General features: G+C 31.9%; 2 protein-coding genes and 1 pseudogene across 2 annotated transcripts; 2 read left to right on the top strand and 1 right to left on the bottom strand.

Annotated features, from left to right (window-relative positions):
- Positions 1-28,986: 28,986 nt before the first annotated feature.
- On the top strand, positions 28,987-29,994 carry LOC139841586 (uncharacterized mitochondrial protein AtMg00810-like). Its single transcript, XM_071831800.1, has 3 exons — positions 28,987-29,296; positions 29,396-29,638; positions 29,915-29,994. The coding sequence occupies exons 1-3, from the start codon at positions 28,987-28,989 to the stop codon at positions 29,992-29,994; spliced, it is 633 nt and encodes a 210-aa protein (XP_071687901.1).
- Positions 29,995-31,179: 1,185 nt separating this feature from the next.
- Positions 31,180-32,607, top strand: LOC139843508 (putative pectate lyase 2; annotated as a pseudogene).
- A 254-nt stretch (positions 32,608-32,861) lies between these two features.
- LOC139843885 (histone H4) lies at positions 32,862-33,346 on the bottom strand. The gene has a single exon (XM_071834063.1). The coding sequence runs from the start codon at positions 33,298-33,300 to the stop codon at positions 32,989-32,991; it is 312 nt and encodes a 103-aa protein (XP_071690164.1). The 5' UTR covers positions 33,301-33,346; the 3' UTR covers positions 32,862-32,988.
- Positions 33,347-72,089: the final 38,743 nt, after the last annotated feature.

Here is a 72,089-nt window from a genome sequence, read left to right as displayed (position 1 = left end):
TACTACTGCATGCCACTGCTTACTTTTACTACTGTATGAACTTGCTGCATGCTACCGTTTCCTTTTACTGTTATGTAAACTCACTGCATGCTTTTGCTTATTCTAGCTACTGCATGCTACTATCTGCTTTCGATTGCATGTTACTCCTGTTTAGTACTGTTAATATTGCCATGCTATATACTGCTGTAGACGATCTAGGTTGTTGTAGTGCCTGATTACGTGCTTGCTTCATGCCTGCTATTCGCTGTACCGACTTGGAAAACTTACCTTTCCTAGTTCAGATGTTTTTCTGAACCCTTTTCCTACACGTATAACCCTAAGGATTAGTATGGTAATCCACCTGTTACTACCGTTCCACCATTTCCAGAGATCGAAACATTACTTCACGCAATCTAGGAGGAGTACCCCTCGGATTACACGCCCACTAAAGTTGATCCTCGGAGGAGGAGATATGTGAGGACTTGTCGGAGTAACCGCACCCCGAGCTCACTCTAATTAGCCACGTACAACGTATGAACATTAGAAGGATGTTCAGTTTCCGCAATATGACCCGTGTACCGTACGCTTTCATGACTGTCACCTATATCTTTCATTCTTCACCACTACTCGACGATCTAACGACACTTCTGGACTTAGGTCTCTAACACTCTTAGGCATTGGAGAAGTCGGGAAGACATCTCCTTTCACAAATTCATAGTACCTCCCAGCCATACCCAAAGACTTGGGAGTCGCCTCAAGACATATCGTATTACTACTTGCTACACGTACAGCTCGACACGAGACCAGATTGAATTTCTAGAAAGGAACCCTACGACATTACCGGAACCCGAATATTTTTGAAGAAATTTCGAGACATTTAGGCATTGATGCATGACCTACGGAGCCTACACACCCACACCGAGAAACCGTGAGATTAATTATGTAGATTTTTTTTTGAGATAGCATAGATAAGGCACTGTTAGGTGGAATTGAGTAGAACTTGAAGTGAACATGTTACATTGACCATATGGAGTGATATTGGAATGAACGTACAATTTAGTACAATATAATGACGCCAGGCCAGCGTAATTATATTGACGTAAATCATGCAGAAGTCCTAATGTTACTATATAAGGAATATGAAGCGATTCAAATGAAATTTTAGTAGGAACCACTTGAGTATACGCATTATGGTCAGATAAAGGTAGGAATAACCACTTAGCCTAGATACTGTACGAGAAGGGCCTGGACTACAGAATTGATAATCCGAAAATTTGTTATAGATATAGACACCCTGGATACTTAAGGAAAAAGTTCTCAAATAGGAAAAACTTTGGACTCACATACGATAGAGCAATCGTTATCTCCGCTATGGAGACTCGCATGGATCCTAATTTTAGTTAGGGTATGTTTCTTCACAACGTTTACTGTCTCGAAGTTGTTTAATACTAGAGCGATAGAAACCTTATATCTAAGAACCTCAGTGTTATAACTAATAAGCCATTAACAACCATGAGAGTTAAGTATTCTATAGGACAAACCAATGGTAAGCTGGCAGAGATAGAGGAGTAATTTAAGGTAGTACCTCAAAATTAACAGGTGGGTCATTTGGAGATGACCTCATGCCAACAAAACTTGGAAGTTTTATAGTAGTAGTTGGAAGGATTAGTTACCTGCGCACAAGCAGATGTTATTTGAGAAGGTTGATAAAATTTTCACGACAGTATAATAAGATTTGGTTGGAATGGACTGGCTTTCAAGGATGAAAGCAAAAGTTATATATAGTAAGAAGATTATTCGTATACCTCGCGAGGATGGTGAGCCAAAAGCCATATGGGTTACTTCAACAACCCGAGATCCCACAATGGAAATGGGAAGGGATGACGATGGATTTCATCCTGAAACTACCGAAAACAATAGGCAGTTATGACACTATCTAGATTATTGTTGACCGCCTCACCAAGTCTGCTCACTTTCTAACCATGAAAGAAACCGATACAATGAACAACGATACATAAAGGAAACTGTATCCCGTCACTTCAGCAATTCAAATTCTATACTACCCAAGAATCATATTTGATGCTCATTCTTATGCGACACTGAATCCTAACTTATTCCGAGAGAATTCTTAATCAATGATAATCACACCATCACCCTTCTTACGTCGATATTAGTCATACCAGTTCGAGATTTCCAAAATCAATGTTTAGTTAATTCCCACCCTCATACTCTCCCTTTCGTATCTCACTTATAAGCAACAACTTTACACTTAAGCATTTTTAGTCAAAGGACTTATCCCCTACTAATAGTCATCAACCACATTTAAATTCAACAGTTTTCATTACCTCGTGATACTGATGCTCAAATGTCACCCAAAATTTTCAAAAAAATCTTTTACTCGATCTTTTTTCAACTTGTAACCTCCGAAATATGAAAATTTTTGCTGCCAAAATTTTTCACACACTATTTTACTGTGCGATCCACCCAAAGTTTTATAAAAGTAAATTTATTTTGTTTGCCATTCGTGCAAATTTTTGAAATCATATATATTATATAAAATAAAGTAAATGATTACTTATTTTTGGCAAATACATTTGAAATTTTACTTTTACTTTTACAAATCAAATCTTTTGTTCAAAAGATATTTTTCTTTGAATGGTACGGGTTATACATAACCTTAGTTTACTAAGAACTTCATTTCTTTTCTTACATTGTCACCTTAAACAATTTCTATAAAAATTTTGTTGCTCATTATATAAAATTTTTAGTTGCTTATTCGTATCCAAGTCATCATGAAGACAGACAACTGTCGAAATTGAGAGATTCATGTGTGTATATACGTGATGAAGGCACTTACTACCACGTCATACAGAGCCTTTGGGCATCTACTAACACTTAAACCATTCAAAATTATTGCATTACCCTAGGGATCTTATTTGCCACACCCGTTGGAGCGATGTTCTTTCTTACATAACTCTAAGTCCTGACTTATTCCAAGATATTCTCGTCTAGCGATATTAACATCATCAGTACTCCGACTTTAAAATTGGCCATAACCTGTTTGGCATTTTGCAAAGTCAAGAAGCGATTAACTTCTCATCCTCATGCTCTATCCTTCATACCTCACTTTTTAGCAACGGCTTCGCACGTAAACATTTTTGGGCCAAAGACTTAAGTTCGGATAATCATCAAAACTACATTTAATTCATTAGTTTTCATTACCTTGTAACATGTCAACCGATGATTCAAAGATTTTTCACTCGACCTTTTTCAACTCGTAACCTCTGAAATACGAAAAACTATGTTTATCAAAATTTTTACACATTGATTTACACGTTGCTTATTTCTGCGGTCCTCACGAGATTTATGGACAAATGAAAGTACTAAAAACTTTTCTATCACTTACGCGATTTATAAAATCATATATGTATAAATTTACCCTTACTTATTTTGGTTTAGTACATACTAAGTTATACCTTCGGGATATTTAAAAGTCGCTCCTTTATTGAGTTGGTTAACGTAAGTCAATTAGTTTTACGCAAAAGGGTACACGTTGTACATACTTCTAAATTTACTAGGAACTTCGTTCCGTTTATGCTGTTACCTCAAATGTTAAAAAGTTTTTCAAAACTTCCTTGGTTGATTTTATTAAAGATTTTTCGTATTAGACTACACCATGTATGGATCACACTTTTTCTCGCCCTCCGTTAGGGATGAAGCTTACCATTAAGATCTTTGTTAAAAACTCTTGAGCCACTTTGGATGGCGATTTTATAAAATTTGTTAAAAAGTCTCTGCGCTCATGAAATGTTCCTTTTAAGGTTAGACATGGCAAAAACGCGGGCCGATGAAGAGTTTACCGAGGAACACTCAGTGGTCACCCCATTTTAGGAAAGGAACTAGTTAGGTTTCTACTCTCAATATTTCACGGCTAATCGCAACACCCTCGTAAACGTCATCTCTAGGATTCATTATGTTGAGGTACAAGAAATCATTGTTGGAGATTCTCTTGACTTGGAGTAAATCGTTCTTTACGACCAAGGGTCCACGTATCTTCTTGTCCGCGCATCTCCTTAAGTATAAGGATAAATTCAGAACAAACCGCTCGAAGAGTTCACCCTGGTTCAAAGATCACACTTTTCGTGCAATTCTCTTTCGAAAATGTAAAGTAACATACTTTAAGAATCTATGAACCTTGTTATCCTCTTGGAAGGGACTGCTTAAAACGTCTGTAATACGGATATGGTTACTCTACACATTCCTTCCTTCGTTGGTTGTAACTATATGTTGTTCTAGTTAATGTTAACCCTAACTTCAACTTGTAACTGAAAGGATAAAGTTACATTATGGAACTGTTCTTTCATTCCATCTAAGAATAAGTTCACCTGCAGTATGGTAAACTGGGTGATATCCTTCATTGTTCGTTCACACCGTCCTGGAGGCACTATAGATAATTATGGCTTGCATTGCATATGAGTCCGATTATTCACTTTCAGCAAAAGTTTCAATTCATATAGTCAAATGAAATGTTCTTAAATATCGAGTTCTTTATGCCTATGGTCTCCTTCCGAAATCAAGGGGTTAGTAAAATCCGTGGCTAACACTATCCAGACATCAAATCGCATGGTTATGATCACCATGTTTTCCATCCTACCTATCAGTTTTGTATTGCGACATAAGCGCTTAATGTTTTAGATGAGTTTAGAAACATTCATGATGTATTTCATGCATCCAGCTTACTGAAGATGCCTGTAAGGCTAAAAACATCATCTTTCCTATTGTGGGTATATATTCAGATGGCATACACATGTTAACCAGAAACAAAATCAATTTGTTGATCTCTTAGGACAAGAGACTTAGTTAATGGCATATACCTATTTTACTTTTACACGCCCAAGTACCTTTCGAGGTAAATAACTCACTTCTGAGCTCACGAGTCTCACGGAACCTTGATACGCTACTTCTTATTTAAATATGGTACCATTTTTAGTCACTCCTTAAATTTCGGGACAAAATTTCCATTAACAGGTGGGTAATGTAACGACCCAACTTTTTCGAGTTGCTTTTGTGCTTTGTATTTTAGCGAAACTGCGTATTTGCGCGTACTGTGTTACTTTATACTCTGGAATCTTGATATACGTGGTTTACTTCCATTTATATATTAAAACGTGCCTTAGAGTACGTAGGATACTTAACTTGTTCACCGGAAGCCTTTATAACCGTTAGTGTTATTTGACGTTTCGAATAAACCACGAACTACGCGCACGTTTAACTTTTGTCGTAATCGGAATATTATGACTGTGAAATATTAATTATTATTTTATAATAATAATTACTTTGGCTTTTGGATGCTTAATTTTATTTAATTATTTACTAGATCACAATAGTTAGTCTTGTTGGACTTTCTACCTTATTGGACCTTAGCCCACCCTACACTAGCTAGTGGCCCAATTAATTAGCCCACTTATTATTTACTAGTAACCTATAATAAATAAAATAAATACCCATTTAATTAGATGAGTCATACTAGCATTTGGATAAGGATTATCCATATTGTTACATGGGATTCTAGCATAAGTACATGCTTTAGACAACCACTAACCAAAAAGCAAAATGGTGTCTCCTTCCCTCTCCCTCAAAACCTACGACCTATATGGCCTCCATGTCATCAATACTTGTCAAAATTTTGCTTATAAATACTAGCCATATTCCTCTCATTTTACACATGCTCTCATTTGAACTTCACACACACTTACTCTCTTACTTCTTTTCTAGCATTTCTCACTTGTAAGTTTTGATCTTTTTCTTCTTCTTTCACCTTTCTAATTCATGTATCATCATCATTATAGAAGATCAACTCTTTAGCCTTGATCTTGATTATATCTTGTTGATTCAAGCATGAATCCTTCAAGAACATGGAAGATTCAAGCTTTCTAGCTTTGAATCTTCACCAACTTTGTAGATCTTTATTTTTTCTTACTTTAATCTTGTTGTTTTGTTAAAAAGATTCAAACTTTTGTTTGTTATCTTCATATATCTTAAAGATCCAAGCTTTATGCATAAGATCTTCAAGAACAACCAAGATGCAAGCTTTCTAGCTTGAATCTTCATATCTTGTTGTTGTATCTAAGTTTTCTAGCTTATGATCTTGTTGTTTTGTTATAAAGATCAAAACTTGTGTTTATGGTCTTCATGAAACTTAAAGATCCAAGCTTTATGCTTCAAGATCTTCAAGAACACTAAAGGTTCAAGCTTTCTAGCTTTGTGACCTTATAAATTGTGTGAAAGGGATCCAAGCTCTCTAGCTTAGGGTTCCATCACTTCATTTGACTTAGATCATGTTCATACTTGTTTGATTGATGTAAAGTTTGTAACTTTGTTTGTAAATAGGACTTGTAATTGTGTTAAGACTAAGGATATGATGTAACCTTGGTTCATCATCCATCTAAGACTCTTAAATGAGTTGTGTTACCACTTGGTCTTAACATATTGTGTATTGATGGTAGAATCTTGGTAAAAAGTAATGCTAAACCATCAACGAGTTGTACACTTAAAGCTACAAGCATCAAGGATGAGAACCGTGATGAGCATCAAGCACCAAGAACCTCACCGGAGCACTTGTACACTGATTTTCGTATCTGATCAGGCCACCTGGTGAAAGGACCCGTCCTAAACCATCTGGACGAAGTCACCAACAACTGGTTCCATTGCGATGATCGACTCCAAATACTGTCTTTAAAATGAGCCATTGCACAACGGAACGTTTCTTTCATACCTGAGAATAAACATGCTTTCAAATGTCAACCAAAAGGTTGGTGAGTTCATTAGTTTATCATAAATAATCATTTCATAATTTTAATAGACCACAAGATTTCATATTTCCATTTCTCATAAACATATGTCCCATGCATAGAGACAAAAATATCATTCATATGGATTGAACACCTGGTAACCGACATTAACAATATGCATATAAGAATATCCCCATCATTCCGGGATCCTCCTTCGGACATGATATAAATTTCGAAGTACTAAAGCATCCAGTACTTTGGATGGGGCTTGTTGGGCCCGATAGATCTATCTTTAGGATTCGCGTCAATTAGGGTGTCTGTTCCCTAATTCTTAGATTACCAGACTAAAAGGGGCATATTCGATTTCGATCATTCAACCATATAATGTAGTTTTGATTACTTGTGTCTATTTCGTAAAACAGTTATAAAAGCAGCGCATGTATTCTCAGTCCCAAAAATATATATTGCAAAAGCATTTAAAAAGGGAGCAAATGAAACTCACAATACTGTATTTTGTAGTAAAAATACATATGACGGCATTGAACAACTGAACAATGCAGGGTTGGCCTCAGATTCACGAACCTATATCAATTATATATATATATTAACACACATAATTATAATCGAATAAATTTATATATTATAATTTAAATTATATATCTCTTATATTTAGTTTGTATATTTATTATTTAAAATAAATTATATTTATATAGTTTCATATATATAAGTGATTATTATTATATTGAAAGTCAATAATTTGTTATATATAAATATTTATATAATTAATGTTAATATGTTTATTCTATAATTTTATATAATACTAATATATTATGTATCAAATATATTTCTATGTATCTAATATTTGTTTTTATTAAATAATGTTATTAATAATAATAATAAAAGTCATGTTAATGATAATAATAATAATAATAATAATAATAATAATAATAATAATAATAATAATAATAATAATAATAATAATAATAATAATAATAATAATAATAATAATAATAATAATAATAATAATAATAATTAGAAAACTACCTTAAAAGCTTCCAAAAAAATTATGTCACACCCCGGGCTCGAACTCGAGACCTCTTGCTAACCCGCTAAGACCCTTAACCAACAGTCCAAGTCTATGTTTCTGAATTTATTTGTAACCCATTTATATATATCTCGTTCTATCTGTCTCAGCCCAACCATAAACTAGTTGGGTCTCGGCCCAACAGCAACATATTGGCCCATCAACAATTAATTGGCCCCAACATGTTTAAATACTTACATGACCCAAGTAACTGATTGCCCAACCAGAATTATCTCAAGACTCTCGGCCCAGAACCAATTTGTTGAAATTGTAACTTTGTAGCAGAAAACATACTCGCCACTTTCACCTTTATCCTCTTATTATACTATTATTAGTCAAGTGGGATTATCCCTTTTGTATGGAGTAGGTAAAAAAAAAAAAGGACAGGAGAAAAGCAACTTGTTTGGTTTCTAAACATTTTCATCATATGATTTTATCATCATTCAATATACATCACCATCTTTATGATCATTATGTACCATCATCGTTTATCATTTCCTTATCACTGTACATCATCTCCTTCGTCATTTAAATAGAAATAAGCGGTGCAACAATAGGAGCTGTTTGAGTTGAGTGTCGTTTGAACAAAAAAAAAATGTAATAGTGACGGTGGGTTTCATTTTTGGTGGTTCGTGGTTCTTGAAAGTGGTGGTGTTTGGATGAAGAGTCGTAAATGAAAACTCAAAGTGATGTTAATCGATTGTTTGTGGTGGTTCGAGGGTGATAATGATCAAGGTAGTTTAACCATGGGTGTTAATGGTGATAGTTTGTTGATCATAAAACTAGAACAAGGTGGTGGTATATGTTGAATACGGAATAATAACACAAGTGGTGTTGATAGTTGTCGAGCAATTACCAGGAAGTAGAAATATGTATGATGATGGTTAAATAGGCCGTGTGTTTTGGACGATCCAGAAACAAATACAATACGCAGGCAATAAGAATGATGATAAAGATTCATGGTTTGACGTGTTGGTGATTGTAGAAATAGAAGTGAAAACACAAGGTGATAGGGGTTGGGACTCGGTTACAAGAGAGAATCGAAAGGTGGTGGCCGGTTTTAATGGTGATTGTTGAAGGTAGTAGAATGGTGGTTGAAGGTGGCGATGATAGTTGTCAAGAAAACAGTTCACAAAATTGGTGGTTCATGGGTTGGCTTACCACCGAATCATAAAATCAAACCAAGAAGAAAATGGTTCAATGGTGATGGAAAAAGTCGAGTAGCAGAGATCAATGGAAGTGTTTGCTTGCTTGTGTGGGTTGTGTGTGAGTATTCACATAATAGATAGAAAAAGACAATCGTAAATAAATATTGATACATGATTGAGGGGTGTTTTTATTTCCACTCAAAACCCCACCTATATACAAAGGTAGAGCTAGATTATTATATACTATAATCATATGCAAATAATTAAACATGTTTACAGCTCACAGGATGATATTTATCTGCCGACAATTCTAAACGGGTATTATATCGTGCTCCGTTGATAATAAGTGGCGGATAAAAAAAATCTCAGAAAAATCCCATATTTTTAAATTAGCTATATTTATTTATTTTGTTAATTATGGTATAAAATTTAGTCATTAACTATTAAATAAAAATTACCCCAACTGTCCCTCTCATTTATGGGTGAAGAATAAAAAGTGTTGAAATTTAATAACTACGTCCTAAATATAATTTTAGTAAGCCTAAAATTTATAGAACTCGTTTTCGTATCTCCTTGTATTTTAAAATTATAATAGTTTTAATTTAACTTGCTTAATATCAATCGAAACATCAAACGAGTATTATAATCATTTAATATTTGTTTTTAATATATTTTATTTATATATAGAGATATGTTTTAAATAATAATTATTATAATATCCTATTTTTATTTTATTAAATTTTTAATAACTACAACGTATAATACTTTAAATTATATTTCAATTATTATTTATATATACATACACACATATCTATTTATACTTAATTGTTCGTGAATCGCCGAGAGCAGTCGAAGGTCAATTGAATATATGAAACAGTTCAAACTTTTTGAGACTCATCATTACAGACTTTGCTTATCGTGTCGAAAACATATAAAGATTAAGTTTAAATTTGGTCGGAAATCTCCGGGTCATCACAGTACCTACCCGTTAAAGAAATTTCGTCCCGAAATTTGAGTGAGGTGGTCATGGTTAACAATAAAAATGTTTTCATGACGAATATAAGTTGAGAAATAGAATTTTATCATCATTGACTAATACAGATAAAATAATTCGATTATTCGAAGTGTACGAATGAAGCTATCACGAAAGAGTGAAATAAGAAAGACATGATTCATCATAACTTTTGACTAGTCATGGTTAGATTCCGGAATTCAAGGGATTCATTAGAAAATCTTGGAAATCTATAAGACTTGATTCTTCGGCAAATAAAGAAATTAAGATCTCTATAATTAAATGCGGTGATTTGCCTCGATTAATCTGTCTGATATTTCCATTATAAATTTACCTTTTCCGTTCCATTTGTTTTCACCACTTCTATACTCAATTCCCAGTTTCAAAAGATTTATGAAAATGCTTAACCCTGTTCTGATCCTTGTTCTTATTCTAACTATCACAATGATCATTCTCCTTTTCCAACTTCCACCAGAGGAATCTGCTTTCTTCTACTTCGCCCTTGGGTTTATAATGTTTTTAATTCTCCCGTGTTTTTATGTTGCGATAAACATTGATATACACGGTTTGTAATTTATGTGCTGTTATCGGGCTTTATATTCTCCCTTATATTTCAAAGCTTTATGCTTTTGTTTCCTCTTCCCGACTTCAAGTCAAGCGAATAATGGTCCAGAATTTGTAGATATAGAGTCTCGAATGATTATAATGTTCGAAGCAGGAAGGAACGTGATAGTACGATTTGATTTTCAAATTTATCAACATCACGGAAGATAGAACCATCAAGAATACATTTTCTTGATTTGTTCCGGAGTTAAGTAGGATGAAAGAGTTATGTAGCATGGCATATGATGACGTTATGATCTGTGAATCATCACGTTCCATTTAGAAACTCAGCATGACTTACTGTAATATAATCACGTTGATCAAGTGTCATTATATTATACTAATTCATACATCAGTTCCCAACATTACTTCAATAACATTCATATTTTAAGCTCGAAAGTTTACAGAATATAAAAACTAACAGTTTCTATATGATGTAACACTGATATCAGGAAGAGATTAATAATTTCAGATAAGAATAGTTATGAAAATATCTTCAGAAATATGGAGAATATTTATAATGAAAGATACGATAATATCTTGGAATTTCTAATATCGATGGATGATGAAGAAGATTTATCCGTAAGGGTTTAGATTCGGAAGCAAGGTATTCGCTAAAGACTTCATCAGAAACAGAATCATTTGGATTCTTTGAAGTCAAACTTATTCTTTGTGATTTGTTCACGACTTCCTTCATAGTTTCGCATAATCCGCTTTTCAGTACTAAATTTCTATTAAATGTTTTCAATATAATGATACAAATGAAGCACGAGGAGGTATATAATTTCGGACGAGATTATTTATGAAAATATCCTCAGAAATATCAAAGATATTGATGATGATATTTTGGAATTTCTAAGTTCGACGGTTGATGGAGAAAGATTTTCCGCAAGATTTTAACATGACTTCGGAGCAAGATATTCTCTAAAGATTTCAACGGATCCAGAATTACCTGAATCCTTTGAATATAGGATTTGGTCCTTGTATTTGTCCTTGGTCTCCTTCATGGGTAACTCAATCTGTTTTTCAATACCCAATTTTCTATCGAGCGTTCCTAACACTCCTTTCTTTATCATCAAACTTTTGTCCGTTTAGACCATCTACCATTTTTCTGTTTCCTCTGCATTTAATGCTATGATATCTGAATCATCGGTTATTAATCCGAGGTGGTTTCAGGAGAATTGTGTTTTTAGATGATTAAACGCTGATGATAATATGATGGAATATGAAAGGTTACCTGGTAACAATAAAAGAGAACGCGTATATATAAACGTTATAATAAGGTTGTTTCGTACGAAAAGTCGAAGTTGACTTGTTGGAGCTGTGACAAAATTGGCTAATTTTGAAAAGGGATCGCAAAGTTGTTTTTGTTAATAAATGCCAAAGGATCTGACGCGGCTACGTGTTGAACTTTTACTCAATTGCCGAGAGTTTCTCAGGTGCATAACTATATGCATAAATCTTTCCTTCCGTAGATGAAGTGCGGTTGATTCATCCTATCGATTGAGGTGTTTTCAAGAATCATGAAAGGTTTGAACGCAGAATGTAATCGTGAAGATACAAATGAGGTTTAAGACGAAATCAAGTGGCAAACTTGAAGAATTATTTAGTTTCATATGTTATAATCAATATTTTAATTCATTTTAATTGTCCAATGTTATTAGTCCACAGTCGATAGTCCACAGTTGACAGTCCAATAATTCATATGTAATTTAATATATAATATTCGAATTACTTAATACGTGTCGTGACCCGTATACGTCTCAGACTCGATCACAACTCAAAGTATATATATTATTATAGAATCAACCTCAACCCTGTATAGAGAACTCGATCATTACTGCATATAGAGTGTCTATGGTGATTCCAAATAATATATATAGATGCGTCGATATGATATGTCAAAACCTTGTATACGTGTCCCGATATTTAAAGTGCGTAAAATAAATAACAGAAATTAAATAACGATAAATAAAGTGCGTAAAGTAATTAACAGAAATTAAATAACGATAAATAAAATTGCGAGAATTAAAATTGCGATAAAATAAATTGCGATAAATAAAATGTAATATGGAATTAACAGTTAGCTAGGAACAGTTAGCTAGGATTTTGTTAGCGTGGTTTCTTAACAAAAATTTCATATTGTCAATTAGTCTGTTTCTAATCAATTTTTATTGTGTCCATTATTTCTTCATTATGCCACTTGTTGGATTCTGATAGATCAAAATCCAAATATGAAATTGAATTTGAATGAAAATAGTTGTTCTTTGGTGAACGGATACGTAAATCGGTGGTTGTAAATAGGATAGTAAATGATCGTTGAATCAATTCCGAAGAATGTACAGTGTAACTTATTAATGTGAAATCTAAATACTCCTCGGGTATTACCTACCCGTTAAAATATTTTCACCATTAACAGTTTGTACAAAAGAATTTTTAATTACAATCTTTATGAAAACATATATACGTATATATTTTCTTCAGATGTAATCATGAATTTAATGAGTTAATGTGATATTGATCTCATTTGATTTATCATTAGAACAAGAATATGTAATTTCTAAAACATTAGAGATTACATAATCGCCATGTCGAACGAAAATAAAATAGATAGAACGATACGTAGAACGATGATTATACTTGAGGTATAGAATGAGATGTCGAAGCTGGTGGTGCGGAGGTTGTTGTTGGTGGTACTAATGCTGTTGGTGCTAAGGTTGGTGATGTTACTGGTGTTGGTGATACTGATGGTGCTTGCAAATTGTGTACCATGCTCTCTAAAGTTAACACTCGAGCTCGAAGTTCTTTAACTTCTTCTACTAACCCTGGTTGGTTATCAGTGTGAGGTAGAGATCGGATATCTTCTCTAGTTCCGTAAATGGTAGCCTCAAGACGAAAAATTCTTGCAAAAAGGGTATAAACGGTGTTGCGAACGGGTTCGCCGGTGAGCGGGTCAAGTACTCCAAGGTTAGGTGGTAGATTCGGTTCATGATATGGAGTACCTTCTTCCCTTCTCCATAGGGTGAGTATATCGCGAACCCACCCCCATTTTCTCCAGTAATCACGGTAGTTAATTGGTTGTTGTGCTCCCGTCACGCTGTCTTCGGAGTCAGAGGAACTAGGTCGATTCGTAGAGGCCATCTTACGCGATCTCAGGAAAGATTTTTGATCTGAAGAGTTTAGTGATAGTAATTGATAGTTGGATGGTATTCTCAATGCATAATTTACATAGATATATATAGTACCAGGATCCCTTAAATTGAGGAGAAATTTACGAGAGATATCAGACAAGGTCTACAGTAACAGATACGCTAAGATATGAATTTTATCTGTACACTATTCATGCAGTCAATGCAGTAAAATGTGTCTAGACTAAGAGTAATGAGTAAGTGATTTCCTAAGGATGATAAGCAGATAATTTTTGACAAAAATGATAAGCAAAACTTTTGCCATGCAGACACGGTCGAAGTCCAGACTCACTAATGCATCCTAACAACTATCAGTTAGACATACCAATGCAAGACCTGGTTCACTAAGACCACCGCTCTGATACCAACTGAAAGGACCCGTCCTAAACCATCTGGACGAAGTCACCAACAACTGGTTCCATTGCGATGATCGACTCCAAATACTGTCTTTAAAATGAGCCATTGCACAGCGGAACGTTTCTTTCATACCTGAGAATAAACATGCTTTCAAATGTCAACCAAAAGGTTGGTGAGTTCATTAGTTTATCATAAATAATCATTTCATAATTTTAATAGACCACAAGATTTCATATTTCCATTTCTCATAAACATATGTCCCATGCATAGAGACAAAAATATCATTCATATGGATTGAACACCTGGTAACCGACATTAACAATATGCATATAAGAATATCCCCATCATTCCGGGATCCTCCTTCGGACATGATATAAATTTCGAAGTACTAAAGCATCCAGTACTTTGGATGGGGCTTGTTGGGCCCGATAGATCTATCTTTAGGATTCGCGTCAATTAGGGTGTCTGTTCCCTAATTCTTAGATTACCAGACTAAAAGGGGCATATTCGATTTCGATCATTCAACCATATAATGTAGTTTTGATTACTTGTGTCTATTTCGTAAAACAGTTATAAAAGCAGCGCATGTATTCTCAGTCCCAAAAATATATATTGCAAAAGCATTTAAAAAGGGAGCAAATGAAACTCACAATACTGTATTTTGTAGTAAAAATACATATGACGGCATTGAACAACTGAACAATGCAGGGTTGGCCTCAGATTCACGAACCTATATCAATTATATATATATATTAACACACATAATTGTAATCGAATAAATTTATATATTATAATTTAAATTATATATCTCTTATATTTAGTTTGTATATTTATTATTTAAAATAAATTATATTTATATAGTTTCATATATATAAGTGATTATTATTATATTGAAAGTCAATAATTTGTTATATATAAATATTTATATAATTAATGTTAATATGTTTATTCTATAATTTTATATAATACTAATATATTATGTATCAAATATATTTCTATGTATCTAATATTTGTTTTTATTAAATAATGTTATTAATAATAATAATAAAAGTCATGTTAATGATAATAATAATAATAATAATAATAATAATAATAATAATAATAATTAGAAAACTACCTTAAAAGCTTCCAAAAAAATTATGTCACACCCCGGGCTCGAACTCGAGACCTCTTGCTAACCCGCTAAGACCCTTAACCAACAGTCCAAGTCTATGTTTCTGAATTTATTTGTAACCCATTTATATATATCTCGTTCTATCTGTCTCAGCCCAACCATAAACTAGTTGGGTCTCGGCCCAACAGCAACATATTGGCCCATCAACAATTAATTGGCCCCAACATGTTTAAATACTTACATGACCCAAGTAACTGATTGCCCAACCAGAATTATCTCAAGACTCTCGGCCCAGAACCAATTTGTTGAAATTGTAACTTTGTAGCAGAAAACATACTCGCCACTTTCACCTTTATCCTCTTATTATACTATTATTAGTCAAGTGGGATTATCCCTTTTGTATGGAGTAGGTAAAAAAAAAAAAAAAAAAGGACAGGAGAAAAGCAACTTGTTTGGTTTCTAAACATTTTCATCATATGATTTTATCATCATTCAATATACATCACCATCTTTATGATCATTATGTACCATCATCGTTTATCATTTCCTTATCACTGTACATCATCTCCTTCGTCATTTAAATAGAAATAAGCGGTGCAACAATAGGAGCTGTTTGAGTTGAGTGTCGTTTGAACAAAAAAAAAATGTAATAGTGACGGTGGGTTTCATTTTTGGTGGTTCGTGGTTCTTGAAAGTGGTGGTGTTTGGATGAAGAGTCGTAAATGAAAACTCAAAGTGATGTTAATCGATTGTTTGTGGTGGTTCGAGGGTGATAATGATCAAGGTAGTTTAACCATGGGTGTTAATGGTGATAGTTTGTTGATCATAAAACTAGAACAAGGTGGTGGTATATGTTGAATACGGAATAATAACACAAGTGGTGTTGATAGTTGTCGAGCAATTACCAGGAAGTAGAAATATGTATGATGATGGTTAAATAGGCCGTGTGTTTTGGACGATCCAGAAACAAATACAATACGCAGGCAATAAGAATGATGATAAAGATTCATGGTTTGACGTGTTGGTGATTGTAGAAATAGAAGTGAAAACACAAGGTGATAGGGGTTGGGACTCGGTTACAAGAGAGAATCGAAAGGTGGTGGCCGGTTTTAATGGTGATTGTTGAAGGTAGTAGAATGGTGGTTGAAGGTGGCGATGATAGTTGTCAAGAAAACAGTTCACAAAATTGGTGGTTCATGGGTTGGCTTACCACCGAATCATAAAATCAAACCAAGAAGAAAATGGTTCAATGGTGATGGAAAAAGTCGAGTAGCAGAGATCAATGGAAGTGTTTGCTTGCTTGTGTGGGTTGTGTGTGAGTATTCACATAATAGATAGAAAAAGACAATCGTAAATAAATATTGATACATGATTGAGGGGTGTTTTTATTTCCACTCAAAACCCCACCTATATACAAAGGTAGAGCTAGATTATTATATACTATAATCATATGCAAATAATTAAACATGTTTACAGCTCACAGGATGATATTTATCTGCCGACAATTCTAAACGGGTATTATATCGTGCTCCGTTGATAATAAGTGGCGGATAAAAAAAATCTCAGAAAAATCCCATATTTTTAAATTAGCTATATTTATTTATTTTGTTAATTATGGTATAAAATTTAGTCATTAACTATTAAATAAAAATTACCCCAACTGTCCCTCTCATTTATGGGTGAAGAATAAAAAGTGTTGAAATTTAATAACTACGTCCTAAATATAATTTTAGTAAGCCTAAAATTTATAGAACTCGTTTTCGTATCTCCTTGTATTTTAAAATTATAATAGTTTTAATTTAACTTGCTTAATATCAATCGAAACATCAAACGAGTATTATAATCATTTAATATTTGTTTTTAATATATTTTATTTATATATAGAGATATGTTTTAAATAATAATTATTATAATATCCTATTTTTATTTTATTAAATTTTTAATAACTACAACGTATAATACTTTAAATTATATTTCAATTATTATTTATATATACATACACACTGATAGTGTTCCAAATGAACATATATTTAGTAGCAATATCGTTCCAATATGTAAAGTTTTTAAATGTAATTTCCTTATTTTTAGTTGTAATAGTTAAATAAATAAGTGCGAAGACGAAAGACGCAAATCGCTCGAAAATGAAGATTTAAAGACAAAAACGAAGATTTGAAAGACCAAAACGTCCAAAAAGCTCAAATGTACAAGATACAATTCAAAAGGTTCAATTTATTGATGAAGAACGTCTAAAAATGACAAGAGTACAAGTTACAAAACGCAAAGTACACGATATAAAATTGTACGAAAGGACGTTCGAAAATCCGGAACCAGGACATGAACCAACTCTCAACGCTCGACGCAACGGTGTAAAAATTACGAGTCAACTATGCACAAGAATAAAATATAATATTTAAATAAATCATAATAAGAATAATATTAAATAATAAAAAGTTGTTAATTGAGCATAGTTCAGGGGTCGTAAATGAAAATTCAATTTATAATTTGGCCTATAAAAGGAACGATCTATGTAACGATGAGGGGGAGGAAGAATTTTTTCCGATCTTTTTTTTATCAATCAAATATCTATATCAATTATCAATATCTATATTCTATATCTCTATCATAATGTTAACTTAATAAGATATAACAATAATCTTAATTTTAATTTTAAATTATGATAATAATAAGATTTATGATAGAGATCGTTTGAGTGTGTAAGTCGAAATTCTGTCCGTGTAACGCTACGCTATTTTTAATCATTGTAAGTTATGTTCAACCTTTTTACATTAATGTCTCGTAGCTAAGTCGTTATTATGCTTATTTAAAATGAAGTACTCATGATGTTGGGCTAATTACTAAAATTGGGTTATTGAACTTTGGACCATAATTAAGGTTTGGGCAAAAGACCGACACTTGTGGAAATTGGATTATTGACTATTAATAGATAGGGGGTATTGTCTAATTGAGTGACAACTCATTGGAGTCTGTCGAACCTATCTTCAAATTAATTAACCTAATAATTAATAATGATTATGGTTGTCCTATTTAGTGACGTTCATATGGAATCTGTTATAATCATTTAATTAATCAATTGGGTTGGGTAATTGATTATTCATTCTGATCAAGTGGATGAATTAATATTCATAAACTAATTAAAACAGGGGTGGATTACATACATTGATAACTGGTGTAATTGTTGACAGAAGTGATAACTGCGTCACAGTTTAAATCCTTAATCAGTTGGAATATTTGACTTCGGGTATAAGGGTAATTTGACGAGGATACTCGCACTTTATATTTATGACCGATGGACTATTATGGACAAAAACCAGATAGACGTATCAAATAAACCAGGACAAAGGACAATTAACCCATGGTAATAAATTAAAATCAACATGTCAAACATCATGATTACGGAAGTTTAAATAAGCATAATTCTTTTATTATATTTCTCATCGTATCTTTATTTACTGTCATTTTATTACTCGCAATTTTATTTACTGTCATTTTATTTATTGTCATTATTTTACGCACTTTAATTATCGTCATTTATCTTTACGCTTAAAAATATAAAATCGACAAACCGGTCATTAAACGGTAAAAACCCCCCTTTTATAATAATATTACTACTTATATAATTATATATATTTTGTATAAATATAGTTAAAAATATAGTAAGTATCACCAGCTCCCTGTGGAACGAACCGGACTTACTAAAAACTACACTACTCTACGATTAGGTACACTGCCTATAGTGTTGTAGCAAGGTTTAGGTATATCCCATCCGTAAATTAATAAAACTTGTGTCATATTTTGTAGTATTTTGTATTAAAAATAATACTATTTCGTACCCTCACGCTACATCATCAAGTTTTTGGCGCCGCTGCCGGGGAGCTCTAAAACGCTATATTTTTAATTATAATAATATTGAAATAAAATATAATAATATAATAATATTGAAATAGAATATAATAATATAATAATATTGAAATAGAATATAATAATATAATAATATTTAAGAATCAAAAATTTATACGTAAATTTTAAAAAAAGTCGTATTTATTAAATACTTCAGGGGTATATTATGTAACTTATAATTAATAATTGCTATCATGTCGCTTTCATGTGAATAGTAAATTAATTAATTTATTTTCATTTACTATTCATGAATAGTAAATGAATTAAAAAAAAAAAAAGTTTTGAAAAAAAAAATTATAATTATAAAAAAATTATTAATTTGTAAAAAAAATCGTTGTTTTAAAAAAAAAATCGTTTTTTTTAAAAAAAAAAAATTCGTTTTTAAAAAAAAAAAGAAAAAAAAAATTTGTGTAAAAAAAAAATCGTTTTTTTTAAAAGAAAAAAAAAAATTCGTTTTAAAAAAAAAATTTGTAAAAAAAAAAAATCGTTTTTTTTTAAAAAATTTTAAAAAAAAGAAAAAAAAAAAATTACGAAAAACAAAAAAAAAAAAAAAAAAAAATTACGAAAAACAAAAAAAAAATATATATATATTTTTAAAATTTTGTCTATAAAAAAAAAAATGTTTTTTTTAGTTTTATTACCTTTAGATTTTTAGACTATAGTCGCAACTTTTAGTATTAAGTTTAGTTTTGCCATAATTATTTTTATACTTTTAGATTTTTAGGCTTTGCCGTAAAATCCCTTAAGTGCTTTTTCTTTAGACTAAGATTTAGGTGCCTTAAAATTTTGCGACGCCGTGTTAAAATTTTAGTATCCTTTTAAGTAATTCCCGTTTTTCGTTTAGAATCCCTTTTTAATTTTAGACGCGCTACAATTTTCTTATTTTTCGACCTTTTATTTTTTTCAACCATTTTTATTTTTCAATTTTTTTTTTTTTTTTTTTCCGACGCACTCTTTTTCTCTCTTATTTCTCGCTATTCTAGTTTTAGGACATAGATTTTTATTCTACTTCTTATCTAAATTTCTTAAAATTACGAAAATTTATTTTAAGTGGTTAAATTAATAGACATCAAAATTTTCTGGTTCGTAGTAATAGTTGGATTTGTACGTGGACCGGGTTATTGGAGCCAAACAGTCCTCAATTATATTGAGACCAAACGAATCCTGCCCCTCTGCTGCATCTTTTGGCTATTCGAAACGTGGGCAAAATCAGAAAAGTCTATTGATTGGATAACTTATTATAATTTTTCTTTCCTTTTAAAAACTAATAGGATATTCAGTGAATGCACCGAGCAAGACGTTCACCACCTTTTGTACGTTCACCACCTGTAACTAGATCAAGACATTTAACAAATATAACCGCCGTTGATTTCTCTTTAGAATCGTCATCCAGTAGACCAAGTACTTTAGTTCAAATTTCCGATAATCCATTTTTTGAACCCGACTTCACAATTAAGAACCCGGAGCATATTCAAGGACAATTCCAAGATCCTGAACCACTAATTATTCCTCCTGAGCCACAAACCATTAAATCAGAATCCTCTAGTGATTCGGATACAACAAATTCAATTATGGAAAATCTGGAACCTCTAAGTATGGAAGATCGAATGAGAGCCACACGCACGGGCCAAGGTCACGCCATTATTAAACCAGAAGTTAATGCTCCAGATTATGAAATTAAAGGACAAATCCTACACATGGTAACTAACCAATGCCAATTCAGTGGTGCACCGAATGAAGATCCTAACGAACACCTTCGTACGTTTAAAAGAATTTGTACACTATTCAAAATTCGAGAAGTGGAAGATGAGCAGATCTATCTCATGTTGTTTCCCTGGACTTTAAAGGGAGAAGCCAAAGATTGGTTAGAATCGTTACCTGAAGGGGCGATTGACACATGGGATGTTTTAGTTGAAAAATTTCTTAAACGATTCTTTCCGGCATCCAAAGCCGTGAGACTTCAAGGAGAAATTGTTACGTTCGCGCAAAAGCCAAATGAAACTCTATATGAAGCGTGGACAAGATTCGGAAGGATGTTGAGAGGATGTCCTCAACACGGATTAGATACTTTTCAAATAGTACAAATCTTCTATAAAGGCGTAGACATCGCCACACGAAAAGACATCGACATAACAGCTGGTGGTTCCATTATGAAGAAAACCGCAACTGAAGCTTACAAAATTATTGATAACACAGCCTCCCACTCGCATGAGTGGCATCAAGAAAAAGATATCTTTCGGTCATCTAAAGTGGCTAGAGCCGATTCTAGCCATGACTTTGATTCCGTTTCCGCAAAAATAGATGCTTTCGAAAGACGAATGGAAAAGATGAATAAAGATATTCACGCAATACGAATCAGTTGTGAGCAATGCGGTGGACCACACTTATTGAAAGATTGTCACATTGAACCAACGATGGAACAACGAGAGAATGTTTCCTATATGAACCAAAGGACGGGAAGTAATTATCAAAATAATTATCAACCGCCAAGGATAAACTTCAATCGAAATCAAAACATTCTTTACAATCCAAATGGACCCAACAACAACTCGTATAACCAACAAGGTTCGAATAACCAACCAACTCAAAACAACACTTTCAATCCACAAAGACATGGCTTGTATAAACCACCACAACAAACCGAAGAGAAAAAGTCAAATATGGAAGACGTGGTATTCAAGCTAGTTGAATCTCAAACACAATTTATTGAAACTCAAACCCAAACAAATGAGAGGTTTGATCAGTCATTAAGAACTCAACAAGCTTCCATTTTGAATCTAGAAAAACACGTAGGTACTCTTGCTAGCATGATGAGTGAGAGGGAACAAGGAAAGCTACCGAGTAATACTGAAGTAAATCCTCGGAATGAGAATGTTAATATGGTGTCAACAAATTCTGAAAAACCAGCTCCAGAAGATGGGAAGGTTTTAGATGTGAGTAACAATGAAGAAGTTACAACACCACCACCACCCGAGTATGTAAAGCCAGTGGTGGCACCATACAAACCACCCATCCCGTTTCCAAGAAAAGGAGTTGAGTATGAGCAAGTGATAGGTAATAAAGATTGTGATACCTCTGGAAAGAAGAAGAAGAAAAAGAATAAGAAAGTGCAAGAAACAAAAGCCGTAAATATAAACCCGGTGAAGACAGTTCCACCAAAACCTCCACCTAGGGTAGGTGATCCGGGTGAATTTATTGTTCCTTGTCTACTTAGTGATTGTGTCATGTATGATGCACTAGCAGATTTAGGTGCAAGTGTAAGTGTTATGCCTCTTTCATTATATAAGAGATTAGGAGTAGGTAAGTTAAGTCCAACGGATATGAGTGTTCGACTCTTTGATCAAACCATTAAACACCCAGTTGGAATTGTTGACAACCTACCCGTTCAAGTAGGCAATTTAACCTTTCTAGTCGAATTCATTGTCATTAACATAGAAGAGGACCCAAACATTCCTCTAATTTTAGGTCGACCATTCTTAGCGTCCACCAAGGCGTTATTTGATGTAGGAAATGGAAGAATGACACTTAAAAGTGGTGACAAATCGATCACCTTTATGATTCGAAAATCTAAACCTCCACCAACCAAAACCGTTGAACCAATAAAAACGATTGGTAAGAACCATGTTGTTTTACCAACTCCAACGGTAGTGCTTAATAATAATAAAACGCCTAAGTGTGGGGAAAATGAAGTAACACCTAATGACGACCCAATAACAAATAACCCCGTTGTTGATACGAAATTAAATGATCCCGTTATTAACAGTTCAATGAAGAAACTTTATAAACGGGCTATTGATGCTAGAAGTAAGGGGAACTTTAAGTTATGTAACCGGTTAGTATCCAATCTGTCGCCTAAAGAAAAGGCGAAGCTAGTTGAATTATGGGATATTACGGAAGAAGCCGGGCACTGGCTTAAAGAAAAAGTCACAGATATGCAAGTTGATTATGGACCAAGAGAAATTGACGATGAAGTTAATCACAATTTTGACACCACAGCTACCTAAGTGTGGGGAGATTCAAGTGTTCTAAAAAGAAAATGATGTCTAGAGTTAGTTGTTCTGTTCTCGTGTAGTTCCGAGAATGGAATCCGATTGGTCTTTTCCGCTAGCAGACACTAAAGAACTAGTTTTCTCCCTCCATTCTGATTTTTTTTGTTTTATAGGTTTTATATGAAATTAATATGCTTTTCAAATTTAAGTTTTTGTGTGATTTTAAAAAAAAAATTACTTTATTTCATTAAGTTTAAAAAAAATTGATTTCTAAAATTCGTCGTGAGTTGAAGACTAGGTCGTTGAGCCGAAATTACTTTACCCGAGGGCGGGGCGAAAAATTTTTTCATCATTATTTTTAATTTTATTGATTTAAAGTATGCCAAAAAAAAATATATTTGATTTTATAAATTTTTGAACGTGGGGTAATATACCCAACTTTAAAAATATGTATATATGTTCGTATTTTATCATGTAAACAACAGGGTAAAACAACGCACTTTCAAAGACTAACATTAAGTTCAGCAAAAGGTACTGATTTTGACGACAAGATGCAAAACAACAAATGTGATATAATAAATGAAGGAATGAACGATGAGGCGCGCCATCTATCATTCGACGAGCTTTGTAATTACAAACTGGGTATTTTTAATCACTTTTGTACACTAATCACCCTCATGAATTAATAATTATAGTCTGATTTCATGCAAATGAGGGCATTGCATGATCTCAAGTGTGGGGAAGGGTTATAAATTCTCTCGGGTTTATACTTGGCTTATTTTCTAAATATTATGAAAATTTTAAAATTTTTTAACTAAATGAATTCAAAATCATGTTTATACATATTTATGAACGATAAAACTAGGTGTTAATGCCGAAATTATCGTTACCTCGGAAAGGACATAAATTGAGAAACAACCCAAAACGCTTGAATTCATTTAAAATGGGATAGAAGAGAATAAAAAGGCAAAGAAAAGAATAAATAAAAGCTAAGTGTGGGGAGAATGTACCAAGTTATTCAATTAAAAACTATCTATCACATTTTTGTATAAGAATTATTGCAGGTACTTTTGCTTTGGACGATACTAATCAGTTTTACCCGGTTTACTGTAATATATTTTAAAGAAAGATGGATCTACACGATGAATCAATTCCATCATTAAAAGGAAGTAAAGTCTTTCGAAAAAGAAACGCGCTTCTTGATTTAGGTCATGAAGTTGTCGTCCAGACCAGCTGTAGGTTGACGAAAAATCTAGAAAAGTCATCTCTAAAATCAGCAGGAAATCCACGGACCTCAGCATCAAACAGGGTCGCCATGTGGTCAGATTTATCCTAACCATGAGAAGGATTTATCTCGTACAATGGGGGGGCACCGTGCAAATTAGCTTGATAAGACTAATGAATCAGATCCCTAGAAAGGATAATCTCCTTAAAGATTAAAAATCAGCTTTTAAGACTGATATTACTCAATCCTTGAGATTGACCTTAAAGATTGAGAATTCAAACTCATGGAATTCGATGATATCTAAACTCGAGCTTGAACGAGAAAATATTTTGATCAAAAATACAAACCGATTTGTTTTCTGAAAACCCATTTTCAATGCGTTCATTACCATTGAACGTAAAATCCTAGGAATTCACCTGGAATTCAATAGGTCACCTGAACCAAATCGGGTGTCAACCGTAAGAACGGTGGTTGCATAGCATGGTCGGAGACAGGACCTTGTGCCAGACCGAAAAATCATAGGATGATCTTTACTATCGCTCCTACCAAGGATAGTTCTAGCATCCGACACGTTAAAAGACCATAATCATCTGCATGTCACGGGACATTGCCTTAACAGTTTCTTGTTCATACCGGACGGTAGTTTACCGAAAGATAATATACGGAACAAGTAAACTGGATGTGTACTTTCCGATACCGGGATAGCAGTGGATTACACGAACCTAAAAGTTTTAGCCAAAATATTGATCCACAAATATATTTTGCAACACCGATGATGGATCAAATCAGAAAACTTGTCTAGGGTAAAATCTAGCTTGAATTTTCAAAAGATCAAATGTTTTCATAAAGATCCAATTTCCTTAAAGGATCTAAATTTTTATAGTCATGTGGGACTGTAAACCGCCTTTCAAATGTGCACTTTGCTTTGGAAACCGAAAGTAAATCGGCTATTTGATTGCAAGTGTCGTTGTCCTAAACCCAAGGAAACTGTGGATGACACACCCACCTTTAACCATATCGTTAATATCATTGTTTATACCGCTCTATCAAAATCACTGATGTACAAAATGTAATGAATAAAAAAGTGATTCATGTATGTTTTTATTTCAAGTTCTGTATTGCTTGAGGACAAGCAACGCTCAAGTGTGGGGATATTTGATAGTGTTCCAAATGAACATATATTTAGTAGCAATATCGTTCCAATATGTAAAGTTTTTAAATGTAATTTCCTTATTTTTAGTTGTAATAGTTAAATAAATAAGTGCGAAGACGAAAGACGCAAATCGCTCGAAAATGAAGATTTAAAGACAAAAACGAAGATTTGAAAGACCAAAACGTCCAAAAAGCTCAAATGTACAAGATACAATTCAAAAGGTTCAATTTATTGATGAAGAACGTCTAAAAATGACAAGAGTACAAGTTACAAAACGCAAAGTACACGATATAAAATTGTACGAAAGGACGTTCGAAAATCCGGAACCAGGACATGAACCAACTCTCAACGCTCGACGCAACGGTGTAAAAATTACGAGTCAACTATGCACAAGAATAAAATATAATATTTAAATAAATCATAATAAGAATAATATTAAATAATAAAAAGTTGTTAATTGAGCATAGTTCAGGGGTCGTAAATGAAAATTCAATTTATAATTTGGCCTATAAAAGGAACGATCTATGTAACGATGAGGGGGAGGAAGAATTTTTTCCGATCTTTTTTTTATCAATCAAATATCTATATCAATTATCAATATCTATATTCTATATCTCTATCATAATGTTAACTTAATAAGATATAACAATAATCTTAATTTTAATTTTAAATTATGATAATAATAAGATTTATGATAGAGATCGTTTGAGTGTGTAAGTCGAAATTCTGTCCGTGTAACGCTACGCTATTTTTAATCATTGTAAGTTATGTTCAACCTTTTTACATTAATGTCTCGTAGCTAAGTCGTTATTATGCTTATTTAAAATGAAGTACTCATGATGTTGGGCTAATTACTAAAATTGGGTTATTGAACTTTGGACCATAATTAAGGTTTGGGCAAAAGACCGACACTTGTGGAAATTGGATTATTGACTATTAATAGATAGGGGGTATTGTCTAATTGAGTGACAACTCATTGGAGTCTGTCGAACCTATCTTCAAATTAATTAACCTAATAATTAATAATGATTATGGTTGTCCTATTTAGTGACGTTCATATGGAATCTGTTATAATCATTTAATTAATCAATTGGGTTGGGTAATTGATTATTCATTCTGATCAAGTGGATGAATTAATATTCATAAACTAATTAAAACAGGGGTGGATTACATACATTGATAACTGGTGTAATTGTTGACAGAAGTGATAACTGCGTCACAGTTTAAATCCTTAATCAGTTGGAATATTTGACTTCGGGTATAAGGGTAATTTGACGAGGATACTCGCACTTTATATTTATGACCGATGGACTATTATGGACAAAAACCAGATAGACGTATCAAATAAACCAGGACAAAGGACAATTAACCCATGGTAATAAATTAAAATCAACACGTCAAACATCATGATTACGGAAGTTTAAATAAGCATAATTCTTTTATTATATTTCTCATCGTATCTTTATTTACTGTCATTTTATTACTCGCAATTTTATTTACTGTCATTTTATTTATTGTCATTATTTTACGCACTTTAATTATCGTCATTTATCTTTACGCTAAAAAATATAAAATCGACAAACCGGTCATTAAACGGTAAAAACCCCCCTTTTATAATAATATTACTACTTATATAATTATATATATTTTGTATAAATATAGTTAAAAATATAGTAAGTATCACCAGCTCCCTGTGGAACGAACCGGACTTACTAAAAACTACACTACTCTACGATTAGGTACACTGCCTATAGTGTTGTAGCAAGGTTTAGGTATATCCCATCCGTAAATTAATAAAACTTGTGTCATATTTTGTAGTATTTTGTATTAAAAATAATACTATTTCGTACCCTCACGCTACATCATCACACACATATCTATTTATACTTAATTGTTCGTGAATCGCCGAGAGCAGTCGAAGGTCAATTGAATATATGAAACAGTTCAAACTTTTTGAGACTCATCATTACAGACTTTGCTTATCGTGTCGGAAACATATAAAGATTAAGTTTAAATTTGGTCGGAAATCTCCGGGTCATCACACCTGGGCTACTGGAAAGTTGATTTTCAGTTATTTCGGTTCGATTAGATGATTTTCCGTTTAGGCCTCGTCTTAATCCGAGTTACGGTTTAGGATTTATGGGCCTCCGAGAGTCACTACACCCTATTAACGTTGTGCTAAAATTTCTGACCTACTCGCACTTAAACCATCGCCACGGTCAAACGAAGACGAGTTAAGTTCTAAAAATTTGTCAGCTGTTAGGGGACTCATACATGGAGCCATAGCCACTGACTATGTGTCTTTTCAATTTACGTGGAGGTCATAGCAGCTGACCGAATTCAGCCTATTGTTTTGATCTCTATTCTTGTCGAACTTACTTAGCTTTTATGATGATGAATGATGATGATGATGACACTTACACTTATTTTATGCACTATTAAAATTTATAAAGACAACCTACTGATCTAGTAACCTTTAATTTAGGTTGACGACCTTTCGGAACGACTTACTACTTGCGTACTTTCATTACCGACTTTACCGCGTTTATCCCTGTGAGTTATAGCATCCCTTTTTACTTTAACTATTTTGGGACTGAGAATACATGCGCTTTTTACGTTTTACATACTAGGCACGAGTACTTAAACTTTATATGTGTGTGGGTTATACAACGGCATAAATATTCCCCTTAGCACGGTAACGTTTAGTCATTGGTTTTTGAACCGGTGAACGCGAATCTTAGATATGGATCCATAGGGTTTGACATCCCTACTCGGGCTAGTCGCGCTAGCATTTAACGGGTGTTTAATACTTCATGAACATACGCACTCGCCAAGTGTACTTTCAGGGGGTTATAAACGTTAAGTCTAGTTACCGGGTGCCCACGGTTATACTTTTCATGCTGTTTTGTTATACTGAAATCTCGTGGCCTACCTTATGTTACTGTTACAACTTAAACTATAGCTCACCAACATTCGTGTTGACTTTTAAGCGTGTATTTCTCAGGTGCCTAGAGGTTTCTTGCTTCCCCTGTTAGATTTGTTGTCATGCTGTTATTGAATTGCCGTTAAGGACCTGCTGTATTAGTTATCCGCTGCATTACTAGAGATGTCTTATTCATGGAACTTTTCTGTTGCATTCGTAGTTTATGTTATTTTCAAACAATGGCTTTGTAACGACCTTAGGGTCAAATACTTATGTTTATGCTCCTATTCATAGGATGCACGTTATCTTTTGTAAAACGCTATCTTTTTATGAATGCAAACTGGTTTTCAAACAGCATATAGTGTTTGACCGTATGAAGATCCTGTTGTTGACGAATCGTACACGATGGTTTTGTACGGGGCGTCACAATTTAGAGGTCAAATACCTCGCAATGAAATCAACTATCGTGAATCGTTTATAATCGGCATGAACGGGTCCTTTCATGCGCTATTTTCTGGGCATATCTGTTACGCGCCAACCTAATAGTCTCTTCTTAAATCAGACAACATATGTGAAAGATATTATTGCTCGTGCCGGTTTGTCCAATTGTAATCCGGTACGTACTCCTGTTGACACCTCTCCTAAACTCGGTGCCAAGGAAGGTTTACCAGTCGCAGATCCTACTAAGTTTCGAATTCTTGCAGCGGCCCTACAATACTTAACCTTTACTCGCCGGGACATTTCTTATGCAGTTCAACAAATTTGTCTTCACATGCATGATCCGAGGGAATCTCATTTGCATGCATTACGACGTATCGTTCGTTATCTATAGGGTACTCTAGACTATGGGTTACATTTGTACAGGAACCCTCATCGCTAGCTCATTGCTTATACGGATGCTGATTGGGCAGGATGTCCCGATACTCGACGTTCTACGTCCGGATACTGTGTTTATTTCAGAGATAACCTCATATCTTGGTCTTCTAAGCGACAACCTACTTTGTCCCGTTCGAGTGCCGAGGCAGAATACCGCGGGGTAGCCAACGTTGTATCCGATACTTGTTGGATTCGCAATCTCCTTTTAGAGCTACATTGTCCGTTGCCTAAGTGTACTCTAGTTTTTTGTGATAATGTCACCGCCATTTATCTTTTTGGTAACCCAGTTCAACACCAACGGACTAAACATATTGAAATGGACATACACTTTGTTCGTGAAAAAGTGGCTCGTGGCGAGGTACGAGTTTTGAATATATATCCCATCGAGATTTCAGATTGCCGATATCTTCACCAAAGGTCTACCAAGATTATTGTTTGATGATTTTCGAGACAGTCTCAGCATACGGCCTCCTCCCGCTGAAATTGCGGCGGTGTATTAGATATAGATCTTTGTATCCATTTAGAATTGTAATTTATTTTCAAATTGTTATTAGATAAATATGGTAGGGATTTTGACTTGGGCAACAAGCTATACAGCCGACCCATTCTTGTATATATAGTCGATATGGATTAATGAAAAGGGCAGCGAATTGATTTCTATCAAAAGTTTTCGTGTGTAAGGTACTGTGTAGTCAAATTGCTGTACATATGTTTTTATATTAGTAATATACACAATGCTTTTCAATAAACAAAAGATTAATTACTTAATAAATATAATATTTCGTATTATTTATAAATTAAAAGAATAACACGTGAGAGCACGTTGTGAACTAATTTTGTATTACAAACTTTTGGTTGACAGATTATGCAACATATTTTGTGCTAGTTGAACGAAGGTTGTGATGGACAAGATGACTCGTAAATTAGTTGAACGAAGGTTGTGATGGACAAGATGACTCGTAAATTAAAATTCATACTCCGTACTATTTATTATTTGTATTTACTAGTTTTTTGAAAGGCTCTTCTTCAAAGGCTCAAAGCTCCAACTTATAGAGCTTAAATATCCATTAGAGTTTCATTTCTTATTGAGGGTTTTTTAAAAGCTGTTTATTACAAATGTATGAAATATGCTTTTTTTCTGATTGACGAATCAAATATTGGTTCACAATTCTATCGATGAACCAGTCTAGAAGTCGAAAAGGAAGTCAATAGGAAGTCCGAAACCGGCATAGAAGAGTTCTAAACGACTGTCGAGCCAGCACAATTCGACATTTTCTCTCGAACGAAGGAAATGAGATTATGGTTGACCTTATTTCATACTTGAATCGATTAAAATAAGTACGATTCACTTAAAATAAATACCATTAGATTGCCAACATAAAAGAGATGTACTGCAATTGCCCATTCACAAACTTTAGACCAATGGCCTATTAAAGACTTTTCCAATATCTAAATGTCAACTCCACACATCTTTGACTCAACATATTACAAAAGACAAACTTCCATAAGCTCGTGCACTCACGTCTCATCTAAATATATAACAAGTCAAAATCGTGTGTACCACATTGTGAATTGGTGATAACTTTATATACATAAAACTACCTTATATTTATGCATACTTGACACCCTACCCAAAATGCAAATTCTTTAGTTGAAACTTCACAGGATTTAAACATTATAGGGTGCAATCATATTAAAAATAAGAACTTGTGCTATACTTCTTAATAGATCAATAATAATGGAGAAAATTGTAATTATCCAATCTTATATAAGTTGATGATCTTTAGTGTATTTATCATCACATAATCAGCAAAGGGTCATGGCTTCACACTTCTTCATTCTTGCTGTTCTATGTTTTCATGCTTCAATCTCTCATGCAAGTTACTATAATGTACCTAAACCTAAACCCATCACAAGCTACATCTACCCGACGCCAAAAGCTGTGAATGCAATAGATGCATGTCGTCGTAGGACCACAAATTGGCAATCGAACCGTCAAGCACTAGCTGATTGTGCTATTGGATATGGTAACGGTGCATTGGGAGGAAAGAACGGTGCAACGTATGCTGTTACTGACCCTTCAGACGATCCTATAAACCCTAAACCAGGAACCCTACGTTATGGAGTGATCCAAACAAGGCCTTTGTGGATCATATTTGCAAAGGATATGGTCATTAACCTTAAAAATTAGCTCATTATGAATAGTTTCAAAACTATCGACGGAAGAGGAGCAAAAGTTGAAATTTCAAATGGGCCTTGTATAACTATACAAAAAGTAAGCCATGTGATCATACATGGGATAAGCATTCATGATTGTAAACCAGGGAAATGGGGCATGGTAAGAAGTAGTCCGATGCATGTGGGCCACCGGTTAGGTTCTGATGGAGACGCCATTGAAGTATTCGCATCATCATACGTATGGATTGACCATTGTTTCCTTGCTAGAGCTTATGATGGTCTTATAGATGTCATTCATGCTTCAACGTTCGTCACAATATCAAATAATTATTTTATTCAACACGATAAGGTAAACATACAAAATTTCACCTTGTGCATTTACTTTTATCGTCTTCAATTCCTACTTTTTATTGAGTTGAACGTAAAAACGATGCAGGTTATGCTGTTTGGTCACAACGACAACAATATTGAAGATAAGATAATGAAAGTGACCGTCGTTTATAACCATTTTGGCCCTGGTTTAGTTCAAAGAATGCCAAGGTATTTCTAACCTATATACATGACAATTTCGCTTTTTATTTTTGGCAAATTATATTAAGATTCTAGTAATATCAAAACTTTCAGGGTGAGGCTAGGTTATGCACATGTGGCAAACAATAAGTACGATGAATGGCTTATGTATGCGATTGGGGGAAGCGCAAATCCAACTATACTAAGTGAAGGGAACTACTTTATGGCTTCAAAAAATCCATATGCAAAACAGGTACAAATTTGAAAAAACTATCATCAGGATGAGGACACTTTTTCTACAATTTTGTGTCAAAATATGTGATCATCGAATCATTCGCAGGTTACTAAAAGAGAAGTAAACAACGGGTGGAAGAATTGGAAATGGAGAACTTCAAGAGATGTGTTTATGGATGGAGCGTATTTCATTCAATCGGGATATGGAAGTTGTTCTCCTGGTTACACACGTGCCCAATCGTTTGTTGTTGCCGAAGGACATCAAGTGCCTGCTCTTACAGCTAGCGCAGGACCATTAAGTTGTACTTATAACCGTGCTTGTTAACACTCTTATTGCTTGTATATTTGTGACTTAAGAATTCTTAGGCTTTTTGACGTGTTTTTTTCAAGGGCCACAAGTGTTTACGACGGTAAGTAAACCTAAGCCCTCTTCTTTTTACTTCTCAAACTGAAAAGTATCCTGTTTTTGTTTCTGTATGTGATGAAAATTTTAACTAATGTACTTTTCTGACTTCAATGTGACTGATATGTATGAAATATGGAACATTCAAAATTTTAATGCTACAAATCAAGCCACCAGATCATTAAAAACCACATTTCAAAGATTAAAATTAAAAATTGCATAATACATCAAGATTCCAATCACTAAGAAACATAGTAGATAACAATAGCAATAGCAATTTATACTAGTATAAACAAGTACAAATTAGCCTCCAAATCCATAAAGAGTTCTGCCCTGTCGTTTAAGAGCATAAACGACATCCATAGCAGTAACAGTCTTCCTTCTCGCATGTTCAGTATACGTAACCGCGTCACGAATCACATTCTCCAAAAATATCTTCAAAACTCCTCTCGTCTCCTCATAAATCAACCCACTGATTCTCTTAACTCCACCTCTTCTCGCTAATCTTCGAATTGCAGGTTTTGTGATTCCCTGAATGTTATCGCGCAGAACTTTACGGTGTCGTTTCGCTCCACCCTTTCCTAAACCCTTGCCTCCCTTTCCACGACCAGACATTTTTTGAAAAGTTGAGGATGAAAACTTGATTTGATTTGGATTGGATTGGATTGAAAGTGAGTGAGAAAAGGGATCGTGGGTTTGGGTTTTAAAGGAAGAATTTTAATTTGTTTGGAGGGAGATTTTGAGTTTTTGGAATTTGGGGGCGAAATTTGGCGGTTAAAATTGTAATCCGTGTGAAATGATGTAAGTGATTATGAACCGTTGATTGGTTGAAGATGTGCATTTTGTGTGTGTGGGGATTGATGACGTGGAATTCGAGGGGATGAATTGTTTGTATTCGTGATAAATTATGAATTGTTATCAACTAGTTTTTCAACCTCGCTTCACGCCGGAGTTTGACAGTGGCGGATCCAGAATTTTCAATTAGTGGTGGCACAAAATAAAAATCTTGCAATCAGGAGCGAAACATTTGAAAAATGATCTAATTTTTTTTTATTAAGTTACATCACTTGAATATTCAAAAATGTTTGAATCAATTTATCTACTACAAGGACTAAATGTGGAGTCAACAATAGTATAGGTGTGTAAAATAATAAAATAAATTAAAGAAAGTCACTCATGAACCTGGGAGATTATGTCTGATTCATCTTCTCAAAACATTATCTAAAATTTTCCATTCCTCCATTAAAATACATACTCAATACTCAGGGCGTGCTTGGTTTCAAAGAGAGAATGATAATAGAAATGGAAAAGGAATGATAATAGGAATGGAATTAACATTCTCATTGCATTATTGTTGCTTGGTTGCTAGTTCTTAATAAAATTAATTAATATAACCAATATATTAATAATGTATAATTAATAATTAATAATGAGTAATGAACAACTATAAACAATAGGTTTCGTATCAAATCACGTGATCGATTACTCTGCGTTAATTCATGCTATGATGGCACATATTGTGAAATTGTAATGTATTACTTGTTTAAAAAAGGTTACTGATTTTAATGACAACTTCGTATATATAATTAATTATTTTAAATAAATAAACAGTAATAAACTTATGTATCTATATGTAGTTACCATATACGGAGTATGTAGTAGTAGTAGAGGAACTATAAATTAGGGAAGTTAGACAAACGTGGGAACAGTTATGAAATTAGGCTATAATGAAATTCATTCCTCCCATTTTAATAGGTAATGGTTCATTAATTAGTTTAGGGTAATGGGGATTCCCATCATACATAGACAAGCAACTCTAATTATTTTCATACTCATTCCTTAGTACCCATTACCTCCAACCAAGCACACCCTCAATTTAACATCTTAAAATCACGATTTTACAATTATAAAGACAAAATCTGAAAGGAAAAACACACGACTCCACCTCTAAACATGTAGCCACTTTGAGTTTGAGATGTCAAGTGCACCCAAAATTTTGTGAAGTGCTCCATTTATTAATTTAGTTATACTAAACAAGCTTAGGATAATAGTATTGTAATCAAAGTCACTGGTTGCACGTGCCCCCAGTGACCAATACATGGATCCGCCCATGTGGTTCGGTTTCCAATGTATTTTATTATGTTTATTTTGTAAAATTATTTTCGTGGCTAACGATGATATCATTGAATCGCAACTCGAGTCGAACGAAAATGTATAACCCGTCAAAGATTTAGATGTTATCTTAAATTAACAATATATATATGTATTTCCGCGTTTCGCTATGGAGTTGTTGACTTTTTTAAATTTAACGCAATTAACTCATTAGCTTATATTAACACTCCGTATGATTTAAGAATATAATATTTACTGAGTAATATCAAAAAAATTACTAAATATTTTTTTTTTAAATAATAAGACACATATGTATATGTTGTTAATAGATTAAAATAGTTACGAGCCCGTGAGGAAAAAATCAACGTGTATGAAAGGTGGACTCAAATATTTAGCGTTTTTTAAAAAACGTCCGTTTTGCGTATAGTTAGTGACATTGTTTTCGTAAAATTATTTCGAGCTTAACGATGGTGTCGAAAAATTTGAAATCTTTGCGAGCGAGAAGATATATGACCCGTTGAATATTTTAGTGGAGTTTATTTAAGATTTTTTATGAAAATGTTGATTTGACACTTTACCCCCTGTTTGGGGGTCGATGAAACGACCACAAACCATTTTAACGAAAAACGACAAAACTTTTTTTTTTACAGGAGCGGCGCACCAACCACATGTGCGGCGCTTTTGTGACACAAGAACGTCGCTCCTATTTCTATAAGTGGCGTTCCTGTCGACTGACCAAAAAGACTACAACTCACTGACGAAAAGCGGCGCTTTTACCCCCAAAAGCGGTGCTCTTGAACCTGAACATGTGCAGTTTCAAAATTTATAACAGTTAAACCAATCCATTAAACTCAATTCCAAGTCTAACAATTTAGTGACCCAAATACAAGTTTAATATGACTCAATATACACTCATTCACAATTTTAAATACCCAATAACCATAACGATTCATTAGTTTGTAACAAGACTTACAGTCTTCCAACTTCATCATAACCATTAACACGATTACTTACCACATCAATTCTAATCAACAACCATGACTCAACTCGCACACGTACGTGGCCGACGAAAGCGCCTCCCAAAATGGCCCCACCACGCATACATACACGGAAAAGTGGTCGACAAAGAGTGAACAGCACTCACCACATAACTCACACGCAAAAGTGGCCGACGAAGAGTGAACAACACTCGCCACACACACATCAAACCGCAATCGTGGTCAACGAAGAGTGAAATCTCACGGGACCACTCACCACACTATATGGCTAATGAAAAGTGAATCCTTACGCCAAGATGTCACTCACCACCTCACTCACAACGAGCATCAAAACATAATACTCTAGATAAGACAATCACACGTCACTTACCCTCGCATGGTGATAAAACAGCCGGTACACACTAACCCAATAAACGTGCGCACAAGGGAACGGTACTCGCACAATGACCGTTGGTACATACGCCTTGTGTGATGACCCGGGAATTTCCGACTAAATTTAAACTTAATCTTTATATGATTTCGATACGATAAGCAAAGTCTGTAATATTGAGTCTCGAAAAATTTTGAACTGTTCAATTGACCTTCAACTATTCTCGACGATTCACGAATAATTAAATGTAAATAGTTATGTGTGTATAAATATAAATATATATAAATAATAATTGGAAATATAATTTGAAGTATTATATGTTATTGTTATTAAAATTAATAAAAAATAAAAAAATAGGATATTATAATAATTATTATCTACAATATATCTATATATATAAATAAAGTATTTTAAAAATAAATATTAAATGATTGTAATATTAAATTGATGTTCCTAGTGATATTAAGTAAGTTAAATTCAAACGTATATGATTTTAAAATAAACGGTGATTCGAAAATGGGTTCTATAAATTTTAGGCTTACTAAAATTATATTTAGGACCTAGTTATTAAATTTCAACACTTTTTATTTTTTTTCACCCATAAATGCGAGGGACAGTTGAGGTAATTTTTATTTAACAGGTTAATGCTCGAATTTTATATCTCAATGACAAAAATAAATAAATATAGTTAATTTAATATTATGAGATTTTTCTGAGTACTTTTATCCGCCACTAATTATCAACGGACCACGATATAGCACTGTGCTGGAAAAGTGTCGGCAGATGGCTTACAAATATATGTCACGGGATTTAAAACTTTTAGTTGCAGTTCAATCATGAATCCAACTAATTACAATTAAGATATTATATTAATATTAATTAATAATATTAATTAATATTATTGTTATTAATATTATAAGTAATATATATTATACGTCGATTCAATTCACATATTACTATCCTAACAATCACCACTTGCCTCCTTTGAAACCCGCTACCACTCATCTTCAGTCTCTATTTTATAAACCGACCACCACCATAATATTAAGTTATGCAAATCGATTACCACCAATAACCATCACAAACACCATTTATAATCATCGAATAGCTTGTACCTTATGCAGCAAGCTGCTACTCCTATGTTACCATCAAACTGATATCAGTTTGATGTTGATTACTGATCGATTATAACCAACCCAAAACGAACACCCTTATTCCACCATTTAATCACCACTTTCGGTCTACTGTTTCCACAAACCATGAACTCACTTGTTAACTTGGACGAAATAATATTACCTTCGATTATGATAACCATAGTATCTCAACTCCCGGATCATGCCATCTATTAACCGGTAACGAATAATTCAAATTCACAAAAATTCTATACACTTGACACCTACCATCCTTAATTTCATCGCCACCCTAAAAATCACCACCTTTAACCATGAAAATCCTCGTGAACATTCTTGATGCTCTACTCAATTCTTGTCCAAGCACATACTCAAAAAACCCACAAACCCTCGACCCTATCTTAAACCGCTGCATATTCATATTTTTTTGTGTTGATCAAGCAACGTAAGCCACTAGCAAATACCCCACTAAACACTATAGAACCTGCAACCAGGAACAATGAAACAATATAACATATTTTGATTCGGTGATAAACGATTAAGATGATTATGATAATGAAATGATGTGAGAGGTAATGATGTCGAGTAGATTACACATTTAAATGGGTCGATTGGTCACAATTTAAAGGTGTAGTCAAGTTGGATATATTAAATATTACTTTACTGAATATAACTAATTGATTGTAAGTGGAACATGTTACAAATTCATGGCCTACAAGTTGGTGTAACATTGAACGAGTTGTCGGTTTTATTCCCTGAACCGAACCAACAATAGCTTGTATGTTATTTAAGTTAACATGGGCCAAATAAAGACAATTGGGCTGTACAATTGGGCTGTACGATTTCTGTTTCGCTGTTGGGCCGTGACCCAACCCAATTTTCTGTTGAACCATTGCTGCTACTCGTACCTGGGTACAGAAAACTGCAACAGTGGCGATGTATATGATAATAGGCGATGTATAAGATGATGGGATGGTATAAATATACGGTAAGAATAATAATGACGATGATATTACAATGATGTTGAGGTTGAGTAAAGACGATGCTTGATATAATGATGATCATAATCACGAAAGCGATGATGATATGGACGTCCGACGATGAGATGATGATGTAGCACAAGATGATGATGATCATACGGTGATGATCATGATGGTATGATGTATGATGATGTTATTTTAATGACTTTAAAATTTAAATGAAAGAGGATGATGAATTTAGTTGTGGAAGATAAAGAAATAGGAAACATAATGAGTTGGGTTATGTATAATTAATACGGGTATAAATCTAGAAATACAAAAATGAAGGAGTGGTTTTGGGTTTTGTGTGTGTTCGAGAGGTCTCGGGTTCGAGTCCCGACTGGAGCATTCTTTTTAGACAAAGCTTTAAGGGTATACATAATTACTTTTATTATTTTTATTTTTATTATTATTATAATTATTATTATTATTGTTATTATTATTGTTGTTGTTATTATTATTACCATTATTATGAGTTATTGTTATTTTTACAAGTATTACAATTGTTATTATTATTAATATTATCATTATAATCAACTACAACTTTTAATTACTATATTATCAAGTATATAAAAATATACTTATAAATAATATTACATATAAGTATGAATATATTATATTAACAATTTTTATATAAATATTCATATAAAACAAAGTAGATATTTTTAATATATATATATATATATATATATATATATATATATATATATATATATATATATATATATATATAGATGTATATATATAACTATATAAATAATAATCATTTTCAAATATATAAATTACATCATTAACAATAATATACAAATTTGTTCGATTACTATTATATATTTTAATATTTATATACGAATGATATAGGTTCATGATAATGCTAAAAACGAACATATATTTCATAGCATTATTCCTCAAGAAAGACAAGCTTTTAGTTGCAATTGTTCTATTTAAAAGTGATATTCGTTTAAATAATAAAAGGTGAAGACAAAAGACAGATTCGACGAATTGAAGACAAAAAGGTCCAAAAAGCTCAAAAGTACAAAATACAATCAAAGAGGTTCCAATTATTGATAAGAAACGTCTCGAAATTACAAGAGTACAAGATTCAAAATGCAAAGTACAAGATATAAAATAGTACGCAAGGACGTTCGAAAATCCGGAACCGGGACCAGAGTCAACTCTCAACGCTCGACGCAACGGACTAAAAATTACAAGTCAACTATGCACATAAATATAATATAATATTTAAATAATTCTTAAAAATTATTTATATATTATATTTATATTTAAATCCGTCGGCAAACAAAGAGCCAAGGTTGGGTGAGCTGTAAAAACGAACTCCGAGACTTGCGGAGCTCGAAGACCAAAAGAACCGCGAGTCGCGGAGATTACCTGGACGAAAATTCCTATAAAAGGCAACGCAGTTCGACGAAAAAAAATATCAAATAAATCAATCTCTCTCTATATCTATACGTAATATATTTATATTTATATTTTAATTTTAATTTTAATTCTAATAATAAGGGTATGTTAGCGAATGTTGTAAGGGTGTAAGTGAAAATTCTGTCCGTGTAACGCTACGCTATTTTTAATCATTATAAGTTATGTTCAACCTTTTTACATTAATATCTCGTAGCTAAGTTATTATTATGCTTATTTAATACCGAAGTAATCATGATGTTGGGCTAATTACTAAAATTAGGTAATTGGGCTTTGTACCATAATTGGGGTTTGGATAAAAGAATGACACTTGTGGAAATTAGATTATGGGATATTAATGGGTTTTATATTAACTAAACAATACCTTGTTAATTTAATATACAAACTTATAATTCGACGTATTTATATATAACCACATACGCTTGACTGGGTACGGTGGGCGGGATATCTATAAATACCAATAATTATTCATTTTACCGGACACGGAACTGGATTAATAGTTAATAGACTTGTAGAAACAGGGGTGAATTACATTCAAGGGTAATTGGTGTAATTGTTAACAAAGTAGTAAAACCTTGGTTTACACGCAGTCGATAACCTGGTGTATTCATTAAACAAAGTATTAAAACCTTGTTACAATTCGAATCCCCAATTAGTTGGAATATTTGACTTCGGGAATAAGAATAATTTGACAAAGGCTTTCGCTCTTTATATTTATGACTGATGGACTATTATGGACAAATCCGTATGGACATATTAAATAATCCAGGACAAAGAACAATTAACCCATGGGCATAAAACTAAAATCAACACGTCAAACATCATGATTACGGAAGTTTAAATAAGCATAATTCTTTTATTTCATATTTAATTTCCTTTATTTTATATTTAATTGCACTTCTAATTATTGCATTTTTATTTATTGTTATTGTATTTAATTGCACTTTTAATTATCGTACTTTTTAATTATCGCAAGTTTATTTTATCGCACTTTTATTATTCGCAATTTTATTATCGTTATTTACTTTACGCTTTAAATTAAGTCTTTTATTTATTTAATATTTTACATTTGGTTTTAACTGCGACTAAAGTTTTAAAATCGACAAACCGGTTATTAAACGGTAAAACTCCCCCTTTATAATAATAATATTACTTATATATATATTTGTATTTTTATAAATTTAAACTAATATAGCGTTAAGCTTTGTTTAAAGATTTTTCCTGTGGAATGAACCGGACTTACTAAAAACTACACTACTGTACGATTAGGTACACTGCCTATAAGTGTTGTAGCAAGGTTTAAGTATATCCATTCTCTAAATAAATAAATATCTTGTGTAAAATTGTATCGTATTTAATAGTATTTCCTTGTAAAATTTAAGCTATTTTATATACACCTCGCATAACATCAAGAGTTTTTGGCGCCGCTGCTGGGGAACATCTAGCTTAAAAGCCGGAAGCGCAACGCTAATATAAAAAAAAAAATTATTTTTTACTAATATAAAAAAATACGCTTTTGTAAAAATACGTTTTAAATATTCAAAAATATAAAAAGAAAAACAAAAATATAAATATTTTTAAGAGTTTGTTAAATATTTAAGTTTTATAAAATTTCTTTATTTTTATTTTATAAAAAATATAAGTTTTATTTAAATATTTTGTGTTTATTTAAAATATAAAAAAAATTAAAAAAAACTGAAAAAATAAATATATAAAAATCTATTTTTTTAGATTGTTATTTTTATAAAATTATAAAGTATTTCTATTTTTATTTTAGTTTTTAAAACATAAGTTTTATTTAGTTTTTATAAATATTTTATTTAAATATTTAAACAGAAAATATATATAAAAAAAAGTAAAACGTCGAATTTAAATCAGCCTGTCAACTGAAATTCCAAACCCCGGGCTTGCGGCGTTTGTAGCCACGAGGCACCGCGACTCGCGGAGCCGTCTGACACGGCCACACAGAAGCCCTAATTCGCATTAATTACGGATAATTATTAATTATAATTAATTTTAAACCCTAATTAGGTTTAGATTTTAATATTATTTAGTTTTACTTTTTATTTAATTTGTATTTTAGTTTATTTAGATTATTTAAATTACAAAATTAATAGTTTTATAAAATAAATAATATAAAAATAATATTTTTATAAAAATTGTACTTTTTACAACTTTTAGTATATTTTTATATTTTGTCCCTTTTTAATTGTTTTAGCGTAATATTTGTGTTTTTCGCTAGTTTTTAGTTTTAAACATAGTTTTTGCCATAGTTATTTTTACTTCTAGATTTTTAGGCCTTGCCGTAAAATCCCTTAAGTGCTTTTTCTTTAGACTAAGATTTAGGTGCTTTAGAATTTTGCGACGCCTTTTTAAGTTTTAGTATCTTTTTAAGATATTGCCATTTGAGATATAGTTTTACTTGTAAGCTTTAATATTTTTCGATGCCTTTTACCTATGTATCAATTATCATTCCAATTAGTAATCTCAATTTGCGATTATAATTTTAAGTTAGTGATAGTAATAAGGTTGGGTTAGTCGAGTGTTTTTAAGTTTTATAGTCATTTTCTGTTTCTTTCATTTTTCGACGCCTTTTTCAATTTTTTTTTTCTTTTTCGACCTTTTTCGACGCGCTCTTTTTCTTTCTTATTTCTCGCTATTCTAGTTTTTAGGACATAGATTTTTATTATACTTCTTATCTAAATTTCTTAAAATTACGAAAATTTATTTTAAGTGGTTAAATTGATAGACATCAAAATTTTCTGGTTCGTAGTAATAGTTAGATTTGTACGTGGACCGGGTTATTGGAGCCAAACAGTCCTAAATTATATTGAGACCAAACGAATCATGCCCCTCTGCTGCATCTTTTGGCTATTCGAAACGTGGGCAAAATCAGAAAAGTCTATTAATTGGATAACTTATATAATTTTTCTTTCATTTTAAAAAACTAATAGGATATTCAGTGAATGCACCGAGCAAGACGTTCACCACCTTTTGTACGTTCACCACCTGTAACTAGATCAAGACATCTAGCAAATATTACCGCCGTTGATTTTCCTTTAGAATCGTCATCCAGTCGACCAAGTACTCCAATTCAAATTTCCGATAATCCATTTTTTGAACCCGACCTCACAATTGAGAATCTGGAGAATATTCAGAGACAATTCGTAGATCCTGAACCATTAATTTTTCCTCCGGAACCACCAATCATTCAAACAGAGATTTTTGAGGAATGAACCATTAAATCAGAATCCTCTAGTGATTCCGATTCAACAAATTCAATTATGGAGAATCTAGAACCTTTAAGTACGGAAGACCGAATGAGAGCTAAACGTACTGGCCAAGGTCACGCAATTACTCATCCAGACATTAATGCGCCAGATTATGAAATCAAAGGACAAATTCTACACATGGTGACTAATCAATGCCAATTTAGTGGTGCGCCGAAGGAAGATCCAAATGAACATCTTCGTACCTTTAATAGGATCTGCACACTATTTAAAATAAGAGAAGTTGAGGATGAACAGATATATCTCATGTTATTTCCCTGGACTTTAAAGGGAGAAGCCAAAGATTGGTTGGAATCGTTACCTGAAGGGGCGATCGATACATGGGACGTTTTAGTTAAAAAAATTCGTAAACAATTCTTTCTGGCATCTAAAGCCATAAGACTTCAAGGAGAAATTGTTACGTTCACACAGAAACCGAATGAAACTCTATATGAGGCGTGGACAAGATTTGGAAAGTTATTAAGAGGATGTCCGCGACATGGTTTAGACACCTGTCAAATAGTACAAATATTCTACCAAGGATGCGACATCACTACAAGGAAAGACATCGATATAGCAGCTGGTGGTTCCATTATGAAGAAAACCAAAACTGATGCTTATAAAATTATTGATAACACTGCTTCCCACTCACATGAGTGGCACCAAGAAAAAGATATCGTTAGATCATCTAAAGCAGCTAGAGCCGATTCTAGCCATGACTTAGATTCCATTTCCGCAAAGATAGATGCTGTCGAGAGACGAATGGAAAAGATGACTAAGGATATTCACTCAATACGAATTAGTTGTGAGCAGTGTGGAGGACCACATTTGACAAAAGATTGTCTCAGTATTGAATTAACAATGGAACAAAGAGAGAATATTTCATATCTAAACCAAAGGCCTGGAAATAATTATCAGAATAATTATCAACCGCCAAGACCGATTTACAATCAAAATCAGAATTATAACCGAAATATTCCATACAACAACCAACAAGGTCCTAGCAATCAACAAGTATCCAATAATACTTACAATCAGCAAAGACCTAATTTTCAAAACAAACCACCACAACCCGATGATAAAAAGCCGAATTTAGAAGATATGATGACGAAGCTAGTTGAAACTCAAACGTAGTTTTTCACATCTCAAAAACAAACTAATGAACAAAATGCTCAAGCATTTAGAAATCAACAAGCTTCTATTCAAAACTTGGAACAAGAAGTAAGTAACCTAGCAAGGTTAATAGGTGAAAGAAAACCGGGAAGTCTACCTAGTGATACAAATGCTAACCCCCGGAATGAAACATCTAAAGCCATTACCACAAGAAGTGGTACAACACTTAAACCACCTGAAATACCTGTAACTTCTGATGAAGCTATTCCTACTCCACAAGAACCACAACCTAATTAAGATAAGGAAAAAGAACCGGTAGTTGAAAAGGTTAATGAAGATAACACAGTTAAGACTAAACCTTATGTTAAACCATACCAACTACCACTTCCTTACCCGAGTAAAATGAAAAAAGAGAAACTTGAAGCCTAGCAATCCAAATTCTTGGATATGTTTAAACAGATAAATGTAAATCTTCCTTTCATTGATGTGATTTCAGGAATGCCTAGATATGCTAAATTCTTGAAAGATCTAATCACAAATAGAAAGAAAATGGAAGAACTCTCGGCCGTTACTATGAATGCTAATTGTTCAGCAGTGCTGTTGAATAAGATACCAGAAAAACTATCTGATCCAGGAAGTTTCACAATTTCATGTTTTCTGGGTAGTCTTAGTTCAATAGAAGCATTGGCAGACTTAGGTGCTAGTATAACTTTAATGCCCTATTCACTATACGCTAAACTAGACCTTGGAGAATTGAAACCAACAAGAATAAGCATACAACTAGCCGATAGATCAATAAAATATCCTAGAGGGATAATGGAGAACATGCTAGTTAAAGTTGGTACTTTAGTATTTCCAGTAGATTTCGTTGGCGTTGCACATACGTTTTATGACCTTCTTCCATAATGGCTAATCGATATGAACCAACAACAGAAGAAATTCAAATGCTAAAAGAAGAAGACAGATATCGATATAAATCATCGATAGAAGAACCACCGACATTAGAATTAAAGCCACTTCCAAACCATTTGGAATACGCTTATTTACATGGTGAATCTGAATTACCTGTAATAATATCATCTTCTCTTACTGAAAATGAGAAATCACAACTCATTTCTGTGTTGAAAGCTCATAAACCAGCCATTGCATGGAAGATTCATGATATTAAAGGAATAAGTCCTTCGTATTGCACACATAAAATCCTTATGGAAGAAGGTCATAAAACGTATGTGCAACGTCAACGAAGACTAAATCCTAATATGCAAGATGTTGTTAAAAAAGAAATAATTAAACTGCTAGATGCAGGTTTAATTTATCCAATTTCTGATAGTCCATGGGTAAGCCCAGTTCAATGCGTGCCTAAGAAGGGTGGCATGACTGTCATTACAAATGAAAAAAATAAGCTTATTCCTACTAGGACTGTAACAGGATGGCGTGTATGTATTGATTATAGAAAATTAAATGACGCCACCAGAAAAGATCACTTTCCCTTACCTTTTATTGATCAAATGTTGGAAAGATTAGCCAGAAATAGTTACTATTGTTTTCTTGATGGATTTTGATATTTTCAAATTCCAATAGCACTCGAAGACCAAGATAAAACCACATTCACATGCCCTTATGGTACTTTTGCTTACAAACGCATGCTATTTGGACTTTGCAACGCCCCTGCAACCTTTCAAAGGTGCATGATGGCGATTTTTCAAGACATGATAGAAGAATGCATGGAAGTTTTCATGGATGATTTTTCAGTCTTCGGTGATACATTTGAATCATGTCTAGCTAATCTTGAACGAATGCTGATTAGATGCGAATAATTAAATCTGGTACTTAATTGGGAGAAATGTCATTTCATGGTTAAAGAAGGCATCGTTCTTGGACATAAAATTTCAAAAGAAGGAATTGAAGTGGATAGAGCTAAAGTAGATGTAATTGCTAAACTTCCACATCCCACCAATGTTAGAGGAGTTGGGAGTTTTCTAGGGCATGCCGGTTTTTACCGACGTTTCATAAAAGATTTTTCTAAAATTGCCACTCCTATGAATAAACTCGTAGAAAAGGATGCTCCATTCATATTTTCAGATGAATGCATCAAATCTTTTAATATTCTTAAAGAGAAACTCACTAATGCGCCGATCATGATAGCACCAAATTGGAATCTACCGTTTGAACTAATGTGCGATGCAAGTGATTTTGCAATGGGAGCCGTTTTAGGACAAAGGATTGAAAAACAATTTCAACCTATATATTATGCTAGTAAGACGTTACAAGGAGCACAAATGAACTATACAACTACTGAAAAAGAACTCCTTGCTATTGTCTTTGCTTTTGACAAATTTTGTTCATATCTCGTTCTAGCAAAAACGGTGGTCTATACCAACCATTCTGCTCTTAAATACCTATTTTCGAAACAAGATGCCAAACCAAGATTAATCCGTTAGATCTTACTCTTACAAGAATTCAATATTGAAATCCGAGATAAAAGAGGAGCAGAAAATCTCGCCGCTGATCATCTTTCTTGTCTTGAAAATCCTGAATTAAAAGTTCTAAATGAATCGGCCATACAAGACAACTTTCCTGATGAATATCTATTGAAGATAGATTATAATGAAATTCCATGGTTTGTAGACTATGCAAACTACTTAGTATGTGGATTCCTTGAAAAAGGATTATCGTACCAAAAACGAAAGAAATTCTTCAGTGATATAAAACACTATTTCTGGGAAGATCCACATCTGTTTAAAAGTTGTCCCGATGGAATAATACGCCGATGTGTATTCGGAGATGAAGCTAGTAAAATTTTAAACCATTGTCACACAGGACCAACAGGAGGGCACTATGGGCCTCAACTAACAGCAATAAAAGTTTACGATGCTGGATTCTATTGGCCTACAATTTACAAAGACGCACACCTTCTTTGCAAATCCTGTGATGCTTGTCAAAGGGCCGGAAAAATAAGTCAACGTGATGAAATGCCACAAAATGTCATTCAAGTATGTGAAGTATTTGACATTTGGGGTATTGACTTTATGGGCCCATTTCCAAAATCTCATAATAATCTATATATTCTCGTAGCCATTGATTATGTATCTAAATGGGCGGAAGCACAAGCTCTCCCAACTAATGATGCACGAGTTGTAGTCAACTTTTTAAAACGTCTTTTTGCAAGGTTTGGAACACCGAAAGCTTTAATAAGTGATCGGGGAACTCATTTCTGTAATAATCAACTTGAGAAAGTTCTCAAAAGATATGGAGTAACTCATAAAATCTCCACCGCATATCATCCACAAACAAGTGGACAAGTTGAAAATACCAACCGAGCTTTAAAACGTATTCTAGAGAAAACCGTAGGATCAAATCCGAATGAATGGTCCATTAAATTGGAGGATGCACTCTGGCTTTTAGAACAGCCTACAAAACTCCAATTGGAACCACACCTTTTAGACTCGTCTACGAAAAATCATGTCATCTTCCAGTAGAAATTGAACACAAAGCATTTTGGGCTTTGAAGACATGTAATCTTGATTTACATGAAGCCGGACGTCTACAGTTAAATCAATTAAATGAATTCGAAGAATTAAGACATGAAGCATACGAAAATTCGTTAATCTATAAGGAAAGAACGAAGAAATGGCATGATAAAAGAATCAGAAGTTCAAAAGAATTTAAAGAAGGAGACAGAGTTCTTCTTTTCAATTCACGATTCAAGCTATTTCCTGGAAAATTGAAATCAAGATGGTCTGGACCATTCATAGTCAAAAGAGTTTTCCCATACGGAATGATAGAATTAATAAATTCAAATGGGATTGAATTTAAGGTTAATGGTCACAAAGTTAAACACTACATAGATAGTCCGATGGAAGTCGACAACGAAGTTAATCACAATTTCGACACCACAGCTAACTAAGTGTGGGGAGAATCAAGTCTTTAAAGGATAATATGTATTTCTGTTAGAGTTAGATTTTCTGTTTTCGTGTAGTTCTCGAAAATGGAACCCGAATGGTCTTTCCCTAGCAGACTCTAAAGAACTAGTCTTCTCCCCCCATTCTGAATTTTTATTTTTTTTAGGTTTTTACGAAATGAAGACTTCCTGTGAACTAAACCATGGTCTAATGCTACATGCTTTGATCACTAAACGTAATAATGACACTTCCGAGTGAAATAGTATCAGTAATCAGAGAAAGATTGGACAGAGTAAGAAAAGAATCCAGATGCGAAGATAATAAGTTACAATTTGGTAAAGGAAAATCAAAATCCGCAGCGAAAAGAAGAGCACGACACCTTGAAAGATGTCACAAATGCGGAAAATGGTCACATGGAGGTAAATGTTCAAATAATCAAACCTATTCAAACACCGAATTTGTTACTTTATGCAGAGACGGACCGTTCATATGTTTAGAAGAAAAAACACTGAATGCTCGAGGTTACGCCTATGTAGCTATGGAAAACCAATTAAACCGACTATCTTATGAATGGGATAGATCATATAACTAAGAATACTATCTCACAGGTAAGTCTGTACAGTTTTTTTTTTTTTTTTTTTATTTTTAACCTTTTGATAATAAACGCTAATTTGTTCGCTATAAAGTATTAAATTGGTATTGAATAAAATTAGGTTTGGCGACCGAAATTATTGATATCATTCAAAAATTTATTACATCACTGCGAAATTTAACGTTTATTCTTAAGGTATAAATATCTTTAATCAATCAACCCAAAATATTTCAAAAATTCGTCATGAGTTAAATTAGGTCATGGAACCGAAATTACTTTACCGAAAAGAGGGGCGCATATTTTTGATAATATTTGATTTATTAAAGTGGGATAAAAGACCAAAAAGATTTTTAATTTTATTTTTACCATGTTTTTAAAATTAATATATAAATCTTAAATTAATATTGTGAACTCTGTAAAATCAATATATTTAAGTTTATCAATATTTGAAAAATTAATATTTTTAATATAAGTTTGTATGTATAAAAACAAAAATATAATATAAGTTTGGTATGAATTTTATTTTTATGCATTTTAAATTTTAAGTTTGGTGTGAATTTTATTTTTATGCATTTTAAATTTTAAGTTTGGTGTGAATTTTTAATATTAATTTTAAATTTTATGCATTTTTTTAAATTTAAGTTGTGTGAATTTAAAAACAAAAAAATTACTTTATTTTGCTAAGTTAAAAATTTGATTTTTAAAATTCGTCGTAAGTTGAAGACTAGGTCTTTGAACCGAAATTGCTTTACCCGAGGGAGGGACGAGAACTTTTATTATCATTATTTTTAATCTTATTGAATTAAAGTATGCCAAAAACATTAAAAAAAAAATCCAAAAATCTTAGCTTTTAAAACAATCGCTACAAAAAGACAAATTTTAAAATTTTGTCGAAGGAAGGACTAGGACATCGATCCGAAACGACCTCGTCCTAAAACAAAGGAAAACAAAATTTTAAAATTAATTACTTAATTGTTTTATAAGTTAAAGATTGTTAAAAAAAAAAAAAAAAAATCAAACACCGCGACTCGCGGAGTTTGTAAGGGTCAAACACCGCGACTCGCGGAGAGACCAAAATACAGAAAAAAATAAAACGGCCAGAACAGATGAGTCCACACTACCACCCACAAACATACTGCGAAAAAACACCCGAAAATACACACAAAAACACTCCGAAATTCACAAATTTTCACCATTTTTCATCAAATCTTTTACTAAAATCATGTTGAAAAGGATGCTATCAAGGAATTACTAAAGAAAAACGGTAAATTTCTACACCTAAACACCATTTAATCCAAAAATTAGTGTTCTTGAGCAATTTTTTTTACCCAATTCGATTTTGATGCTTTTTAGTGTAATTATGCTTAAATTGCTTGTGTATTATGCTTGTATAACCTAGATTGATGCTATTTAACATGATTAGAAGCCTTAAACTTCAAATTTTGAGTAATCTAGGGTTTGTGTTCTTGAGCAATTTGGGGCTTTTTGATATAAACAGGTTATGGCCGATTTTTGTCATGAAATGTTGCTAAATTAAGTAGTGTAACATGTTTAGGTAATTAAATGATCCAAACTTTGAGCCTAAGCATGATTTTGAGAATTAAAGTGGACTTTTTCAAGTCTAAAATTCATGAACTTGATTTTTAAGAGATAATTCCATTTGAAACTTGTTTAATTGCTAGTGATGATTATTTTGACATGTTATTTGAGTTGAATGCTTATGAACTTGGCAATCATTTTCGTATATGCTTATTTGAAAAAGTGTAGATTTGATAAAAATATGAAAATGAGCTTATGTTTGATATAAATTGAACATGTCATTGTAATTATTTTGATTGATGATTTTGCTGACACTAATGCATATTTGGATGCACAAAAATTGTGTTTGATGTGTTTTGCAGACTGAAAGGGGTGAATCTTCATCCCAAGCTTGCAATGCTCCTGCTGAGAATACGGAACAACAGGAGGTAGATAACTACTACAAATAAGATATACCTCATCCAGTCATGACATTTTCAGATATGCACTTGGAAGATTTGCACCCGAACTTGAGATTTGGAAGACGTTGGATATATTATCCAAAATACCAAAGGGGTTTGCATACTCTTCATTCTAAAGCTGTTGAAGTACCTAGGGTAATAGAATGGGCACCGTTAGAAGCTGTAGAATTAGCCAGGCCAATTAGGGAATTACTTACACAGAGGTATGGTAATTCTACTTTTAACGATTGGGTACGTTTATTCAACATGCGTAGACCTGTATATAAAGTATGGTGTGAAGAATTATTGTGTAGAATAGAAATAAATGATCGGGTAGTTAGTTTAACCGATCGATCGTTTATTAGATTTTTGTTAGGAGGTTCGATGCGCCACATGTCTTTACTAGACATGGCTCAGGCTTTACGTATATATACGCCTGAGGAGTTAGCATCTGCCGATTGTAGAGGGTTGATACTAAATGGTAGAAAGATAGACGAAAATTTTGATACGCATGGTGTATGGAGTCAAATGACTAGCCATCACTGATTTAAAGGGGGAAATTACTCTTATTTGGATATAGATAGAGCAGAGTTAAGAGTAATTCATAGGTTTTTAGCTAATTCGATTACACAAAGAGGTAAGAATAAGGAAAAGGTAAATGAACAGGATTTGTTTTACCACATGTGTATTCGAGACCCACAAAGCGCTGTAAGTATACCTTATTGTATGGGTTATTATTTATCAGCTATGGTTAGGGGGATGAGACCGCATAGCATAATAGGAGGTGGTATATTTATTACTTTGATTGCTGAATATCTCGGTGTGGATATAAGTCGGGGGGATTACTAATCGAAGAACCAGAACCCCGCGATACAATAGGTTTAAATGTATACCATGGTGCGAAGGTTTTGAAGAGGCGAAATAACGCCGCAGTACGTTATAATAGTAGACATCCACAGGTTGAGAGAAACTAACAGCCAGGTAATGTGGGAGGAGGAAATGAAATGACAGAAATGCAAAGGTTTATAGCTTCACAAGAGTATGAAAATGCTAGACATCGAGCATTTGAAGATTGGTAAGTTCATCAAACCAAATCATAGCTCATTGCCAACATGTAGGTAGAAACTATATTCCTACTCCATCGCCCGTATTTCCTCCCTGGTCTATAGAGATCCAACCACCGTATCCTACGTATAACCCAGCCGAAGCATTTTATAACACATATGGTTATGCATGGAACCCCTACTGGTATCAGTATCATCCCTAGTCTACTTAGTTTTATTTATTTTATAATTTGTAATGTTGATACATTTAATACTTATGTTGGAATTGTATTAGTTTTTATAATTTACAAATTTTTTTAGATTTTAATAATGTTTGAATGTGGGGTAATATACCAAACTTCAAAAATATGTATATATGTTTGCAGTTTATCTTATGTACACAACAGGGTAAAACAACGCATTTTCAAAGACTGGCATTAAGTTCAGCAAAAGCAACTAATTTTGACGACAAGATGCAAAATAAATGTGATATAACAACAAGACGGAATGAACAAATGATATGCACCATTTATCATTCAGCAAACAAACGCCAATATGTTTGGAAACTTTGGTAAAATTTAATCATTTTCACACAAATCACCCTCAATAATTTAAATTGTTACTGATTTCTTGCAAATGAGGGCATTGCAAGATCTTAAGTGTGGGAAGGGGTTAAATTCTTTCGGATTTTAAAATTTTTACTTTATACACTTGGTTACCATTAGAAATACTAGTAAAGTAGTAGTTGTATTAGAATCTAGTGCTCTCTGATAATAAAGAACAGCCCTAGTCTTATATACTGACTACCCAATTCTAGTAAAATTTTCAAAATTTTCAATTAAATGAACTCAAAATCATGTTTATACATATTTATGAACGATAAAACTAGGTGTTAACACCGAAATTATTGTTACCTCGGAAAGGACATAAATTGAGAAACAAACCAAAATGTTAAAATTCATTTAAAATGGAATAGAGGACAATAAAAAGGAAAATAAAAGCCAAGTGTGGGAAATTTTCACCGAGTTATTCAAAATACATATCACATATTTTTGTACAAATAATTGAAAATACTTTTATTTTGGACGATAATTAACTGTTTTACCCGATGAAAGAAAAGAAGAGATGGATCTACACGATGAATCAATTCCATCGTTAAAAGGAAGTAAAGTCTTTCGAAAAAGAAACGCGCTTCTTGATTTAGGTCAGGAAGTTGTCGTCCAGACCAGCTGTAGGTTGACGAAAAATCTAGAAAAGTCATCACTAAAATCAGCAGGAAATCCACGGACCTCAGCATAAAACAGGGTCGCCAAGTGGTCAGATTTATCCTAACTATGAGAAGGATTTATCTCGTAAAATGGGGGGGGGGGCACCGTGCAAATTAGCTTGATAAGACTAATGAATCTGATCCCCAGAAAGGATAATCTCCTTAAAGATTAAAAATCAGCTTTTAAGACTGATATTACTCAATCCTAGAGATTGACCTTAAAGATTGAGAATTACAAACTCATGGAATTCAATGATATCTAAACTCGAGCTTGAACGAGAAAATATTTTGATCAAATTATAAACCGATTTGTTTTCTGAAAACTCATTTTCAATGCGTTCATTACCATTGAACGTAAAATCCTAGGAATTCACCTGGAATTCATTAGGTCATCTGAACCAAATCGGGTGTCAACCGTAAGAACGGTGGTTGCATAGCATGGTCAAAGACAGGACCTTGTGCCAGACCGAAAAATCATAAGGGTGAGCTTTACTATTGCTCCTACCAAGGATAGTAATTGCGTCCGACACGTTATAGACCATAATTAAAAGCATGTCAGGGGACATTGCCTTAACAGTTGCTTGTTCAACGCTTTCCTTTACAACCGGACGGTAGTTTACCGAAAGGTAATATACGGAGCAAGTATACTGGACGTGTTGCTTTTCTAATACAAGGTTAGCAAGTGTGTGACACAAAACCGCAAGTTTTGAGCTAAAATTTTCAAATCTGAAACCCACCAAACCCACAAAAATATTTTGCAAACACCGGTGAAGGGTTATTCCAGAAAACTTATCTAGGGTAAAAGCTAGATTAAAATTTTCAAAAGATCAAATGTTTTCATAAAGATCCAATTTCCTTAATGGATCTAAATTTTATAGTCATGTGGGACTGTAAACCATATCGTTACTACCATTGTTTATACCGCCGTATAGAAATCACTGATGTACAAAGTGTGAAGAATAAAGAAGTGATTTTAGTATTTCAAGACTATATTGCTTGATGACAAGCAACGCTCAAGTGTGAGAATATTTGATAATGCTAAAAACGAACATATATTTCATAGCATTATTCCTCAAGAAAGACAAGCTTTTAGTTGCAATTGTTCTATTTAAAAGTGATATTCGTTTAAATAATAAAAGGTGAAGACAAAAGACAGATTCGACGAATTGAAGACGCAAAGGTCCAAAAAGCTCAAAAGTACAAAATACAATCAAAGAGGTTCCAATTATTGATAAGAAACGTCTCGAAATTACAAGAGTACAAGATTCAAAATGCAAAGTACATGATATAAAATAGTACGCAAGGACGTTCGAAAATCCGGAACCGGGACCAGAGTCAACTCTCAATGCTCGACGCAACGGACTAAAAATTACAAGTCAACTATGCACATAAATATAATATAATATTTAAATAATTCTTAAAAATTATTTATATATTATATTTATATTTAAATCCGTCGGCAAACAAAGAGCCAAGGTTGGGTGAGCTGTAAAAACGAACTCCGTGACTTGCGGAGTTCGAAGACCAAAAGAACCGCGAGTCGCGGAGATTACCTGGACGAAAATTCCTATAAAAGGCAACGCAGTTCGACGAAAAAAATTATCAAATAAATCAATCTCTCTATATCTATACGTAATATATTTATATTTATATTTATATTTTAATTTTAATTTTAATTTTAATTTTAATTTTAATTTTAATTCTAATAATAAGGGTATGTTAGCGAATGTTGTAAGGGTGTAAGTGAAAATTCTGTCCGTGTAACGCTACGCTATTTTTAATCATTGTAAGTTATGTTCAACCTTTTTACATTAATGTCTCGTAGCTAAGTTATTATTATGCTTATTTAATACCGAAGTAATCATGATGTTGGGCTAATTACTAAAATTAGGTAATTGGGCTTTGTACCATAATTGGGGTTTGGATAAAAGAACGACACTTGTGGAAATTAGATTATGGGATATTAATGGGTTTTATATTAACTAAACAATACCTTGTTGAAAGGACCCGTTCATATACATTATGAACGATTCACAATAGTTGATTACATCGCGAGGTATTTGACCTCTATATGATACATTTTACAAACATTGCATTCATTTTTAAAAGACAAATTTTTTTTACAACGAAAGTTGACGGCATGCACACCATTTCATAATACATCCAACTATAATTGGCTTAATAATAATCTTGATGAACTCAATGACTCGAATGCAACGTCTTTCAAAATATGTCATGAATGACTCCAAGTAATATCCTTAAAATGAGCTAATGCACAGCGGAAGATTTTTTTAATACCTGAGAATAAACATGCTTTAAAGTGTCAACCAAAAGGTTGGTGAGTTCATAGGTTTATCATAACAATTATTTCAATATATTAATAGACCACAAGATTTCCGTTTATAAATATATGTACACTCGCAAGTGTATAAAAGTATTCTATAAATTGTAGGCACCCGGTAACAAGCCTTAACGTTCATGTTTTACCCTCTGAAGTACACCAGATCAGGTGTGTTTAAAATAACCTCGAAGTACTAAAGCATCCCATAGTCAGGATGGGGTTTGTCAGGCCCAATAGATCTATCTTTAGGATTCGCGCCTACCGTACATAGACAAGTAGTTTAATGTTACCAAGCTAAGGGTATATTTCTGGTTTAAACCCACGTAGAATTAGTTTTAGTACTTGTGCCTATTTCGTAAAACATTTATAAAAACAGCGCATGTATTCTCAGTCCCAAAAATATATATAAAAGGGAGCAAATGAAACTCACCATACTGTATTTCGTAGTAAAAATACATATAACGTCATTTAACAAGTGCAAGGTTGGCCTCGGATTCACGAACCTATATTAATTATATATATTTATATGTTGGTCAATATTTGTCTAACAATTTTTGGTCAAGTCATAGTGTACCACAATCCTAATGCTCGAGACTAATATGCAAAAGTCAACAAAAGTCAACTTGACCCAAAATGACTTCTAAAATTTATACGTGTTTATTATATAACTTAACTATAGTCGTTTTTAATATTTAAATATATTTATTAGATTTTATAATAATAAATTTCATTTATTAATAAAAATTTATATTAACGTTTATATATGATAAAATATACTTTTATATATCTTAAGTAGTAAAATTTATAAAGTTCACTTAATATCGTAAAACTATATTGGTAAGTATTATTAATGTAATTATATTACGCGTGGTGATAAATATCTTTGTATCCCCTATTTATTTGATAAAATAATATTGATCATAATAATAATAAGTAAAAGTTGTATTATTTTGTAATAATAATTATTATTATTCTATAAAAAAATAACAATATTTATATTTACTAAAAATGTTATTATGATAAAATGATAATACTAACATAATAGTAATAATGATATTTTATAATAACAATGATATTTCTATTAAAATAATAACGACGATAGTAATAATAATCATTTTAACAATAATACTAAAATTCAGTTGACTATAACTTCAAATTCGTTCATCGAAACCATTCGATATCTAAATGAAAAGTTCTTAATTTTTCGCTAGCTTTCCAATGACATGCATATCATATACCCTATCTCAGTAGCATATGTATCTAATTCAGGATTCAACAAACCTATCTAAGGACAATATCGAATGTACAAGCATGCATAATCCTATATACTCGAGCACTAGTCAGGGATACGCTATTGATATATAAAAGTTAAGTTATGAGTGCTAACGTATCAATATTGAGATTCAATATTGCAGGAAAGTACGTAGACGTAACGGAGATGATAAACATTAGATTGACCTCACGAGCATACCCATGAACCATACCCATCACCTCCATAGCTATAACCCATAATTTTCTTAGCTTCGACTCATTCAAAAAACTATTTTGAAATCACTCGGACATTACTCCGTCGTAATATTTCATGTATACTAATAATATCTTGAAATAATACAGAGCAAATATAAATATATATATAAATCGATTGAGAGAGTTTAGAGAAATATATTTTCAAGTTTCTATGAAATAATGAAACCTATTGAATTCTATTTATAATAGATTTTTGAATTATTAAAGTGAATTATTAAAGTATGAATTATTAAAGTGAATTATTAAAGTATAAATTATTAAAGTGAATTATTAAAGTATGAATTATTAAAGTGAATTATTAAAGTATGAATTATTAAAGTGAATTATTAAAGTATGAATTATTAAAGTATGAATTATTAAAGTTAAAGTAAAGTAAAAGTAAAGTAAAAGTAAAGTTAAAGTATAGTAAAAGTATAAAAACTATGTATGTATAATACGCGTATAAATATATATAATATTAATTTAAATCGTTATATATATTTAATGAAATAAAATATAAATATCATTATATTTATTATACTGGTTAAGTAATGAGTTGTCAAAAGTGATTCTAGATATTTAGAAAAGTTATATACGTTTTAATAATAAAGTTCTTTTTAAACTGAAGACGTTTTTGTACGTTTGAAAATAGATTAATAGAATATTATGGAAACCAATTCTCCACTAGCTTTTGTCTAACTTTCGTAAATGACACTTTTTATTTTTATTTATAAATAGATTTACAAATTATTCCAAATATCGTTAAGAGGAATAGATTTTCTTAAATCATAGTGGACCTCTCAACAGAGACTTGTAATCATAATTCAATATTTCTGATAATCCAATCATTTAATATATTATTTTTTTTAATTTCGTTGATAATCATATTGAAACAAATACGTTCATATAAAGCATTATACGTTTAAATACTTTGTTGACATTTTCAATTTATAACATATACACATATATATACATATTCATATATGTTCATTTAATGGTTCGTGAATCACTGGAATTTGGTCGAGGTTTAAATGAATGTATAAACATAGTTTAAAATCCTTGAGATTTAACTTAACAAACATTGCTTATCGTGTCAGAATAATATAAAGATAAAGTTTAAATTTAGTCGGAAATTTCCGGGTCGTCACAGTACCTACCCATTAAAGAAATTTCGTCCCCGGAATTTGATAGAGGTCGTTATGGCTAACAATGAGAATGTTATTATGACGATTATGAAGTTTTATCATGTCTAAGAAGTATGGATAAAATAATTCGATTACTCAAAGTGTATGAGGGAAGTTATCGTAAATGAAGGAAATAAGATTATAGTGATTCGTCATATCTTTTGACGTCATCACAATTGATCTCCGAATTTAAAGAAAATCTTTGTAATCTATGTTGAATTTGATGCTTCGGTGATTAAGGAGATTATGATTCTCTTCGAATTAATACGATAATCCATCTTGATTTCTTTGTCGGGTATTTCACTATAAATCCACCTCCTTCATTTCCTTACAACTCACACCTTCTATTCTTTCTCCCTCAACTCATATTTCAAAGTATTTATCAATATGCTTCATCCAGTACTGATTCTCGATATACTCCTCACTTTCATATCTGTCGTTCTTCTTTTTCATCTGCCTCCGGAAGAATCTATTTACTTCTACTATACTCTCGGTTTTATAGTGTTTTTAGTTCTTCCGTGTCTTTATATTGCTATATGCATCAATATATACGATTTATAATTTTTGGGTGATTGTTGGGTTTTATATCTTCCCTTATATTTCAAAGCCCCTGCTTTTGTCTTCTATAATCATTGACATCCACAGTTAATGCTCCCTTCTATTTGCTGCGATTTATACTCCAATTTCTATTTTGGAGTTTTGTCCTTTCGTTTCTTCTTCTTGCGATTAAGCAACGTTTGTACTGGTCCAGTATTCGCAGATATGAATTTCAGAATGAACATAGTTAATGTTCTAAGAAGGAAATGGTAATGACACGATCTTGATTTGTTAATTTACCAGAATACCCTGAAAAGACCGAATCATCAAGAAAATATATTCTTGATATTTTTAGAGATTAAATATAATACAAGAGTCGTGTAACATGGAACATGATGACGGCATGGTCTGTGAATCGTCATGTCCCATTAGAAACTCAGCATGACTTACTGTAATATAATCACGTTGATCAAGTGTCATTATATTATACTAACTCATGCTTCAGTTCCCAACACTACTTCAAAACATTCATAATTTAAACTCGAAAGTTTATAGAATATAGAAACTAATAGTTTCTTATATGATGTAACATGATAGCGCAAAGAGATAAATGACTTCAGATAAGATTAGTTGTGAAAATATCTTCAGAAATATCGCGGATATTTATAATGAAAGATATGATAATATCTTAGAATTTCTAATATTGATGGATGATGATGAAGATTTGTCTGTAAAGGTTTAAAATAAAGAGTAAGGTATTCGTTAATGACTTTAACAGGCACTGAATCATTTGGATTCTTTGAAGGCAGATTTAGTCTTTGTGATTTGTCCACAGCCTCCTTCATAGTCTGTTCAATCCATTTTCCAGTTCTAAACCTTCTCTTTTTCTCAGCTTTACCACCTTACTATTCTTTGTCATCAAACTTTTTACTGTTAAGATCGTTTGCAGTTTTTGATGCTTCGTCAGCATTTCAAGAACTAGTTTGCAGTTCAAAATATTTTTCAGAACTTCACATTCAAAGTATGTAAGTCCAGGAGATAGACGTTTTACGTACACATATAACTGTTGGCGTAGACATGCTGCGAGATTTCAAAATACTGGTTACTATTTTCCGATGATTCGTATGACAATTCTCGTTACAATATGCGAATGAGTAAATGATGTGATTTCAATAAATATAATGATTTTTCAAAAAGTCAAAGATAATTGAAGTTGTTGGTAAGTTTATTGCTAAGGTGGCGAGATATGAAAGGTCCCCAGTAACGATAATGAAAGGGCAATGTATCTATCGAGGTTATAATAAGACTAGTCCGACTGAAAAGTCGAAGTTGACTTGCTGGAGCTGTGACAAAACTGTCTACTTTGAAAAGGAATTGAAAAGTCATTTTAGCTAATAAATGCCAAAGGGTCTGACACGGATACGCATCGAACTATGACTTTGGCTTCGAGAGCTTTTTAGGTACATAAATGTGGGTAATATGTGGTTGGATCATCATCTCGATTGTTCATTGTTTGAAGTGTCTTCGAAAACTTCGGAGAGTTTGAACACAATTTGTAATCGTTAATATACATATGATGTTCTAACACAGTTTTGAAGTCAAAGTATAGCTTTGAAAGATGTAGGAATCTAAGAGTGATGTCTTCTGTTAAATCATGACTTGGATTTTGATTTGTCAAAATCAGAATGCGTAATCAAATTTGGGTGAGAATGGTTGTTTTGATTTCTATACAAGAATGTATATTGTTGTGAGATTTTGGGAGTATAATTGATGATTTGCTTAATCAGATTCGAAAAATTGAACATATTAATTGTGAATTTATATATCTCTCGGGTATTACCTACCCGTTAAAAAAAATTTCACAATTAATATTTTGTACAACAGAATTTTATTACAGTCTTTATGAAAATATATATGTGCATATTTTCTTCAGATGTAACATAGATTTAATGAGTTAATATTAAATTAAACTCATTTGATTTACGGTTGAAACTAGAACTGAATAATCCCTAAAGACTTTAGAAATTACATAACTTTTACGGAGTATTTATTCAATAAAATTGAAATTATGAATTAATACTTCGTTACTTGTTGGTGTTTGTAACCCTTGCACCATATTCTCTAAAGCCACTACTCGAGCGCGAAGCTCGTTGACTTCTTCTATTACACCGGGGTGATTGTCGGTTCGGACGAGCGGATAAATAAAATCTAGAATTTGATGTAGTATATAATCGTGACGAGATACTCTGGAAATGAGACAGAAAATGGTGTTTCGGACCGGTTCGCCGGTAAGTGCTTCAGGTTCATCGCCAAGAGGACAATGTGGTGGATGGAAGGGATCACCTTCTTCTTGTCTCCAATTATTGAGGAGGCTACGAACCTATCCCTAATTCATCCAGAATAGATGATGGCTAATTGGTTGATCCATTCCGATCACACTGCTTTCAGAGCTTGAGTGGGATTCCATATCGGAATTTGAGGGACTTGAACTAATGACGAATTCCATTTCGTTCGATTGAATAAAGCATTTTTCGATATGAAATGATTTTTCGGCTATCGGGTGGTATTCTAATTACATAGAATATCTATATATATAGCGCAAAAGATTTCGTAGATTACGGAGGAAATTACGGGATATGTCAGGCAAAGTTTACAGTAACAGATACGCTAAGATATGGATTAGCAGATACACTAAGATATGAATTTTGTCTATACACTATTCATGCAATCAATGTAGTAAGACGTGTCTAGACTAAGAATGATAAGCAGGCAATTTCTGACAAAAATGATAAGCAAAACTTTTGACATGCAGACACGGTCGAAGTCCAGGCTCACTAATGCATCCTAACGACTATCAGTTAGACACACTAATGCAGACCTGGTTCGCTAAGACCACCGCTCTGATACCAACTGAAAGGACCCGTTCATATACATTATAAACGATTCACAATAGTTGATTACATCGCGAGGTATTTGACCTCTATATGATACATTTTACAAACATTGCATTCATTTTTAAAAGACAAATTTTTTTTACAACGAAAGTTGACGGCATGCACACCATTTCATAATACATCCAACTATAATTGGCTTGATAATAATCTTGATGAACTCAATGACTCGAATGCAACGTCTTTCAAAATATGCCATGAATGACTCCAAGTAATATCCTTAAAATGAGCTAATGCACAGCGGAAGATTTCTTTAATACTTGAGAATAAACATGCTTTAAAGTGTCAACCAAAAGGTTGGTGAGTTCATAGGTTTATCATAACAATTATTTCAATATATTAATAGACCACAAGATTTCCGTTTATAAATATATGTACACTCGCAAGTGTATAAAAGTATTCTATAAATTGTAGGCACCCGGTAACAAGCCTTAACGTTCATGTTTTACCCTCTGAAGTACACCAGATCAGGTGTGTTTAAAATAACCTCGAAGTACTAAAGCATCCCATAGTCAGGATGGGGTTTGTCAGGCCCAATAGATCTATCTTTAGGATTCGCGCCTACCGTACATAGACAAGTAGTTAATGTTACCAAGCTAAGGGTATATTCCTGGTTCAAACCCACGTAGAATTAGTTTTAGTACTTGTGCCTATTTCGTAAAACATTTATAAAAACAGCGCATGTATTCTCAGTCCCAAAAATATATATAAAAGGGAGCAAATGAAACTCACCATACTGTATTTCGTAGTAAAAATACATATAACGTCATTTAACAAGTGCAAGGTTGGCCTCGGATTCACGAACCTATATTAATTATATATATTTATATGTTGGTCAATATTTGTCTAACAATTTTTGATCAAGTCATAGTGTACCACAATCCTAATGCTCGAGACTAATATGCAAAAGTCAACAAAAGTCAACTTGACCCAAAATAACTTCTAAAATTTATACGTGTTTATTATATAACTTAACTATAGTCGTTTTATATATTTAAATATATTTATTAGATTTTATAATAATAAATTTCATTTATTAATAAAAATTTATATTAACGTTTATATATGATAAAATATACTTTTATATATCTTAAGTAGTAAAATTTATAAAGTTCACTTAATATCGTAAAACTATATTGGTAAGTATTATTAATGTAATTATATTACGCGTGGTGATAAATATCTTTGTATCCCCTATTTATTTGATAAAATAATATTGATCATAATAATAATAAGTAAAAGTTGTATTATTTTGTAATAATAATTATTATTATTCTATAAAAAAATAATAATATTTATATTTACTAAAAATGTTATTATGATAAAATGATAATACTAACATAATAGTAATAATGATATTTTATAATAACAATGATATTTCTATTAAAATAATAACGACGATAGTAATAATAATCATTTTAACAATAATACTAAAATTCAGTTGACTATAACTTCAAATCCGTTCATCGAAACCATTCGATATCTAAATGAAAAGTTCTTAATTTTTCGCTAGCTTTCCAATGACATGCATATCATATACCCTATCTCAGTAGCATATGTATCTAATTCAGGATTCAACAAACCTATCTAAGGACAATATCGAATGTACAAGCATGCATAATCCTATATACTCGAGCACTAGTCAGGGATACACTATTGATATATAAAAGTTAAGTTATGAGTGCTCACGTATCAATATTGAGATTCAATATTGCAGGAAAGTACGTAGACGCAACGGAGATGATAAACATTAGATTGACCTCACGAGCATACCCATGAACCATACCCATCACCTCCATAGCTATAACCCATAATTTTCTTAGCTTCGACTCATTCAAAAAACTATTTTGAAATCACTCGGACATCACTCCGTCGTAATATTTCATGTATACTAATAATATCTTGAAATAATACAGAGCAAATATAAATATATATATAAATCGATTGAGAGAGTTTAGAGAAATATATTTTCAAGTTTCTATGAAATAATGAAACCTATTGAATTCTATTTATAATAGATTTTTGAATTATTAAAGTGAATTATTAAAGTATGAATTATTAAAGTGAATTATTAAAGTATGAATTATTGAAGTGAATTATTAAAGTATGAATTATTAAAGTGAATTATTAAAGTGAATTATTAAAGTATGAATTATTAAAGTGAATTATTAAAGTATGAATTATTAAAGTGAATTATTAAAGTTAAAGTAAAGTAAAAGTAAAGTAAAAGTAAAGTTAAAGTATAGTAAAAGTATAAAAACTATGTATGTATAATACGCGTATAAATATATATAATATTAATTTAAATCGTTATATATATTTAATGAAATAAAATATAAATATTGTTATATTTATTATACTGGTTAAGTAATGAGTTGTCAAAAGTGATTCTAGATATTTAGAAAAGTTATATACGTTTTAATAATAAAGTTCTTTTTAAACTGAAAACATTTTTGTACGTTTGAAAATAGATTAATAGAATATTATGGAAACCAATTCTCCACTAGCTTTTGTCTAACTTTCGTAAATGACACTTTTTATTTTTATTTATAAATAGCTTTACAAATTATTCCAAATATCGTTAAGAGGAATAGATTTTCTTAAATCATAGTGGACCTCTCAACAGAGACTTGTAATCATAATTCAATGTTTCTGATAATCCAATCATTTAATATATTATTTTTTTTAATTTCATCGATAATCATATTGAAACAAATACGTTCATATAAAGCATTATACATTTAAATACTTTGTTGACATTTTCAATTTATAACATATACACATATACATACATATTCATATATGTTCATTTAATGGTTCGTGAATCATTGGAATTTGGTCGAGGTTTAAATGAATGTATAAACATAGTTTAAAATCCTTGAGATTTAACTTAACAAACATTGCTTATCGTGTCAGAATAATATAAAGATAAAGTTTAAATTTAGTCGGAAATTTCCGGGTCGTCACACTTGTTAATTTAATATACATTCAAGGGTAATTGGTGTAATTGTTAACAAAGTAGTAAAACCTTGGTTTACACGCAGTCGATAACCTGGTGTATTCATTAAACAAAGTATTAAAACCTTGTTACAATTCGAATCCCCAATTAGTTGGAATATTTGACTTCGGGAATAAGAATAATTTGACGAAGGCTTTCGCTCTTTATATTTATGACTGATGGACTATTATGGACAAATCCGTATGGACATATTAAATAATCCAGGACAAAGAACAATTAACCCATGGGCATAAAACTAAAATCAACACGTCAAACATCATGATTACGGAAGTTTAAATAAGCTTAATTCTTTTATTTCATATTTAATTTTCTTTATTTTATATTTAATTGCACTTCTAATTATCGCATTTTTATTTATTGTTATTGTATTTAATTGCACTTTTAATTATCGTACTTTTTAATTACCGCAAGTTTATTTTATCGCACTTTTATTATTCGCAATTTCATTATCGTTATTTACTTTACGCTTTAAATTAAGTCTTTTATTTATTTAATATTTTACATTTGGTTTTAACTGCGACTAAAGTTTTAAAATCAACAAACCGGTCATTAAACGGTAAAAATCCCCCTTTATAATAATAATATTACTTATATATATATATATATTTGTATTTTTATAACTTTAAACTAATATAGCGTTAAGCTTTGTTTAAAGATTTTCCCTGTGGAACGAACCGGACTTACTAAAAACTACACTACTGTATGATTAGGTACACTGCCTATAAGTGTTGTAGCAAGGTTTAAGTATATACATTCTCTAAATAAATAAATATCTTGTGTAAAATTGTATCATATTTAATAGTATTTCCTTGTAAAATTTAAGCTATTTTATATACACCTCGCATAACATCAGTTCGTGAATCCGAGATCAACCCTACATTTGTTCAATGTCATCGTATGTATTTTTACTACAAAATACAATAGGTGAGTTCATTTGCTCCCTTTTACTCTTTATATTTTTGGGACTGAGAATACATGCGCTGTTTTTTTTACAACTGCTTTATTAAATGCTTTTGAAATATATTTTGAATTGCGAATACATGAAATGCTTTTATAAATGTTTGACGAGGTAGACACAAGCAAAACATTCCTCGAATTAATTATTATGCAGACAGAAGTTCTGCGGATTATTATTGAATTATGTGGACATGATAATTGCCACCATTGAATTATGTGGACATGATAATTGCCACCATTGAATTATGTGGACATGATAATTGCCACCATTGAATTATGTGGACATGATAATTGCCACCAATTGATGTGAATGTTATGTATCGAGAGAATGATTTTTATACACAGGTTATGTGTATTATATTTTGTACACAAGATATGTGTACGGTTACTAAGATTTATGAAAGATGATTTCGTACACGAGAAAGGTGTACTGTATTTAAAAGATATCGCATGTACATTACAGGTGGGTATTGTGATGACCCGGGAATTTCCGACCAAATTTAAACCTAATCGTATTATGATTTTGACACGATAAACAAAGTCTATTAGATTGAGTCTTGAAATTTGTGAACTGTTTAAATGGAATCATTTGACCTATGACTATTTCCGACGATTCACGAACAATTGTTTGTAAATATATATATATATTGTAAAAAAAAAATATATATAAAGTATACATAATAATTTGAAGTAATAAAATACAATATAATTAATTGAACTGAAAATATAATGTAATATATAGAATAATTAAATTGCTATTAAAATGAACATATATATGTATATGAATATATAGTAATGTATATTAAACATTCAATAAAGGTTATATATTATATGATTATTAAATATTACATAGTTAATAATAAATAATACAAATTAATAAAAATGGTTGTTATATTAACATTATTATTATTACTTCATAATTATTAATATTAATATTAATATCGGTATTACTATATATGATGTATATAAATATGAAAGTTTATACATTTAAATAAAATTATTATTACTAAAATTATTGTTACCATCATCAATATCATTTTTTTTATTTATTATATATAAAAATGATTGTTGTCATTATAAATATTATTAGTATTAATGTGAGTATTATTATCTTTATCATTATTTTTGTTAATAAAATTATCATACCATTATTTTTACCATTTTCGGTATTAATTATTATTAGTATTGTTATTTTATTATTTTTCAATAACATTTGTAGTATTATTAATATATTTATTACTTTTTAAATATTAATTATATATATGTATAAAATCAAAGGAAAGAATCAAATCTATTTCATATCCTTACCACTTTTAATTTTTTTTCTTTTTCCTCTGTACTATGGTTGACTTTTTCAGTAGGATCCAAAGAAAATTTGTTACCAAGTTTTAATTTTATTTGATTCAGTTAGGGGTCTCAATCAGTTTTATTTTTTTTTATTCACGTACCTGTCTTTGTTGTTTGGTAAGGAAGAAAAATCAACACTAGACTTCTTATATAATTGATCAGTACAATTGGTAAATGATTCAATCTTCATCCTTTCTATTAACGATTATCACTTACATATTATTTTTTTATTTATTTTCATTCAGGCAAATTAATTTTTTTTTAAAACACGATATCTCTGTTTATTTTTTTTACAAAAGCTCGAATTCAAACGATTTTGAAAAATCTAAAATTGCAGTTTTGTTAGTAATTATCTAACCAAACTATCTGCAAAGTTACAAGTCTCAATTCATGACATCGAGTGAGAATTTCGAAGTCAAAGTTTTAAAAACAAAAAGTCAACAATTGTTCGTCATCAAAATCCGAACTTGTTTTGATGAATTCTGTTAAATTGACAATTGTTACAGATTCTAGGAATGATTTGAAACACATTATGTATTATAAATTTTGGATAAAACGTTCTTGAATTCCCAATCAATTATGGATTTTTTTTTTAAACCGCGTACAGCAGGTAGTTGATTTAATTCTTTTTATATTTTTTTTTTCGATTGCTACTAATACTTATAATTGATAATTGATACTGAATGTTTCTAATTATATGAAAGATTTAAAAATACAATTGTTGATGGATTTTTAGCCGATTGAAATGATCAGAGGAAGAAGAAGAAGTAGGAAGGATTTTAAGAACGAGTTATATAAAATAAAAGATAGAATAAATCAGTAAAACATAAGGCAGATCGATGGTTAAGAAGTCTTTGAGGGAAACAGGAGGTCTCGGGTTCGAGTCTTGAATGGGACAATTCTTTTTAGAAAACATTTCAAATGGTATACAATTTTATCTTCTTTATTTCAATTATTATTATTATTATTATTATTATTATTATTATTATTATTATTATTATTATTATTATTATTATTATTATTATTATTATTATTATTATTATTATTATTATTATTATTATTATTATTGTTGTTGTTGTTATAAATCATGTTAGTTATGTTATTATGATATTAGAAATAGAATTATTATTATTATTATTATTATCAATATGATTAGTATTACTATTATAATTATCATTATTAGTAATATCATTATTATTATTATTATTATTATTATTATTATTATTATTATTATTATTATTATTATTATTATTATTATTATTATTATTATTATTATTATTAGTATTATTATTGGTATTGTTACTAATACAAGTAGTAAATATTATATTTTTATTATTATTATGAAAATAATACCAGTTATTATTATTTTCATTAGTATTAGTATTAAGTTATTACCATTAATATTATTATTATAAACATTACTTACAAAAATATCTACTTATAACAAACTATCGGTTCTAAATAAAGAACTAAACATATATTTATAAATATACTAATATAACAAAACGAATATAAAAATCATTTTTAATGAATATATATATATATATATATATATATATATATATATATATAATAAATATATAACATAAAATTTAAGTTATAATACATATAAATAATGTATATAAATAATATATATAATATATGTAACTTAACAAAAATCTATATTTTCATATATAAAAATGAATATTTATATTAATGAAGAAATACATAAATTTCTAATATAAAAACTATATCATTAAAAATTATATATATATATATATATATATATATATATATATATATATAATTGTTCGATTACAAAAAATACATTTTAATATATATACAAATGATATAGGTTCGTGAATCCGAGGCCAACCCTGCATTGTTCAGTTGTTCAATATCGTCATATGTATTTTTACTACAAAATACAGTAATGTGAGTTTTCATTACTCCCTTTTTAAATGCTTTCGCAATATATATTTTTGGGACTGAGAATGCATGCGCTGCTTTTATAAATGTTTTACGAAATGGACACAAGTGATCGAAACTACATTCTATGGTTGGATTATCTAATCGAATATGCCCTTTTTATTAAGTCTGGTAATCTAAGAATTAGGGAACAGACACCCTAATTGACGCGAACTCTAAAGATAGATCTATCGGGCCCAACAAGCCCCATCCAAAGTACCGGATGCTTTAGTACTTCGAAATTTATATCATGTCCGAAGCAGGATCCCAGAATGATGGGGATATTCATATATGCGTATTGTGAATGTCGGTTACCAGGTGTTCAATCCATATGAATGATTATTTTTGTCTCTATGCATGGGACGTATGTTTATGAGAAATGAAAATCTTGTGGTCTATTAAAATGATGGAAATGTTTATTTATGTTAAACTAATGAACTCACCAACTTTTTGGTTGACACTTGAAAGCATGTTTATTCTCAGGTACGAAAGAAATCTTCCGCTGTGCATTTGCTCATATTAGAGATATTACTTGGAGTTATTCATGACATATTTCAAAAGATGTTGCATTCGAGTCGTTGAGTTCATCAAGATTATTAATAAGTCAATTATATTTGAATATATTATGAAATGCTTTACATGCCTGTCAACTGTCGATGTAACGAAAGTTTGTCTTTTAAAAACGAATGCAATGTTTGTAAAATTTATCATATAGAGGTCAATTACCTCGCGATGTAATCAACTGTTGTGAATCGTTTGTAATCGATATGGACTTCGTCCGGATGGATTAGGACGGGTCTTTACAGTTGGTATCAGAGCGGTGGTCTTAGCGAACCAGGTCTGCATTAGTGTGTCTAACTGATAAGTCGTTAGGATGCATTAGCGAGTCTGGACTTCGACCGTGTCTGCATGTCAAAAGTTTTGCTTATCATTTCGTGTCGAAAATCATCTGCTTATCATCCTTAAGAAATTACCTGCTTATCATTCTTAGTCTAGACACATCTTACTGCAATGATTGCATAGACAGTGTATAGATAAATTCATATCTTAGCGTATCTGTTATTGTTACCTTTGCCTGACAGCTTTTGTAGATTCCTCTGTAATTTATGAGATTTTAGTATTATATATGCATATATAAAGTATGTATTGCAGGATACTAATCTACATCCTATAATCTATTTCTTATCGAAAATCCTTCATCTGATCGTACGAGATGAATCCTTCAACTAGTTCGAGTCCCTCGGATTTCGACAGCTATTCCGATAGTTATCCTGACAGTTATTCTGAATGGATAGTGATCTAAGCTCCAGAAGCAACGTCAGCAGAATGAATCAACCAACCAACCATCCTTAATTCATATGATGAGTTCGTAGTCGACTTAATTAATGGAGACGAGAAGAAGGCAATCCCTTCCACCAACCGAATCCACCTCTTGACAATGAACTTGAAGCGTTTACCGGCGAGCCTGTTCGAGACACCATTTTCAGTCTCATTTCCAGGGTAACTCGACAAGATGATATTCTATCCACAATTCTGAAACTTATTCATCCGCTCATTCCGACCGACAATCGTCCTGGAGTAATGAGTCAACAAACTTCGCGCTCGAATAATCAATTCGGAGAATATGGTGCAAAATGTACCAGCTTCAGCAACATCACCGGCACCAACAATACAATCAATAACAGCACCAGTACCATCAACAATCCATGTTTCAATATCATCATCTGTACTTTGAGTATGATCTTCGTTCTACGTATCGTTCTACCTCATTTATCTTCGTTCGGCATGGCAAATATGTAATCTCTAAAGTTTTAGAGATTATTTATTCTAGTTCCAACCGAAAAGCAAATAGGTTTAATATCATATTAATTCATTAAATCCATGAATACATCTGAAGAAAATATATATGTATATATGTTTTCATAAAGTTTGTAATTAAAAATTCTCTTGTACAAACTGTTAATGGTGAAAATATTTTAACGGGTAGGTAATACCCGAAGAATATTTAGATTTCGCATTAATAAGTTACACTGTACATTCTTCGAATCTGATTCAACAGTCATTTACTATCCTACTTGCAACCACAGCTATACGAATCCGTTCATCACAGAATAACCATTTTCATTCAATTTCATATTCGGATTTTGATTTATCAGAATCCAACAAGTGGCATAATGAAGAAAACATTTGACAAAAATAAAATTTGTTAGAAACAAACAAATTAACTTTGAGAAATTTTGTTAAGAATCCACGCTAACTGTTCCTAACTGATTGTTCCCAGCTAACTGATTACACTTTATTTATCGCAATTTAATTATCGCAATTTACATTCTCGCAATTTTATTTATCGTCATTTAATTTCTGTTATTTACTTTACGCACTTTATTTATCATCATTTAATTTCTGTTATTTATTTTTACGCACTTTAAATATCGGGACACGTATACAAGGTTTTGACATATCATATCGACCCATCTATATATATTATTTGGAATAACCATAGACACTCTATATGCAGTAATGCGGGAGTTAGCTATACAGGGTTGAGGTTGATTCTATAATAATATATATACTTTGAGTTGTGATCGAGTCTGAGACATGTACACGGGTCACGATACGTATTAATTAATTCGAATATTATATATTAATTTATATATGAATTATTGGACTGTCAACTGTGGACTATCGACTGTGGACTAATAACATTGGACAATTAAAATGAATTAAAATATTGAATATAACATATGAAACTAAACATTTCTTTAAGTTTGCCACTTGATTTCATCTTAAACCTCATTTGTATCTTGACAATTCCAGTCTGTGTTCAAACCTTTCATGATTCTTGAAAACACCTCAATCGATAGGATGAATCAACCGCACTTTATCTACGGAAGGAAAAGATTTATGCCTATAGTTATGCACCTGAGAAATTTTCGGCAACTGAGTAAAAGTTTAACACGTAGCCGCGTCAGATCCTTTGACATTTATTAGCAAAAATAACTTTGTGATCCCTTTTCAAAGTAGCCAATTTTGTCACAGCTCCAGCAAGTCAACTTCGACTTTTCATTCGAAGTAGCCTTACTATAATCCTGATATATATACGATTACCCTTTTGATACCGGAGAATTCTCTTATATTTCACCATATTACCAGCAGACGTACCAGCAACCTCGTTGCTTCTTGGCTTAAATCTCTCTGACAAATCATTATATTTATTCATTGAAACCCTATCATATACTCATTCGCATCTTGTAATGAGAACTGCCATAACAATTACTGGAATCAGCAATCAGTACTTTGAAAACTCACAGCATATCTACATCAACAGTTATATATATGACATTTATCTCTTGGAATTATCATCTCTTGTTCTGAAATTCTGAAAAG

The sequence above is a fragment of the Rutidosis leptorrhynchoides genome, chromosome 4, assembly GCF_046630445.1.
Source record: "Rutidosis leptorrhynchoides isolate AG116_Rl617_1_P2 chromosome 4, CSIRO_AGI_Rlap_v1, whole genome shotgun sequence".
Lineage (NCBI taxonomy): Eukaryota > Viridiplantae > Streptophyta > Magnoliopsida > Asterales > Asteraceae > Rutidosis > Rutidosis leptorrhynchoides.
The sequence above is the reverse complement of the archived record's forward strand: the minus strand, read 5'-3'. Positions and strand labels throughout refer to the sequence as shown.

Excerpts from the sequence above, each read along its gene's own strand:
- LOC139841586 (XM_071831800.1), top strand. The coding sequence starts at position 28,987 with ATGCGCTATTTTCTGGGCATATCTGTTACGCGCCAACCTAATAGTCTC. Across the intron at positions 29,297-29,395 it reads TCATTTGCATGCATTACGAC|GATGTCCCGATACTCGACGT; the intron begins GTATCGTTCGTT and ends CTGATTGGGCAG. Across the intron at positions 29,639-29,914 it reads CACCGCCATTTATCTTTTTG|ATAAATATGGTAGGGATTTT; the intron begins GTAACCCAGTTC and ends AATTGTTATTAG.
- LOC139843885 (XM_071834063.1), bottom strand. The coding sequence starts at position 33,300 with ATGTCTGGTCGTGGAAAGGGAGGCAAGGGTTTAGGAAAGGGTGGAGCG.